Genomic DNA, 72,089 nt, shown 5'->3' with positions numbered 1-72,089 from the left:
GAAACATTAGCAGCTTTATCAGTTTCTACATGGAGTTTGCCAGGGGCGAAAGAAATACCACTTTGTGAACTTTTGGCTTCTTATCTGAGTTAGTAATAGCACTGAACCTAAAAAGAGCTCATGTGTGACCATTACAAACTCTTTCACTTTCTCAGCAGAGTTTATAGTTACTGTGAGACAGAAACATCCAGCTCAAGAACATGATAAACTTCACTGGCATTTCTTTGGAATCTGTAATAGCCGTGAACTCAGAAATAGCTGGTTCATGACCATTATAAACTCCTTTGGCTTCTCAGTGGAGATTTTCTAATAGCCATGAGCACAGAAATAGCTGGTTCACAACCATTAAGATGTTTGTCAACATGTCCATCGGGAACATAACGGTTGTAAGCTCAGAAACAGCTAGTTCACAATTTTTACACATTTTTTTGGCTTCTGCATACTGAAACACAGCCGTGTAGCCAATACTTTGCCAGTAACAAATAATGCCATCATACGGGCTTACTTAGGCATTCAGGGATAATGCAACAGAATAAAATATCATACATTAAGGTAAATGGCAGGACTAGATTTAAGTGGCTTTCCAAAGCTTGTGGCTTATATCTGATGATTTTCCATCTGTCTGTCATGGTATTCACGGAATCCAATCCCATCGCTATTCACAAGGGGAAGGGACAGCTCACAGACAACACCAAGAACAAGGATGGGGTACTGGCCCAAACGTGTGATGGGCTGTTCAAGGGGGCAGCTCTTCTTATTTTTCCATAGAAAGGATCTCAGGATGAATATGGCACTTCTATGGCCTGTCTACAAAATTACCTATGGCCAGGTCTGTAGAGGTACTTGCTGGATTATTTTAACTAAAGACCTGTTGAGTCAAGCTGGTTGGTTGTTGGCCGTACAGGCAGATTCAGATAGCCGACATGGTAGCTGATAGTCTGCGTGCAAACCCCCACCTCGGCCCTTAACAACCTACACACAGCCTGTGCTCAGCCATGGTGTAACTGGAAGGGAATCTGCTCACGGCCCTCTTGAGTCTCCGCAAAACACCTGGTCTTTCAAAAGAGTCTCCTCCCCTTCAGAAGTCTTCTAGAGCAAGTGTGGGAGGCCTTCGGGGTCCTCACAGGCGCTTCACCTGAAACTCTGCATATTTACAGGCGCCTACATGACAACTGAGTATCATTTGCAGGTTTCTACCACAGGAACAAAAATACCACAAGACCTAACTTCTAAATCTCGAAATAGAAAGGAAGCGTTGAAGCACTTTTCCTTTGTGACCCTCACCACAGCCTCTGGCTCCACACCGTTTCCTTCAAATTCCCCTATGTGACCGCCTTGTCACTGATCTCCCAGGGTTCCCATTCAAAACCATCTCTCTTATCAGAGAGAGGAGATTTTCTGGGGGCTGAAAGTCTCTCCAGTTAAAAGGACTGAGTGGGGACAACAAGGCATAAAGGCACTGGTGGCACAAGGGGAAGCATTTAAGTATTTATACGCTCTTCTTCTTACTACTTTGGGGAATGTATTATTTGTTTTAATAAGAAGCGTTTGTAAATCAGCCCCTCTGAGGCCATGCGGTTGCAGTCTTGGGACCTAATTCTGTTCCCACTGAAGTCAGTGGCCAAATCTCTGTTGATTTCAAATGAAGCAGCCCTGGGCTCTTCGGTGTTTTCTCTGTATTTCCCCACTAAGATACTGTTTTCTTTAAAGCTCTGACATCACATGATGCAACCCACTGTAAAAATGGTGTTCATGGTGTGTATAGATGTACAGAAATGGAGGAGTGATTTTTCAGTGATAATGATAATTCTCTGTGGCACAGCAAGCATGGGAGCTGAATCATTGCAGGATAGAAAGCCTCTGGAGGAAGCATGTACTAACACATCAGGCTTCAGAGAAGAATCATGTTCTAGCAATTAAACAAAAGAGGAATCAACCATTTTAATTAATTTTACCTGAGTTTTCACTGTTTAAAAATTCCCAGCTTTTGGGAAGGAAAAGGACAGATGCGGCTTTCAAGGAAGTTACGGGATGAAATAAAAGATTGAATGGGCAAACTGGCAGGAAAACAATAAGAGAAAGAGATGCCAAAGAGTGTTGTTATGGTGGTGCTGGGAAAGGACATTAGTTCCTAGAGAAGAGAGGAGGCGATCAAGGGCCTGATCCTACAAATCTGTATCTGCTTATGTGAATGATCTCATTGATCTTAGCTGGACTCTGTGCCTGGGAAACTATTTGTGGAAGCAGATCACAGAGTGTTAGAGAGCAAATGCTACCTCATTCATTGCCTAACCTGCAAACATTTAGCCAGAGGGACAGATCAGGGGCTGGAGGGAGAAGGAGGAGGAGGAGGAGAGGGTGTTGGAATAAGAAGAGAAAGCACAGCAGGAGACATTTTGCTCTCCATGTTAGCAGAGCGATGTCACTGATGCCACCTTGCCACCCCTTGATCTGAAAGAAAGGGGAGATGCAGGTACTTAAGAATGTATTTTGAAAGTTAAATGCAGTTCCTGGGTTGATATTTACTTCACCCAAAGCTTAGCCCAAGGAAAGGTCTGACATTAACGTTATGAAAATCCTCAAAAAATAAAAAATGTTGATACAAATATATCTAGTCTGGTGTAAAAGCAATATCCTACTGATTTATCATGCTAGGTTATGATGTATGATGAAACTGCTAAAAAATAAATATCTTCTAAAGAAATAAACCTGTCAAAGTAAAATTTTTGTGTTAAATATTCATTTATTGCATTTCCCTTGTACTCATTACAGTACCTGCAGAGTCCCAAATTCTAAAAATGTATCTGAATGCCTGATTCCTACTGAAACCAGTAGGAGTTAAGCACTTAAACGTCTTTGAGGACTTGAATTCTAGTTCACTAGTATTATAAATTTAACAGTGCTCTACCTATTTTCCCCTAATGATGCTTCATCCAGTTTCTGATTGTTTGTTTTGTTTCACAGCACTGGTAGCACATTAATAATAGATATTTATATACAGGAGCTATCAAGAATGTTTTCCAGTGAAAAAGATTTTCACTTCCAAAAGCTTTGGACTGAGTAATAAGTTACATACACATTAGTTACTGCAAAAAATGGTATTTATGGCAATTGGTTTTTCTCTAGGACCACGGATCTATATTTGTTATTAGGTGCTAAGGTGCTCCTGTCCTTGATGACATAAAGGGTTACTTTACCAGCCTTTAGAGAAAAAGCAAAACGGTAGATGCAACGTCTTCTATTCTATTGCATAACCTGCTGCTAATCACAGAGCAGCTTAATTGCCACAGTGAGAAAGCTGATGCTTTTAGCTCTAGCATTATAGACACAGCTGTTTTTCAGAAAAGGTTAGGGGAAGGATTTCCAGAAATTCAAAGCAAGAATAAAATTATACAGAGGTTTTTCTTAACAAAAAAAATCTGAAAGTTGCTTAATTTGACTATAGGATCTACTGTGCAAAAATATATCTATACTGAAACAATTGCAATCACTTGCTGACGTGCAATCAGATGAAAGGCAGACAGAACAAAACTGTATCAACTATTTATAAGTCTGGGAAATAAAGAATATGCACTTCTAATTTTTTCCGTGTTGTAGGCAGGTAGGAAGGTGGACAGAAAACCAGGAAAACAGAGGTGACAATAGCAATTTCTTCTAATGTCCTGAGCAGTATATTTTATTTTTTTTCCACATGTAAGTTTAGTTTCAGAGAGAAATAGCTCAATAATGACATCATGCCAGAGAAGTCTGTCCTTTCACCACCTGAAGCACAATTTAATCTGTCTAATGCCATCAGGATCAGATTTATTTTTAGTAAACATAATGCTAAATAACTTTCTTTGCTTTGATCGAGCTCATTGGACTAATCACTAGAGAGAAGACAGCAAGGTACAGTTCCTTAAGAACTATGAGTGTTGTAAATATTGGCAATATTGGCTATTTTTTCTAAAATAGAAATGTATACTATTATTGATTCTGATCTCTCCCTGGTTTTGCATGAATGTAAATGTAATTCCGCGGCCTCACTAGAATGTCTCCACTTTTACCCCAGCATCAGTAAGATCAGAAACAGACTTGTTTATTTACCATTCTGAGAAAAATATCTGGTTTTTCATAATGGCAGATTTTTTTTTAACCAATATTTTTGTGACTAAACTTCTTTCATGAAATATTTAGGGCCATACCAGGAGGTGCAAAGTGAAACCCTAAGACACAGTCATCACTAAGATCCCAGAGCTAGAATCATATCTAAGAATCATATCATTTCCTGCTATTAATGTGAATAATTATTTGGATTTCTCTTCTATTATAAGGTTTTGACTATTCAGACTCAAGATTGTCTAAATGCATGAAGTCTGAAAAATGCAAGAATCAAATTCTGACACATTTCTTTCCCAAATTCTTGTCATGAGGTGTTTTTTTTCTTAAGGTAAATTTTGGAGGTTTTCCCCACCTCACTTATCCATCTTCTCTTTACTCTTGCCAAGAATTAAAATATTTTCCAAAGGCTCTGTAGGGCATTTGCCCATGAGTCCTCCAATTTAGGAAGGGGTGCCTACCACATAAACACAGGACAATGCGTACTTGCGACAGATGCTCTGGGAACAGTAAGTAGGAGCGGGTGCAGGGTGAAGGGATGGTGAGGGATAAGGTAGAGCCACGGTAACAGAGCAGCTTGCTGTTTAATTTCTGTGAAGGTGTATCCCAGCGTTCAAAGGGAGACACGGCTCCAGGAGCCCTGGCTGTGGTGAGTACCAGCACCATGTTCAGAGTTGGTGGCACAGAGCAGAGCTCCACGTGATTGCCACCAGAAGTAGGCACACCGGTAGCAGCTCTTTCCTTTCTGTTGCCTAATAGGCAGGACACAAAATGACAAAAACGGTGAATTACACATATGCAGAATAGTTGTCTGTTGCCAGTCATATTGCAGGTGAGGTGAAATATAAAATAGCAGATTAGGCTGAAAAAGCAGGTAAGAAGGTTGCGCTTTAAGGGTCAATATAGTGACCAACTGTGCGCTTAAGTGCTGAGAACATCCACATTTCCTGGTAAAAGCTTATTCGGATACCCGAAATGTTGCTGTTCCATATGTCTAGAGGGGCCGCCATTGTCGTGGTGATTGGCATCTGCTCAAAGGCTGTTTGGAGATCACTTGACTAAGCACCAAAGTCTTCTCTGGGACCCAATCCAACCTCTCCCCACATGTCCCTCCTTGACTACTCAGAGGAAGAATTGATGGTCCCCAGGCATTTTATTTTTTTTTTTTCAATAGCCAAGCAGTTAGACTGCCTTTCCAGCCTTGTGGCAGGAAATTTGGTATTCTCAGACCCTACTTAATCAATAGAGTTATTCGCACTTATTAAAAGAAGCTCATTGTGGTGAAATGACAGAGAAAGACTTGTGCTGAGCAGGAGTCTCCACCTCGAATTAAAAATGTCTCATTCTCTCTGCGTGCTGCATAAATCTGACGTGTATTTTGGAAATACCTAATATGTGTCAGTTCCAGCTGAAGCTTATAATGTAAATAGGCATAAGAATGTTTGGCAGATAACCCAAATTACAGCTTCGCCACTGCGATTTCATTAGAAAACAGATATATTAGAAAACTAATCTGCTAGGAGGTGCGGAACAAACTGACACTCGCCTTTAAGCTCTTACAATGCCTGAATTATAGAATTTAGTAGTTGTAGTAGCAGTATCTTAGCATATTGAAATTAAAGTCAATCAAGTATGTATCTGAACTCTGGAATGAATTATTATCACTGTGTCACTGCCATGAAATCTGTTAATTATCTAGGAAGGATCCTTTTGGAGACTTGCTGCACAGATAGATATGTACCATATGCCTGATCTAAAGACTTTCACCTGTCATTTAACATAAGATTAATCTCTGGAATACCAATACATGAGTGCAGGGTCATGAATCTGAATGAAATGATTCTAAGGCAAACTCATAATAAAATTAAATTCCAGTTTCTTTTTCTGGAGGCTAAAATGATAAATAGACTTTGCTGTCAGGTCTGATGTTTGATTTAATCAGTAATAAATAAACAGCCCCTATCACAAGAAGACCAACTGGCTGCCAGCTCAGACTCTGCATTGGTCTAACACCTCTGTGCAGAGTACACCTATTTTCAAAGTAGTTTGCAAAGAAAGTAGCTTATAGGACATGTGACAAAGAGGGATAGGGAATTAAAGTCTTGCAGGGATCTACAAGATCTGGGCACATTAACCACTAGAGAAAGACTGGGAAACATCTGCTCTGTAGTGCAGTTTAGGACATCCAACAAGCTAAGCATTCAAGGGGAAATCCCAACTCCAGTCAAGTCAGCAGCAAAGCTCCCTCAGACTTTTAAAGGCCAAGATTTCCCCTTATCTCGTTATAAGGATCTTTGAGCCCAACTTTGTAAGACGATGAACGCCCAGAAGTAATGACTATTCACAGTGACTGCCGGAGTTATGACTTGATTTCAGTTCAGGCATATCTGAGACATTTCTTCATACCTTATAGGAGAGGAGATGCTCTGTACATGTGAGAACAGGTCCTTTATAAACTAGCAGGAAAGCCTGTCTTCCTTGTCAGGGTGTTGTTTTGTTATCCAGAGAGAGGAACAAAGCCTCGAAGGAAGGAAAATCCCCTACACGCATTTCTTCCATCTACCCCCCTCTACACAGGAGCAATGACAGAAATTCCTTTTGTTACCTGTACAAAGCAATTTTTGTAAGAACCTGTATTTTGAATTTTCCTTTAACTAGGTGGGAAAGGAACCAACAAGACAATTTACATGGTTGGTTACTAGTCTCCTAATTAAAAAGAAAAAAAAAAAATCATAGGACAGGAGCACAGTAAGGAACAAGGAAATAAAGCAGCCCAGCAAGGAATAACAAGCAATAAAATGTTCCTATTGATTTTGTAAAACAGTTCCAATTGTTCTTGGAACCTGATTCAGGGTCGATTGTGAGTTATGGGAAAGAAAAAACAGATAAAGTCCTAGTAAAAGATAGAAAACTGTTTCAAATATGGTCTTTAGACCCTGGGAGAAAGGGGGGGGAGGGGGCGGGGGGGGAAGCAAAGGATATTATGCAAGCTAAGAAATCATGCATTTTATTTAAAGGAGAAATATGATGGTCGATTTCATTCATTGTTTATATCCCTGGATTAAGCCAGCAGGATTCTATAGATGTTAATTCAAAACCACGCAGAAACCACTTTTAAAATTCATTAATTTTTTTGAGTGGTTTAAACAATTTCCTAGTAATATTGTAATTTCCTGCTAACTCTCTCCTGAACAGCTTTGTCAAGAAGATGTCCAAATGGGGTACATTTTTTTCTGCGTTCCTACTCTCACATCTTTGTCTGCTCTTACTTCCTGAATGTTCAGTCTTATCTCTATTCGTTAAATCTTTTTATCTCTATCTCATCTGGGGATTTATAATCACAAACACCAAAACTTTCTCTTCTAACAAGGTGTCTAATGTGGAATATTTATAAACACAGGAAGATCGGAGCTAGAAAGAACCAGAAAGCAGTAGTAGAACCAGTTTTGACCAGTCATCGGCAACACAGCAAAACCTCTCTCCCAGTCACCACTGGAGCAGCTTTCTAGCACCTCCTCCCCTACAAAATTACCTTCAGTTATGGACCTTGCTAAAATCCTATGGTAAACTAGGTATCACCCAAAGTAACTAGGCAATATCCACGTCTCCCCGCATGGTTAATATCTCACTTGCCTTACAAGAAAACGTTGATTCTGTTATGTTTCTGCACGGGGTTGGCTAACGTGACCTGGTAATTCCGCAGTAAAAACACACCTCTCCGTCAGCGGCGACAGCCTTAGTGTTTTATGTTCTTTCCCATCAGAGCAGCATCTGAGCGCTCTCCTTGTCAAATCAGTCGCATTAGGAAAATAAATCTCCTGTGAACCACACAGTTGCAGCCGCTTTTTTTCCTCCTTGCTTTGAAGTTTTGATAGCACATACTTTATATCTTTACTAGCTTTTGGTGATGACTTGCATGTTTCTCGGGACTTGAAAAATAAGTCTTCATAGCCCAAGAATGCCCACAATGGTTCAAAGCAGCAGACCATACACATCTTTAGAAACAGCCAAAGAAATTCTTCCAAGAACTTCTAAGATGATAGATGAAATAACCTTGCAGACACTGTTTTTTTTCTGAATTCCACCTAGATAACAGTGATCCTAAAGCATTAGGGTGTCTATCTTTGATCTTTTTTAGTCTTTACAATGTCACTACCATGGTTCAATTATTCATAAAATTACAAACCATATTATGACTCCTTGGAAGCTCTTGGTTTCTACAAGAAAGAGCTAGACAGACCTGTTCAAACAGAGAGAAAATGAATTCTAACCTCCACAGAAGCTTTCCAAAATGATTTTGCAAAGGTTCAGGTACAGATCAAAATTTAATCTTAACTCTTTTAATAGACCTTAGTATATTGAATAGTGTAAGATAGCATTAGAAATAGTCTGAGATAACAATATCAGTACCAACTTAGCAAAGCATCCGTAGCAACTGTAAACAGTGTGTGCCTAGCTTAGCTTTAGTCATGGTAACAAGAAATAAGATGTCTGGAAAGCGTCAGTAGTAAGAACATTCAGATTTTTAAAGCTGAATGAGAGCTTTCAATGAGTGAAGATCAGAAAGCAGCTCTGATGATTGTAAACAAGGGAGAGTTCTGTCCCCTCTGGCACTGAACCTGTATTCATAGAATCACAGAATGGTTTGGGTTGGAAGGGACCTCAAAGATCATCTAGTTCCAACCTCCCTGCCGTGGGCAGGGACACCCTCCACTACAAGGATGTCTATTCCTGATTAGATTCCCATCTGCACAGGCCCTAAAACCCTCTTGAAACTCAAACGCTGAACTGAGCTTGTTAGGTAGAATGCATCCTAAATGTCATGATTATATATATGTCCGTACTTTAGATCCACTCAAAGACATTTTTCTTCTTTGCTTCAAATACTGCTAAGATGCTCCATGCACACTATTCTTAGTATGAAATTCTTATCTTTCAGAAGAAAATCTTATTGAAGGCAAAGACTCCTGCTGAGGTCATATTCAAACTCAAACCTTTACCCCACCACAGATACCTATGATCTGCAATTTAATCAGAGTGATAATTCTGACACTTGTCCTGAAGGGTTATTGGCCCTCCCTGCCTAACTCTGAGACTTATTAACGTCCCATTCAGATAGCAAGGTGGAGTTATCTCCCCATAAACAGGAACTTGCTCGGGACTATTTCTGTATTTAACACAAAAAAGTCATTAACCCCCTGAGGACACAATGTTCCCTCCTGCCTGGTGTTCAAAGAATTCAGCCTGCAGTGTGTATATTCTTTACAAACGAAAATCTGTATCTCATGCAAACATCTAAGCTGACAATTGTATTTTATACAAGCATGTACATTATAGCGTGAGGTGGCTTGTTATGTGTTGTTGATTGAGGGTGGACATAACACTAGACAAAGATACTGAGTTTGAAGGTTTCCTTAGTCTGGACTTTGGAGAATATCATACTGTACTTCACGTTCTCCTGTGCCAAGCAATCACGGCTATGATAATGAGCACTTCATAGAATCACAGAATCACAGAATGGTTTGGGTTGGAAGGGACCTTAAAGACCATCTAGTTCCAACCCCCCTGCCGTGGGCAGGGACACCGTCCACTAGACCAGGTGGCTTCCTTCATTCCAAACCTAGAAAACATTCTTTATTATATATTTTCTAAGTACAGGTCAGTCAGGTGTAACAAATAAGGCCCACAAGCTCCCACAGCAAAATTGCTTCTTTGTTAAAGTTGAATCCCAGAAAAGGCTGAACTGTTCCCAACTGGCACCAGTTCTCAATTTATATGATCAAAGCTGAAAACATAGCTGTCACCTTGATGTCCTTAGCCTTTTGTTGTCACTGAAAAAATTTGTACTTACATCAGTGGTTAGAAGTTCTGCTTCATCTGTTGCTGAACATTACGCATTTGTGTTCACTGCAGCCTTTACCGACAACAAAAACTAAATCCACACAACTTAGACATTTGTTTTCTCTAGTGGCAAAGCAGTATAAAATAGTTCGTCGCTCCCCTGTCCCTGAACACTTGGTTCCCTCCTTTGCACACTCAGCTGGCACACTCACAGCTGCAGCTCAGTGCCCTCCCAGCTCTGCTGACTGAACGCGCTGTAGGGCTGCTTCGGGCTGGGCTCTGATCATAATCACCAGAAGGATATTTTTTAATTTCTTTTTTTTTTAAACTGCTTTTGAAGAGGGATTTTGATCGTTTCAACGATCCAGTTTGCAACACATCTCTACAAATAGTTGTATCAGCACAGCTAAGAAAGTAGTAGGAGAAACATGGCAGAGAGTGGGAACAGGCAGAGGAATAGGAAAAATCAGAACCTCTTAAACTGCCTTTGCTGATGGGAGAAATGTTACTGGAAAGATGTTACTGGGATGAAGGTCTTGGGGTATGGCTTTGTTCAGTAGGATGAGCAGAATAACTGTTTTGCAGGAGGAAAAGAGAAAGCCTGTAGTCCCTCGCCACGTCTGGACACCCACGCCTGTCGCTTAGCTTGTGCCAGCTGTGCTGTTTGTCTGCTAGCACAGAGGGACAAACAAGAAGTTGAGTGAGAATTCAGTTCACTAAAATGATACTAAAACTCAGTGAAACAAAATAAGTAGGGTTGTTGGGGTGGGTTTGTTTTTTGGGTTGTTTTTTTTTTTCCCTGGCTGAGGAAAAGGGAATTATGAGCAGGGAAAAAAATAAGAAGATGGGGGAAAGAGTCAGGGCAGGAAAAAGAAAGTGGAGAAGGAAAAGGGTGAAGCGAGGTCATCCCCTTCAGGGACAGCAGTTATTCATTTGGCTCAGCTGTGTTATGAAAAAATAGGAGCACTAATAAGAAGATAACCATTGCAACCAATAACAATTATTCACATTGTAGTCGGGCTGCTTGTTATAAAGACAGAAATGGGGCATCATTATTAAGCAAAACTGTTATGTGTGATGTTATTTTCACACACGTGTGTTTTCACACTGCTGGCACTTCAGCAGGTGGAGAGGAGAGGCTGCACCCCAACCCGGCCAGGCTGGACTTTGGAGCAGGGGATGCAACAAAGCTGTAAATGTGTCCATTGCCTGACATAATTTTTAAATCCATCTGAAAGGCAACTTTATGACACTGAATCATCCTTCAGGGACTCGTCTTCCTTTCAGAACTTCCCAGCATACAACATGCATTGCCTTCAAATCCTCCTAACTTTCATTTAAGCCGGTAGTATTTGTTGCACGTGGCTCTGAAGCAAGAGCAAATGGCAGGATGCCATTGCCAGAAATCACTGCAATGCTGCTGTTCAGACAGGTTTTGTCTCCTTTGCATTACCTACACAATTCAAAATAAGGACAGAACAGGCTTTTTCCTTTGCAATAGTAACAGCCTTGCATAGGAAAAAGGAGTAAGAAGCCTGAAATCACTGACTTCTCACTGATAAGATAAAATGTTATCATTGATAAATTACTAAAATTCCTGACTGATACATACCTGCCATTATATGAAAATACAGCTCTTTCTGATTTTTGCCATTTTCATAGAAGAGACTGTTTTTTCATTGGCATGCTTCATTTTTGTACTCTGTTGCATTGGAGTTAACCCCTGACGGAGCAAACAGTAGTCAAACACACAGTAATTTAGCATGGGGTTAAGAAACCCAAAACAGATGACAGACCCCAGGCAGCCTGAGAAATGAAACTAAAGCTTTGTTTCCACAAAGAAGTAAGGCGAAGAGCAGCAGGGCCAGTAAATTACTGCGTCCTTTAGTAGGACTGTGCAAAATACCTTTACCTATTGGCAAAATTGCACCTGCAGCTCATTAATGATAAATCTGGGAGTCATTCCCTAAAGCATTGCCTCATCCTGCCATTGGGCTTGATTCTGAGAGCATCGCCTAATTTTCTGCTGACCTCTTTGAACTTGGGGTGCTCAGCACTTTTCTGACCAGCGTCATAAGCTGGGTAATGTTCAATGGTTTTACTGCAAACAAGCCTGTCTTCTGCTGGATTATTGTTGTTGTTGTTGTTGTTATTGTTATTACTGTTATTATTGTTATTATTAGCCTGCATCCTTTAAAAAGATAATTTTCTTCCTGGGTAAAGTAAACAAATCCCAGTAATTTCCTCTGTTAGGAAAAATTTCTTCATTCTCTTTCTTTTGTCGGCATGCATCGGACTGCTGCTGTGGCTGACACTGATAGCCTTTGCTCTGTTTACTTTAAAGAATAAGTCACTGCTATTTGATTTAGTTTTTCATTTTTAATCCCTAAGCCCTCTCTTGATCCTGCATTCCAGAGAAAAGGAACCAGAATTCCTTTAAATATCATTTGGGGTGCCTCTGAATTGTTGTAGATGTAGAGTTGTAGACGTAAATCTCCCTAGCAAATTTATATAACTGAGATTTATGGGGGTTGGGGGGGGGGAACAACAAACCAAACATGTGAGCACCAAGTTCCCCTGGCAGCATTAATGTGACAGGTGTACCTCAGCCCAGCAGTCACTTTTCATTTAACTGTCAGTACGCTTGTTTAATGCTTCTAGCTGCATTGCACCAGTACAGCTTTTTATTCTAAAGGTCAGCCATCCACACCAAAGTTCAAAAAGACATTTAATGCAAATAAAAAATTAAATCAACGGTGGCTTTCATCAGACCTGACTCGAACTAGCTAGGCGAGATGAGGTTCATTAATACATAGGTTCCAAATTGTAAAGAAAAAGTTCTTGTCAGGGCCATATGAATTGCAAAATGAATAAGATATAAAGAGCTATGTTCATCCTTATGCTTGTATCTGTTTAAAGAATCAGAGTATCAGTGTTACAGAAGGAGGGATTTGTATATTTGTATATGGAAAGAAAAAACACTGAAGAACAGGACTTAACATTCCATTCTTAAGGGAGAAATAAGGACCCTGATCTTCTCTCAGGAAACTCAGTGCAGTTGATTAGTGTGGCCAGAAACTGGTTTTAAATTATCATTTATGAACCCCCAATCCCACGTCCCTGATCTCGAAGGCACTCCCCAAGGCATCATACTGGAGGTGCCTAAGGAAGCTGTGACGGCCGCTCCGGCATTTAACAGCTGGATGATGAATCCAGAGCCCTGCTATCCGAGGCTGCCAGCTCCTTCCCCCGTACCACTGAGAGAGGCAGAAAACGAGCTGCAAGGGCAAAGTTAGATGTCGGTAGAAGATGTCTCTATACGGCTCACATAAAGCCAGTCTAGAAGGAAAAAAATATCCCTTCCCCTTTTTCTTTCCTTTCTCATCCCTGGAAGGAGGTGGCAGAGGAAGCACAACAGCACTTCCCAAAACCTGGGGACCCTGCTAGGTGAGAATATTCCTTCTCTGGCCAAATTGCCTGGGTTTTACGCTGCCAGATGAACAAAGCAGCCACTATGTCCGAGAGAACTGGAAACAGGGTAACAAATGTGAAATTAAATAGATTTTTGTTTTGGTTTAGTTTTGTACAGGACCAAAATACAGCAACAGCTGCTCGAGATGTAAACACAGTCCTTTTTAGCATGGAAACCACTTATACAAGTTGTTTGAATTGGCTGATCTTCAGCAAGGGAAAGAAGATGTTTGTATAAATACTACACTTCATCCCAGATAACGACATGGCAACATCTTAATCCAAATGACACAGGGCCTGATCTTTCAGACTCTTTGTGTGAAGACCTCCTGATGAATTCCCTGTGTCAGAAACAGGTTGCTCATCTATTTCTAAGTGCATTCATCTGATGCAAATATTTACAGTTCTTCATCAGGCAGCTCCAGCCCTTGGGCCTCCTAACTGATTTCATGATACCCTGCCCGCACGGTGATCCTGGAAACACTCGTAGGGATGTACAGCGATCCCTGACATGTATCTCACTATGCTAAAGTAAAAGGAACAGATTTTCAGGTGGGCTTTCCAGTACTTTAAAGCTTATGCGGTCATTTACAGCTCCAGAAAGCAGGCATTGCAAACTGCCCTTCCTAAGAAGAGTAGAAGAGTCCGAACAAATCTGAATGTTTAACTCAACCAGGCTGAACATGGGGAATTGGACTCTGTCTCGGGAATCACCATATCTAATCTTCAAACCTTTCAGGCTGTTTTATATACCACAAAGCAGGAAAACACAAACAAACAAACAAACAAACAAAAACTCAACAGGTTTTTTTCTCGTCATTTTTCAGTTTAGACCTGGGGTCAATGGTCGTCTTTTTTTTTTTCTTCCTGGGTAAAAAAAGAGTTCAGCTGCAATTTGCTTAATTTTTCATGTGTTGTGAGAATGAAAAAAAAGATTCCAGCCGGAAGCTTGGCTTTGAGGAGTTTATTGTTTTTCTTCTTGTGGAATGTTGAATGATGTGAAATTTTGCGATCAATTGTAAAGCCATTTCCGATTAAAAGCAACTTTTAGCGTAAAAATGTCACCAGTTCCCTTTTCAGTGCAAATCTTTAGAAGGTTTATACAAAAATTCTGTGCATTTCAAGGTACAGTCATATTTCTTCACCTCCTTCAATAAGGCTAGGCAGAGGCTTAACTTTAAGTGTTTGTTCAAGTGTTTTGCTGCAGAGGAGCCTCTGGGACCTCGATGGCAGAAGGCATTGTTGTGGTGATTTCAGACCTCGAGGCAGGAAGGAAATTGCACATGGGGCATCTTGCGAAGGGCAGAAAATAACACCGGCTTTTTGGGAAAATAGAAAAGCAGGCTTTTCCTTGGAATCTAAGTGTACAAATTAATGGTCATCAGCAAAGGCAAGGAAAGAACAAGAAAAATGATAGAGAAAGCAAATAACGGAAGAAGAGATGTATTTCTCCCTACGGGCTTTACTGAAATGCTTTCTAACAATTGCCTTTGGATCAGGAAGAATTCCTGAATGATTTTGCAAAACAAAGTAGAACTGCAAACGAAAGCAACACTGACAATCAAAGGAGATGTTTCCCAACTCAAACATAGTAAAACAAAAGGCGGGGGGAGCAGGGGGAATGTGGGACTCTAGTAAAGAAAAGAAATAGAAAGAGGATTTTAGAGGACTGGAAGTGGCTGTAAAGATGGGAAAGCACTTTTAATTCCTGACGTTTCAGTGGTATGCCTATATTTGCAATGTTTCACAACCCTAACATTGACTGCTGCGGTTTGTAAGAGAATTTTTGTTTTCAACGTGCTGCCGCTATTTTGCATATCAATAAAAGTGTTTTCCTCCAGCCTAAGATATCCATACGTTCATCTTACTGAACAAAGCCAGAGGACAAAACCAGTCTCCCATTGCTGTCTACAGAAACCCAAACCTGTTTGCAATGCCTTCAAACATATCACCTCTGTGCATCTGAGATGCCTGCACTTCAGCTGAGCTGCACTGGGCTACCCTCCCACCCATCGCTCAGCCCGCCTTTGCTAGGGGCTGTCTGCCACCTACGCTATGTCCTCTTGTGAACGCGGACTCACTTCTTCGTTACTTTCTTAAGCCCTTACCCAGCCCATAAAACCCATGGTCCATCCCTAAATATAGATCATCTGGATTGTTTTTTTTATTTTTTTTATTTGGGATTTCTGAATGAGTGCTTGTGCAATGTTTGGAAGACTTCCAGTCTTGTGCCCAACTACACATGTTTCCACTGAGGACGTAACTCACACGCGGTCACCTCCCCTCTCAGAGGCATTGTGCAAACAGCTCTAGTCTAACTGTGTGGGGCAAAAGCTGTGTTTACCCGCGCATAAACACCACTAGTAAAGCCAGTGAGTACCTGAATCATAACCATCCAAGCACCTGACAAAACCGTCCGCTACTGCGGACCCTTGCATTAAACTCATTTTTCCTTTTGAAGTGGAAGACCGTGGGAAGAACCGCTCAGAGAAGGGCAGTAGCCAGAGCACCTTTCAAAAGGGCAGTCACTTCTGCTGCTCTCCAGTTGTCTCCTGCCCGCTACACACATGCAAGCACACCACACCGTAGGCTTCGTGCTGGGAAATACCCAAGACCCCAGCAGTCATCACCGCAGGTCACTGCCGATTCATGGGGACAACGAAGGTCCCAAAATACTTGCCAAAACCTATGCGTTGGTCTGCAATATCTCAGTTTGGAGTGCGAGAAAACGGAGTTCAGCCTGACTCAGTCTGGAAAAGACTTGCTGCAGTTAAGCGTTACACAAACTTCCTCAAAAACAATAAAAAAGAAATATATTTATTGCCTGTATTCCAGGAACCTGACTGAATAAGCAATGGATGTTGCTTACCGTAGGCCAGAGAAAATTCTCTGCCAGAAAAAGATTTTATTCGTGGTTTAACTACATTAATTCAAGAGATCCAGACCTGGCACTCAGAGGCTTTAGTTCCACAAACACTTTGGTCCAGCACTGAGGCCAAAAGAAGCAGACCCATTCCCCCATTGCCTTCATTTTTTTCTGACTCAACATTGCCCTCTCCCTTGTTCTGGCATCAGAAGGTGGGTGTCAGCGCGGTGGACCAGAGCGGGGAACAGGCCCGCATTAGAGCTAGCCAAGCCCCTTTTCCTGGCACAGCTTTCTCCTGGATGGGTTCCCCTGCCCAGAGCACTGTGCAGCTGCATGAAACCTCGTGGTGGCACCACGGGTGGCATGGCATAGGCTCGAGGGGGAAATACGCACAGGGGCAAGGAGAAAGCAGGACTGCTTATTCCAGCGGCAGTGGCTTCTGCTAGCTTAGCTTGGCTGCGAATAACTCTGTGGTGTCAGAGTCATTCTCTCTTGCTGTAGCCTCCAAATTCACTGACCTGTTTCAGAAGTGGATCCTCCATGGTGCCTTGCTGTAAACGGGTAAGGGCATGCTACTTATACAGGATATTTATTAAACTGGCTGCATACAGCTTACACAAAGAAAATACACAGAACATGCAGAGAGTATGCAGCATACATATTACAGAGGTTTATAAATGGTTTTAACTATGTTAATGCTGAACATCCAAATCTGGAACTCAAAAGGCTGCATTTTACAAACGCTGGCATAACAATGTGTGATCCAGAACGGAAAACGGACCTAGGTTATGACTGATCATTTAGTTCTCCCATAATTTATGGCTACCAATAGATACAGCAGAACTGCTGTTGAAAAAGACCTAGTGAAAAATATATGCCAAAACAACTAATCTGATTCTAACAAACAGTTTAAATAAAGACTATTTGTTTTTCTCAGCTAAGTTCTGGACAGTCTTTAATAAGGGGAAAAAAAAGAAAAGCAATATTTTTCTGGGACCAAAAAGCAGCAGTTCAGCTGCTGGCGAGAGTCCCTGTAGAGTACACAGAAGAAGAGTGAGGCATTAGGCTGTGCTATTTTAAAAGGCTGCTTTCATTGACTCAACTTTATTCACTGGACTGCAGTGCATTAACACCAGGAGAGCATTTGACAATTTTTTGCAGTTCTTAGAACTTTCATATTTCCTAGTACTAGTCAGACTAAATATTAAGTATTTTCTCCATGACACTGATTGTTCTGCTGTGCTTCTTCCTCTGCCCAGGATGGACCGATCTGTTGACAACCGACTACCTGGGCGTACACTTTGGTTTACACATTGCCATCATCTTTCATGACACAGGTACTACCAAATGCCATGTTGCAGGTGGCTCCCAGTGAGAACAAGAGTTTGGTTTCTCCTCATTGACACCTCTGTTTTCCAGAAAATGTGACTTTCCTGGCAGACCACTCCGGAGTAGAGACTGGAGGGAAGTAACACCATGAGACCTGCACCTCCAGCGCTTTCTCTTCTTCTTCCTGTCTCCTTCTCTTTTTCTCCCCACACCTCTTTCTTTCTCTCTCTCAGCCCAAGGCTTACTGAACTCCCTTCTTCCAACCTGGCCTTCTGCTTTTCTCCTTCTTCTGGAAACATGGCCCACCTTACCCCCATCAGTCCCTCTGTCCCTACAGCCCCGGTCCCCATCAAGACTGATCCTGGCCCCCCGCAACACCCTCCTGGAGAGTGGACCGGTGACATGGTTGGGGGACAAGCAAGGGCACCCACTTCCAGTCGATCCCCATCATGCTGATGAGGCAGAGGACTGGGCAGGATACATCTTACAGACTCAAAGGTGTAAGACCAAAGGGGGTAAGGGTGGGGAGAACGGCACTAAGGGCAGGCCGTGTGGCTAGCACACCACAAAGCAGCAGACTGGTGTTGCAAAGGCTACACAAGCATCAGCACCTAATAATTTTTGTTACTACTTGATGCCATGCATGTTTAGAGCTGCAGCATGCTGCCTAATGCTTCTGGAAATAGGGGAGGGGGGAAGAGTTGTTGCTATTGTTTGGGATTTTTACTGTCTTCTAACTTTTTTATTTTCCCTTGTAGTGAGCAAGTACAGTGGTTACTGTACAACATAAGGCTGACTACTAACTGACAAGTAGGCACACCAAATCTGCTTGTTGTCCCCTCAGGCAGTGGTCCCTAACTCTTGGCTCGGAGACAACATGTTGAGCATCAGATTCCTCGGTGTTATTTGCAGCCATCAGGGAAAGCGGAGTACAGCATCAGACATCATTTGTGGTGCATTCCTTCTTCAGTAAGTTACCCCAGGCTAGTGGAAGCTGGGGTTCTCTGCCTGTGATTAGACACTGGACAAAAGACATCAGAAAGAGAAAATAAGAGAAGATGGAAGAGGAGTTGGGTAATCACAAAGATAATCTTGCCCAGTACCTGAAAGCTCATCTTTTCACTGCAGCGAGCCCCAAAAAGAAGACTGGGCAATTCTTCGCTTCCAGTGCCTTCCACAAACTCCTTCCTCAGGTTCATGAGAAGAGAGATAACATCTCTGCACTAGTTACAGGCTCCTGGTGCCCCGCTGCATTTCATGGGGTAGCTAGGAAAGCCACGTCTTTGTTTATAACAAAAAAAACCCCAATCAACCAAACAAAAAAGGTCTGGAAGCATAACAAAGTAATTCAGATTACACAGAGCTATTGTAAATTATTTAAAACATTCTGGAGTTTGGACTGGCCCCACACATCTATTTATGTTTTAAGTTTGAGCAGAAAAGAAAATTATCCATGAAATACTAATTTGGTTGCAGTGTACTGCTGATCCACAGCCACTGATATGGCAAATTCCCACTGACCAACTATATTCAAGTACAAACGATGATGGAAACAGGCTACCTGTTCCTCTGGTGTAACGGGCAACAGCAGTAATGCCTATTCAGCAGAAATGAAGGGCTGTCCAAGCAAAGACAACAGATACACAAGTTAGCCTCGCAGATAAAATAATCCCAGTCAGCCAGACTTGAAGTGAAACACACATTTATGGATGGTATTGTGAGTGTGCATGTGCCTGACACTCTCCAGATTTGGATTATAAAGGTTACACACAGATGAGTTAATCCTCTTCACTGCACAACCCGATTGTGGCTAAGAGAGAGATGATCTATCTTAAGGGATCTTCACTTTGAATCTCTACTCTGCATTCAGGAGCTCTCCCCAGGCAGGGCTAACAATCTTGTATAGAACTCCTGCATGGAAGAGGAGGAGAAATACCTTTACTGGCTTCTTGCAGCTATCTCACTTGGGTCAATGGCTCTCTTCTCAAGCGTAATGGGCTCCATCAGGTTCTCCCTAATACACCAACGATGTGCTCTCCTTCCTACTGAGTAACTCTTTAATATACCACTCGCTCCACGCGTCTCCTGGTTGTGCTGCGAGCCGAGTACCTGCAGCAGCACAGCTTGCCTTGCAAGTTGCCAAGGCTACCCTGAAAACTCTTCCCTCCTTCTCTCTTCTTCGTGTATCCTTTTCTTGGTACGCAAATGTCAGCAGTTGTAACCTACTGTAGGGAGGCATCTGGCAGCAATGGCTGCCACAAAGGAGGAGGCTCCTGCTGAAGATATACTGCCAGCAGCGTTACGCAGACTCCCCTTCTCAATTCACATTTTCTTGGCACCTACACCCCTGTCTGACTGACTTTTAAATGGGCAAAGAGTCAACCCAACAGATGGGCCGGGTGGCAGGCAACCAAGATGCTATGAATGTACATTGTCTGGGTGTGGAGAGTCAAATTGCCAGTCAGGAATATCCAAGTAGCTGCCCATCACACAGCTATGTGACGACAGCGCAGAGATATGCCGTGAATAGCCAAGTTTGAACGTCTTCCATAACAGCAGCAGTCGTAGACAGAAAACGTACAGTGAAGCGGCGTTGCAGCTGACCGCACTGGGGACGAATCCAGGAAGGAATTGCGATGGAGAGGCGAGTCCAGCGGAAGAGCGACTTTCTTCTCACGGAGAGACTGTCGCCGTCCCCTGTCACGATACCTTCCAGCATCACAGGAGAAGATTTTTATACAGGGCAAGGCGAGCAGCAGAGAAAGTTTATCTTTTGTCTCTCGGGAGCCCTTTAAAATTAGTACAAAAATCTAATGCATTAAATGTTTTTGCTAAACGGCTCAATAAGCTTTGGACGGTATGTGGTGGCCTCTGCATGCATGGTGTGAGCAGACTAGCCTAGCAAGTCTAGTTACCAAGGAAACGGGTTCTAAACTTGAAACATAGGTAGTCAGGATGACAAAGAGATCTTACACTTTTTTGGAACACGTCTCTTTTCTGAGGAGGGAATGTGGAAGCTGGCTTTCAAAATCCTCCTCGCTGTGGTCACGGGGCCGGTGGAAAATGTTGTTGCATTGCCAACCCTGACTCACTGATCTAGTAGAAAAGGAAACAGAATATATAACAAAAGATCATTATGCAGCATCGCCTAATGCTTTACCTTAAAAGAAAGCAAATGGGGCTGTTAATTAGAGAAGGACTTCCTTTCTTTGAGGGAGCCGATCAATCACATTTTTTCTGTCCTGAAATAAGGAGATTTCTTTTTTTTTTAACATAAATCTTTTAAGCCCCAGTGCTATAGCTTTATAAGAAGAGGAAATTGATCTCAGCCATTCCCTGACAGAGTGGCACTGAACATAAAGTGTCTTTCTTCCAGAATGTATTCATTAGTTCCTTCTCTCAATCTGACCTTGAACGCATTTGATTAAATGATTAAAATAATTTCATCCCGAAACGACAGTTTGTAGGACAAACTTAATTAAGCTCCGGGACTGAGGAATGGAAAAGCGTGTGTTACGCTTCTCGCTTTGTATGAACTCCTACGCTTAAATGACTACGTGAGGGCCATTGTAAGCCCCTGCAACACGCCGGGCGTCTGGCCCCCCTGATTCCCCTCCACCTGAGGGGCTCTCCAAGCCCAGGCACTGCCCCAGCCACCGCTCCCTTCCCTAAAAGCAGCAACTCTACCTGCCCTGCGAGCAGAGCCACTCCTCAGCATCTTCTCATTCCGCAGCCCCTCCAGAATACACACACGCTGGCCATGGAGAGCTTGAAAAATCATTTGGTGCTTGTAACAGAAAGGGAAGGGATTCTGATAACTTCATTGCCATCTCATCATTTAAAAATACAAAAAAGTTACACCCTCTGTAGGATAGTGCAGTGCAAGTTGCAAAATTATTACTTTCTCGGCACTTTGGTCAGCCTGTCTGCACCATCAAAAACCGGAATCTGATTTCTCTGCTAAGATAGCACCACCGCTTTTGGCAGCACTGTAATATTAATGCAGATTGAGATCTTCAGCATTGTTTCTTTTAAATTTCTCAGGTCGTTTTATTCTGGCAGTGCTGGCAGTGGTGGATATATCACATCAATACACCCTTTTGAACAAGGCTTGAGAGAAAATTACAGTGGGCCTTAATACGATGCTCAGTCATAACTAAGCAATTCTATTGACTTCAGTGGGGCTGCATAAAAATAACTGTTAGCAAAACTTGGCTCAGAAACTTGAAAAAAAAAAAAAAAGGAGAAAAGAAATCCTTAAACCACAAACAGTATGTGGTTCATTTTGCAAACAACTACTTAACTCACCAATATATCAATGGTAAAAACAAACCTCCCCCATTCCCCAGCCAACAACAAAAAAATAAAGGACTAGGAAAGCAAAATTGCTTATGCAGGGTAAACGACACACAAATAAACTAGAACAGGAAAAACATATTAATGAATCTTCCTTTAAGAAGTAAACAAAATCCTGGCTTCTCGCCAAGGAGGCACGCATGGAAATGAAGCAGGGGATCCCAGAAAGCGCAGCAGAGCAGCCGATACAGCCCCTTTAGTGCTGGAAAGGAGGCAGACACAATGTGAGCGATGGCTGCGCCACTCACACACACACACACACTCCCACCCCCACCCCCTACCCCCTCCCCACCCATCCATCCCGGAGGAGCGAGCGGAGGGGCGAGCAGCCCGTTTCGGCGAGAGCACAATGGTGGAAAGAGTCGGCCGAGGCTAAGTTTGATGTGCTGCGACATTCATTCCCCACTGGCGCGGCTGGCTGGAGCTGGAGCAGCTTGAGCGGAGCCCGGCAGATGATGCATCCGTCCCATCAGCCCTCCCCGTCCCGGCGGCCAGAGCCAGGGGGCATCCATGTCTGTACCCACCACCACCAAGGGTTTGGGGTTCCCTGTATGATGATGATGCACACCGCTCTGCGCTTAGCTGGAGGTTTTTAGTTCTTCCCTTGAAAGGCCTGAAAAAAAACCTGAACAGTGTTTTTCCCTTGAAAAACCTGAAATGCAAAAGGAAATACAAAAAGTCACACTTTTCCTCTAGTCAGTCACCTTCCAGAGCCACCTTGCAGATTCATGCGGTGAGACAGGGGTGCAAAAAGAGCTTTGCAGAGCCCTTGCCCTCACTACGTCTCATCACATGGATTAATGTGACAAATTAAATGGACGCGCTAAGAGGCGCACAGCCGGCGATTCAAGCTCTGAGGCAGAAAGATGAAGTCTTTGGTGGCTGACAGGCTGACAAAAGTTGGAGGTCTGTCTGAAATTTCTGTTTTCATTCAGGGGACAATAGATTTTCACATTCTGGATCTTCTGTGCTAGAGGACACACACAATAGTCACCCACTCATTAGCAAAACCAACCAACCAACCAACCAACCAGAGTCCTCCAAATACATGTCAATTGGTACACTGACATCTGTCAAGCTATATTTGAATGCACACAAAACATGAGATTTCTGGTGTAGTAACAAGTATAATTACACCTTTATCTCAGTATCCATTGATAAAAATGGAGTGCTGCTTCTGCAGAAGAGGAGAACCAGAGCATTTCGCTGAACAGCATGGGAGAACTTCACCCACAGAGTATTGATACACCTCACACATCGAGAATGTACATCACTGCTTTACACATCGAGTTGAGGACAATCACAGTGTAAAATGCTAGATCTTATAATTTGTAGTAGGACAGGCAGTTCAATGGCTGGAGAGTCTAAATGCAAGTCCAAACGTAAATGAGGTGCTTCTGACTATGATCTCCGGAGTCCTGTGTCCCGTTCTGGGCTCCCCAGTTCAAGAGAGACAGGGAACTACTGGAGAGAGTCCAGCGGAGGGTTATGAAGATGATGAGGGGACTGGACCATCTCTCGTATGAGGAAAGGCTGAGAGAGCTGGGTCTGTTTAGCCCGGAGAAGAGAAGACTGAGAGGGGATCTCATCAACGCTTACAAATACCTAAAGGGTGGATGTCAAGAGGATGGGGCCAGACTCTTTTCAGTGGTGCCCAGTGACAGGACAAGGGGCAATGGGCACAATCTGGAACACAGGAAGTTCCATCTGAACATGAGGAAAAACTTCACTGTGAGGGTGACTGAGCACTGGAACAGGCTGCCCAGAGAGGTTGTGGAGTCTCCTTCTCTGGAGATATTCAAAACGTGCCAGGACGTGATCCTGTGCAACCTGCTCTGGGTAATCCTGCTTTAGCAGTGGGGTTGGACTAGATGATCTCCAGAGGTCCCTTCCAACCTTCTGTGATTCTGTGATTCTGTGGATGTTTCTCCTAATCTGCATGTCTGTAAATGAAGAGCAAAGATGACAGATATAACCTGCCAATGGAGTTCTCCAGGTATATCACATAACAAATGTGCTTGTTAAACAGTAAACAAGCAGGTTTCCAAAATGAAAATTATGCTGTCTTCAATTCTTTTGCAGTACAGCATTTCTGGTTTTGAAGGCATTGGCCTACAGCTGCTCAATTAGAAATCTCATTTTCTTTCCTTTAGAACAGAAAAATCCTGGGGTCTGTTACCTTCTGAGAAATACAGACAAAGTCAATAAAGTAATGAAATGTTTATATTGTCCAAGTATTTCCTGTGAAATAGTAGAACCATTATTTGATTAAAATAATAAAGAATCCAGCACTGGGATATTAATCATGCTGCATCAAAGGCAGAGAAGGAAATTATTATTCCTCTTTTGTCAAGTCTGTTACTAAGAAAAGACTCTACTCAAAGTAGAAACACTTCAATATTTGTTCTTTAGATAAATAAGATTAAATTTTAACCTTTACTCTTCTGAAACCCTTAGAGAAACATTCATTTACCTGCAGCTGAAATTAATATTGGATTGCTTTATTGATTCATTGGCTAAAGGCACAGAACTAGCCATGAAAATTCCTTTCTGCTTGCATTGACACATTGAGTAGCAACAAAAAAAAAGTCATTTAAAAGCATTTTAGCCTTGAGAAAATGGGCAGTCACTGAGAGGTTTGGCATTCTAGAAAAAAAAAAAAAGTTCTTCATGTATCCCACTTAAGAATCAAGATATTTATATGGAACAGCTTGATAGACATGATAAATAACTGACTATAATTACATTTCTTGAGGCATTGCTCAAAGGCAATCTTTTACCACAACACAGAAAAGCCTTCAGAGGACATAAGGTATAAAAACCCCAAAATATCAAAAATACATAAACAACCTCCCAAACGACTCTGAGTCAGAGCTTCAATTGCAGTAAATCACCATGAATGCAATGGTGGCATATTCCTAATCTGCGGCCACTGAGACCGAGGCCCCGGGGTTTATCTTTGTGCAGCAGCTTGTGATATTTAGACCACAAATTGGCAGCGGTAAAAGGGCAATCGGTGGGTGTGTTGTAGGTGATCCGGGTGACCCTGCTACGGGTGAGCTTGGTGTGAACTTGCTTCCCAGTCTCTGTGTTTATACCCTGATCTCATGGCAAGTGTGAGATAATTTGAGGTAATCACTGCTGCATAGGGAAGGGGTAAACACCTCACAGTTACCTGAGTCAGATTAAGTAAAATGATATATATGGCAGTCTAGTTGCTGTATCCTTTATTTCTCCCCTATCTCCATAGCTTAAGTATATACACATTTACATGAACCATGACAGCTCCACCTAGGTTTATCACACAGCTGAAGCAATGGCATAACACACCACCCCCCCGCACTTTCTGGTCCTTTTACAGGTTGGCAATACTTGTCTGAAGGTTTGATGAGGACAGGCTGCTTTGTCACACAGGCCAGCTTCACTCCTAATGCCCAAGGAGGGGTGGGAGCCCTGCTCTGACCTGAGTGTCCTCAACAAGGAGGAGTTGCCCGTCTTCTGTAACATGTGGGATGGTTCCTCTCCTGACATGCGGAAAGAATTCGTGTCTCCTGATATGAAACTGTCCGCGACAGTCAGAAAAGTCAATAGTGGTGTTGCTTTGGGTTTTTTTGCTTCATCACATTGAATAAGGAGTTTCACCTGCAGTTGGAGAAGAGCACACTTGAGCAAATGATCTGAGTTTTAACTGAGAGTAACCAGTCTCACCAGTTCCTTTGTCTTCAACATCTGCATCTGAATCAGGTCAATTGCCAGTAAAGGGCCGATGTTGTAGAAATTATCATTATTTTTCTCCAGGAGTAACTGCTCTGTCAAATAAGGTCATAATGTATTGTAGCACCACAAATTTAGACTATGTCTTGGAGATCTTATAGGAGATACCTGGGAGACCTTTCTACAATCATTTAGTGTACAAATTTGTCCAAAAAGCCATTATGCCGGGGTGAAAGAAAACTTTTTAAAGTAATTAGAAGCACATATTAACTCTACTGTTTTAAGGTCAGACTTTTCACACAAAAATATTCCAGGGAAGATGTAGTAAATTCATCCCTTTATACACAAGCTTCATCACTTAATCTGATATTTTGAATTAAGGGTACACTTCAGTTCACTTTTTGGGGGAAAATCTAAGTCGTATTACAAGATCGAAGTCTGGACCCTTTTGCTTGGGCAAAATTTCCACGTTGGAGTTTGTCTGAGGTAGAATGGTAGGCCTGGATGTTCACCTCTGCAATACAGCTTACTCAGGCTAATGAATGAATGGGGAAGTAATAACTGCATTGTTGGGTACACCCACACTTTCAGACAGGATCCTTACTTAATGAGAAGGAAAATTATTTTTAGGAGCAGTAGCAGAAATTTCAAAGGTTGAGACAGAATAATATATGAATGTTTAATTTCTGTCAAATGTGGGAGTTCAATGTGCCTGGTCCATCTGCAGCAGGCATGTTTCCAAGCAAGGGAATCCTGTTCCTTTATCTAGACCCTCCTCATATCCGTATTAACGGATATTTCAAGGTGTGTCTAATTCCATCTTCTGCCTCCTCCATTTACAGTATGTAAACATGGCCTGATGTTTATATCCTCTTCCTTGCGTAAGAGCTAGTATTTTGGCAGTAGTGTCTCTTCTAGACATACCTTCTACATTCAGTTTATCTCTTACTGATGCATTTTTATGATTGTGTTTATTACTTGCTTTAAGCAGAGGGGAAAAGAGAAGATGTAAAGAGGCCCTGCAAAGAAATATCAAGGATCAAGTAGACTTTTCAAAAACTTTTGGCAGCCACACGTTCAACACATGGCACTATGTTGCCTAGTAAGATAAAAAAAATTATGAGTCTGTGGCTCATATGAAGCAATGTTATGTGTCATATCCATCCCATAGGCCATAGCTTCTCCATCCCCAACTTGAACATTGTAAAACATATGTTTAGTCTGATATATAGATTGGACACATTACAATAATAAATAATAAAAAAAACCCAAACCCAGGGATCTCTGTTTTCAATAGTAAATGGTGACATTTTCTGTCCCTATTATTTTTGTAGGCCACTGACATAGTTCAGATTTCAGAAGCCAGATTCCCACTAAATGTCAGAAATTGTACACTTAAATAACAAGTAAATATTTAGGGCTGCTAAAAAGCAAAAATCCCATTCATTAAATATAATGTCTGTCTGCAGACCCTTTCAGAGGGTCCCCCAGGAAAAGCCAGGCCCAAGTCAGGTGAGGCTTGCAGTGCATCTTGATGTCTCTGCAAGAGCTGGCTGAAGTTCCTCAAGGTGGAAAAGCCATCTGGGAATGACTGAAGCAGTAGTAATATACTGAAAGATCTGGTAGGTGATTTGCCTCCCACAGAGGAAGGCTTGCATCTCTGGCCAAATCAGTTCCTGTCGCACTATTCTGCAATGGCTTGCTCAAGATCAGACTTAAAGTTGCATTTCCTCAGAACACTCACAAATGAGTTCAGAATTAGCATAGCAAAGATGTGAGCCCTTTCTTCTTCCCATCCTCTTTGAAAAAAGAAAGCAAGTTGAATGGTAGGAATAGGTGCTGAAGAAGGCAACTTGCTTGTCCCATGTTCATTATTGAAAAGATGATGCCTTTTATAATGGTCTCCAGGGCCATTCTGAACTGGAGAATTTGGGAATGCTTCTAAGCTCCAGGGCACAGGTAAATGCTCAAGATAACCTCATTCCATGTTGGGGTGACACCTGGACATGTATCAACCCCTCCCTGAACCCTGTACCACAAAAAGTAAACCAAGGTTCCCAAAGAGGCTGGAAGCCATGGACTGCTTTGAGGTCCTTGAGAAGGACAGTCACTGGACAAAGACTTAAGAGCACCACTCTCAGGTCAGTGCAAATGTTGCTCTGTTTGGAAGCAGCCTACAACACACCAAACTGTGCTGTGGGTGGTTTCCTTTATGCTCTGATTATCAGAAACGGAGCCCACCAGAGAATCCGACACTGGATTTCCAGATGTCTTATCAAACACATTCTTCTTCTTCTATGGTATTGTAAGGTACCGCTCACAAACCCTGCTGACAGCACAAAAGGAGAAGATACTTTTGGAGAGTTGTATTTCTCCAGAGCAAGTTCAAAGACTAAAGCAATTGCTCTTTCTCTTCAAGGATGTAGGCACCGTAAGATCCACAATATTCCAGTTTGTCTCCCCTAGCTAAGCCTGCAGCTAAGATGGTCAAGACAGATGAGAGAAGGAACTGAATGTTCTCTCTTGAGCAGCATATACATTATCTGTGATTTATGTCCGCACTCTGCGGCTTACATGGACACTCCAGCAGCCACAAGATGACTCTACTGCAGCAACAGACAGAATTGCTCTTTTCCATTCAAGCCATTTTCAGGGAAAGAACTTGAGCTTGCCACAATGAGCCAGGTTTTGTCCTTTTAAGACAAAATTGTACGAGTATGGTCCTTCAACCATCCCCAAAACATAAGGTAACCATGAAAGTACCAGCCCACTGACCAGTAGACGTGGCCAGGAGAATATAACATATGTGTCCCAAGACAGGATTTCACTCCAAATTACTTTAAAGGTGGTACACAGAGAGATGATGTCTCCTCCTGCACCAGCAGGCCTTGCATGTCATCGACAAAGATGTGCCACTCAGACACTCCTCAGCTGAAGCAAAGGAGATTTCAGCAAGGCTCTGCTGTGAAACGGACACCAAGCTTTTTATGAACCTACTGTTGTCATCCCCTGCCCTTCATCGCCACAATCCCTGTCACAAGTCAGTGATCCTCACACAGGTCATTTACCTAGGTGCAAGGACCATTGAAAAAAGGTCATTTACACAGGTGTAAGGGACATTCCTACTGACCAGGAGCAGGTCTGGCTATGGTGACCCCATGGTGTCTACAACTGTGCCCCAGAGCCCCTGCACACAAGCCAGCAGATGAAGATAACTACATAGAGCATCAGGTTCCCGTTCACCTTGTACCAGTGTAAGTAACTATACAGCACATATAGGGCAACTCTGTTCCCACTAAGCAGGCTGCCAGAAGGACTCCCATAGTCTTCCACTCACTTTTAAAGCTAGAATTAAAAATTAAGACCAAATTCTGCTCCTAGTTATTTCCTCAAATATACAAACTTTGCCTTTATAATAGTGATCTTTTTATTCTTAAATAAGATTTAAAATGATTTAATGATTATATGCATTAAAAGGAAAACAGGTAAATATGTGCACAGCAGTAAGATTTATTGAGAGAAAGTGTTTCTGTTTAAAAAAAAAAAAAGAGAGAATAAAGTAATTTTATGTAAAGAACCAGAAAAAAATACCCCAGCCCTGGAGAAAACAGGCACACAAATACTTTACTCCTTTCATAAATAATGTATTTTATTGCATATGGCTATTAAGGAGAGCATCCATGATCAATACAGACTAAATACAATACACTACTCTAGTTCCATTTATTCTGGTCTCCAGCAGCATCACATTTATCCTTATATACAGCGTGTACATTGGAAGACACAGCAAGATAAGTTAAGTCTCTTGTCATATCACAATAGCAAGAAATATATTTAACATCTTGATATCCAGAAACAATACGTACCCAAAAAGAAAACACTGCTTAATAACTGTTAAGGTTATATAGCAAAAAATATTTTAAATTTAAGGTAAGTCAGGCAAAATGTACAAAGACCCAATATACATTGTGAAGTTTTAGCAAACATAACATTTATACATTTTGGTTCCATTCTGTAAACTAAATTAAGAATGTAAGTATTGCATATGCCTTCGTGAAATATACAGGATAGAGAAGAATTGACTATATTGTCAAGTTTTTGTTTTGAAGTTGCTGTATGCATTTTAGCCATTTGTTTTAGTGGCATGATTTCTTAATTGGTACAGAGGGCTACTTCAAAATAGAAGTTCAAAACATTTAATTCAGCAGGTACCACACTCAGTGCTATGGGGGGGGTTCAGACAGAAAATGTCAAAAGTATTTGCTTTTTTAGTTCCAGACTTGAACAAGCAGTATTTTAGAGTGTCTTAGAACCATTTATAGTATTTTTATTAAAATTAAAAAACCAACCTCAAACAGATAGATTAGATATTTAAATTTATTTTAGATCTAATATTGTATTAGCCTATGCATTGCTGTGATTTAAGACCCCAAAAATTACACTGAAAAATGAAGTGTGTCATGGGGTAGGGAAGGAATTAGTTTACATTCATCTTTGTCTTGTAATACAATCCTCAGTTCTAAAAATTCAGCATGTAAGCAGGAAGACCGCATTGCCATTCATTATATCTGTAAGACATTGACTCTCGTCTTCCTCAGAAAAAAAATCCCAAAAGATAATGCATTGTTAATAGTGAAGTACAGGTTCCACCTAGCACAATGATTTAAAAAAAGAAAGAAAAAAAAAAGTTTCACGTAAGTCAAATAACTTAGTAATACTTACATGTCTATCAGAGCAGGCACTGGGGAGGTACCCTTAAAGTGTACACAAACTCTTCAACAAATTTATCGGAGGAGAAACAAGGTGGCATGACATTCTGCTAGTCTGGTGCAACAGCTGTATGTGACGTTTGTGACGGTAGCCACCACATCACTCGGATTTTCAGGCTACTGGAAATGCGATGCACGGGTAGCCTCGAAAAGAACTCAGGATAAGGGACTGCAATGGTTCTTCTTCCCTGTGATAATGCCTGCAGCTGCAATGGTGCTTTCCTGGTAAAAGGCAAACATCAGGACTTTCTAGATGGCAAGATAATACTGTGTTAATATTAGCGCTTGAATCTGCCCGATACCCCTTATCATCCCTGCATTCCTAGCATGCCTATGTGGATTTTTGGTTACAAGAAACGCAGCTAAGAACAGGGTTAGCTGACAAAAGTGAGCTTGTAAATAGGAGAAAAGGCTTTTGCAATCTGAAGTACCTACATAAACACCTACATAGAGAGGATTAAACAAGTGTGTCAAAGGTAAAGAGAGATACCCCCAATACAGTTTGATGGTTTTAACTTACGTTGCTTCAGTTACACATTGTTATTTTTTTTATTTTTTTAACTACTCTGAATCCTCCATCCAAGTCCGATTCACAGAGTTTCATCCCATTTTAGGCTTTTCAGGGCCCTGGTTCGGCTTTGTCTGAGAAGTAAACCCTGCGGCTAGTGATTCACGACCCAGCAGCAGCAGCTGTACGCGTTGCAAGTTCAGTAAGGCTGACGACCGCTCTTGAGAGAGACTCAGCATAGAGATAAAGGAAGTTCTGTCGTACACCAACACCGCAAATCTGGCTTTACTTTGAACTGAGGTAGTACTGTGGTAGGCTTGAAATTATGCCAGTAAATACCAGATCTTACTGCTTGAGCAGGTGTTACAGAATCCCCTAATATGCCGAAGAATAAATACAGTTTGTCTTTGCAGAAAAAGGAAATGAAGGCATTGGCCGTTAGTTAAAGAGGCCGGCAGAAAAGTTTCTACGATCTAAAGAGCATCTCCAACTTCTGTCGAAACAGCAGCAAAATGATACCGCAGATGCCATGGACAGGTAATGAGTTAGGCAGGTTGCTTTCCCTTCCTCCCAGATTTGTTGCACAGTTTAGTCCATAACAGTTAAATAACTGTCCGGACCAACAATAACAACAACAACAAAAAGTAAACCTTAAGCAGCTTCAGTTACGGGGGAAAAAAAAAAAAACAACTCAACAAAAACCAAACCAACAACAACAACAAAAAAAAAAGGTATATGCCGAGCAGCTTCTTTGAATGTTGTACTCTGTTGTTTGAGGTCATGGTGAGAAAATTAACTCCTTCACTCTGAAAAGAAAAATGAAAGAAAGTCAATTAAAGCTTAAAAAAAATAATAATCATATTTACGATTTAAACACCACAAAAAATACCATAGAGAGATTATTCAAAATAGGGTTTCATGGGAAAAAAACAACTATGCAATAACTGCTTTTGTATTTGTATACATCATAAGGTATCGCAGAGACAATAAAGGGAGCAGTCCCCAGTCCAATACCACCTCCTTTTTTTAGAACTTTTCAGCTGTGCCTCTTTAGACCAGCAAACCACAGGAGACAGAACTGGTTAGAAAACCCAACACAAAATCCCCCCAGTTCAAGTTGTGACCATCACTGTTTGCGTCAGTGGAAAGGAAAAGGGGTTGCAGAAAGCAGGTACAAGATCAACTGGGTTTTTTTTTTTTTACTCAGCTAGGTGTTATCAAAAGCTGTCCATTTCCAGACATTAAAACCAAGTTTCTTGAGACTCTATTGTCTTTAGGGAAAGAGTCTTCTAAAAACATAAGCGAAGTATAGAAAGAACCTTCTTCTAATTCAGTTATTTGATTTACTAAATAACTATTATTCCAGAAGTAAAAGAGTGGGTAGGTATGCAAGTGGAAGGAATCTTCTTCCGATTACTGACTACAAAGCTGCTTTAAACAGTCAAGGTGAATGATGCAGTAAAATAGAAACTGATTACAAAGTGACCCATCCTATTTTAAAGGATGCAGCTGGCTCCTTTCATCTTTTTTCACTGCAAAGAATTAACAGATAGTATGTGCCACCACCATAAAGGGACATTATTATATTGATTAACTCACAACATTAAGATGATTTGTTAAATGTGGTCATTAAAAAAGAAAAATCAAATTTTCCTTAGCATGTTGCTTATTGCTTAGATTTTTCCCATTTGCTATAATATTTGGAAAGCAGCAATGCACAAACAGTAGTGATTAAAACACTGAGACTGTAAATTTTACATGACAAAGCCTTCACACCTCATTTCGAAAGGTGCCAACTAAGTGGTAAATCCCGATACAACATCAGGTTGAAATGTTGCATTCACGCCAAGTGCTATTAATAGTGTCTAGTTCATTTAATAGTTTAGAGCGATTTTTTTTGTTGTTGTACGTTGTTGTTCCCAAGTTTACAAGTTAGATGAAAATATTAATTTGAAGATGTATTACACAAGTTTTCCTAAAAATTTAAATTATTTGGAACACTTTGGGAACTAATATTATTACTTAGAAAAGTCTATAAAGGCCATAACCTATTAATTTTGACTGTATTGATACAAGAAGTCAGTATTCCTGTATATTTTTAATTCCTTTGGGACCATAAACCCAAAATAAATTATATATGAAACCTGGATGTCAAAGTAAGCATAGTGCTTATCTGTGCAAGTTTCCATCCACACCAGCCTCTGATTAAGCAATACAAAGGCTTTTCCTTCACGTCTCCACAAAACCAAAGGTTGACATATCTTGGCATGTATGTGAGAATTGCTAAATTGCTATTGAATCTCTCAGAGCTAAGGTTTACTTAAGAAATTAGACCTGCTGGAGTCAATTTGAGCCACTACATGATCAGATACTTTGGATATTACTTAGGATTTTATTTCATGACACAGCTCGAAATGAATTAATAGCTTGCCAAGACCAAAAGACTCATTGTCCCCACCCATTGACATTTATTTGCTGCCACTTTTCTGATCAGAAACTAAGTCAAATCTATCCATTCGATCTTCAGAAAACGAGCTTTCGTTGTTTGGGCTGGGAGAGTGTTTCAAATTAAGAACTTGAACTGGCTTACGATGCAATCAAGGGAGCCCCAAAACTGCCATCACCATCCAGTAAGGCTGTGTGGGAGAACGCGTGGCAGAATGGATGGCTCTCAGAAGGGAGCAGAGATTCCTCGTTTGAAGAAGAGCTGCCTAACAAGCCACTTTGTTCCGACTTTTGTTTGGGGAAACGGGATAAATGCATCATGAGTGTTTAAAGAAACATGCTGACTCCGTGTTACTGCTTTCCTCCTCCAAATGGAAACCAATCTAACAACTAAGTTTAGGTTCCCAAAAATGGCCACATCATAGTGAAAGCCAAATAAAGTTTAAAAAAAAAAAAAAAATCAGTCATGTGCTCAGATAGGGAAATCGGAGGAAGATATTTTTGTATGTGCAAAGAACACAAACAAGTATGTTTCCAGAAGTATGTCAGCCTAGGGCGGTCATCAGGGAGGATTACTAGCAACTGAGTAAACCTGCCGTAGTTCTTACAGCACAATAGGTACTTTCCAGCCAGCATTAAACTGGAGCAGGTGAAGTGGTCAATGCTTCAAAGCACTTACTTGGTTCATAGGGTTTTGTAGGTGGACGATGGGACTGTGGGCACAAGCCTAGGAGCCTATGATGCTATAAACACGTCATCTGATGAGTCTATAATGCTGACCTATAATTCAAAAACTAACCCAAACATAGTCTTCAATAATTAAACAATTTCCTCTGACTTCAACAAGCTTTGAATCAGGTTTCAAATAAGCTTTGAATCAAGAAAGGAAAAATAACTACTTCTAGCACTTAATCCACATAAGAGCAATGTCAGCTTCAGGGGAAGCCTACTTGCAAGAAATAAGTTGCAAGTTCCATGCTAAAGTAAAAAAAAAAATATAATTTACATCAATATCACTGTTAATTTTTACTTCAGTGATTAGTATCTTTTACTTATTTCAAGTGTCAGGTCAACATTCCACTTACACAACAAGTCACACCATACACTGTATTATCCAAGAACTAAAAAAAATTCCTACAGGACACAAATACATTCTTTGATAACTTCATTCCCCATGGGCACACACAAATCAAAATACAAAGTGCAGCACTGTGTCAATACTGAAGTTTCCTATTGGTTTTGGACTTTATTAACAAAAGGATCCATGATCACTGCTGAGTTTCCAAAACGAAAGTCATCTGATTCTACCAGGGCTTCTTGGGGAATAAATCAGATAATAAACACACACACAAATTGCTAGGAAACTACCAAATACTCAAAGACTTGTTAAATATACTGTGAAGAGAATACAATGGTTAGTCAATCTAGTCTGCTTATTAATTTTCAAAGTCAGTAAGCAATGAATAAAAATTTTCTTAATTCCTAAAAATAATTCTCATCTGCTAACAAGCACGCAGACAGAAACAGCTATTCATGTGGCTCGTGGCAAAACACGTTGCTGGTTATTCATAACCAGTAAATTTATTCCACTGGCAGCGCAACTGCCCGAGCAGATCAGGCATCGGACACAGAACACCCAGCTCCGCCACGAGCTTCTGCCCCGACTCCGGGCAAATCACTCGGTCCCTTGGTTTCCCCTCCCCACGCTGCCTGCCAAATCAATTAAGGCTCTGATCCCGCTAACTAACTCTTCCTGGAAGAGCAAGCCTATTGATACAACCGAATCTGGAGATCACACCATGTACATCTGTGGGCACCAGGCCAGGCCGCTAGACGGCACAGCCCAAGGAACCGAATCCCACCTGCAGGGAGAGGTCTTTGCCCCCCCCCGACACCGGGGAGGAGATGCGTGGCCCTGGGAGAGGCAGTTAGCCAGCCAGAAAAGGCAAACGTGTCCCCCCACCAGCAAGCCACGCTGCCCTCCCTACCCTCCCGCGCCGTGCATGGTACCAGGCCGGGCAGCCCGCAGGAGATGGCACAGGGGTGCCTCAGCAGCCCCGTCCCCACGCCCAGAGCAGTCCATGCCAGCAAGCAAACGGGGCAGGGAGGCAGGGGCTGAGGGTGGGGAGGGACAGCACAGGTCCTGATGTCGATAACACCGTGCCGACCCGGCACCGACAGGAGATGGTCTGAGCCGCGGTCTCCGAGGGCTTCTTTACGGGAAGGATTGTAGGATGCACACGTCGTAAGGTCACAAATTTGGCCAAGCATCCCAATGCGAATGCAGCCTGCCTGCTCCTCGGGGTGCTACCGGGGAGGTGCACAGTAAGGAGCCAAATCCTGACCTGGCTCTGACTCTCACTGAGCAATTTAATGATTTCTATACTTTAATATTAAGCACATAGGTAACCCTGCTAAAGATAACAGAACTCATGTGCTCAGCTATGGCTCTCCACAAGTAATTCCAGGGAATCTGAGCTCTGCTCAGCGGCACTGCTCGTACCAAATAAAGCCGAGCTTGGCCATTGTCACAGGAAAACGTTTCCATCAGAGCTTAAACATTCGCCTTAACAACACTTCGCAGGAAAACATAAAGTAGCACGCTCTAACAGTTTACAAAGCTTATGAATAATATCCATCCAAAGTAAAATGTTTCCACATTGCATGGGAAAACCAAGTTAAACCATGAAATGAAAAAAGCCATGTTATTGTTATTATTTTAAACAAGTCATGGCTGGTCATAATTGGAGACATGCTGCCCCAAGTAACTAGGCTCTTCTGGAATATTATTCCACTAAGAAACTACGTAATGTTATTTAGATACATCTCTGTTGTTTTATGAATTTAGAAAAGCGAGTATTGGGTCAACATGACTGAAAAAAAAATCACTAAATTTCTTTAAAGTAAAGTAGGGATTTTGCGGCCACAGTTATCTATACTAAAATGAACTTTATAGTACTTTTAACTCTTGTGTCAAACAGTTAAAAATCATAACATCTTGAATTGCATTAAGATAACCATGGTGAAAGATACTGTCTTCTAAAGTGGGAAACAAAACACTAGATTATCTGGAAAAAGATGTTGCGTGTCAGCACTTTTTTTTTGTCCTAGCATAACCATGAGAGGCTAAAATCTTCATCTGATAGCATGGACAAAACCCTCACAATTTATACTGAGTGTCAACTTTTATCCAAAGGTACTAAAAAAAATAAAATAAAAATCAAAGTCATCTGTATTTTACACCATATATTTACACAACTAACACTTAAAGTCTGCAATCTTACACTAGAGTTTAAGCAGCTGAGTCTACAGTAGAAGTACAGATGATGACAATGGCTATGCTTAGTTGATTTCAGAATTTGGTATAATTTGTGTTTCATATCATTTTGTCAAGGTTCTTATAGATTTTGCAGTATGAATAACTAAACATTAAAATGTAATTATCTGGAAAATAAAGGATTAAATTTACAAATGTCATTATAATGAATTTATAGCTAAAGTGCTGGTCCAGAAATACATTTCCCATATCAATTATAATAAAAATAGGCACTTCAAATTTAAAATTAAGAAACTAGACATGCTCATTTTTCCAGGATTAATTTAATACAGTTGCTATTATATCTCTTAATTTCAGAGCTACAGCCACTGTGTACTATTAAACAAGTTTGTATAGATGTGATTTAATCCCATGATTAGGGATAAAATAGACAAAAAAACCCCCTTCGACATAGTACTATCTGAAATTTGTTCGATTATACTCTCCCTTGCAAGTTGGGTATACAACTGTTCAAAAACATTACATGAAACTAAACAAAATCAAGCTGCTTTCTCTGAGCAAACAAAATGCTAGAAAAAAATGTTTAGTCCTTTTGGCCTTCCACTGGGAGTTTCTAAGAGGGACATCTGCGCAGAAGCAGATGTGGAAACTATACAGAAAATTTGCCACGAAAAGATCGGTCCGTGGCAGCCAGCCAAAGAGCCACTCAACAGTTCACACGCACAGGATTTAACCATCCTGGACCATGAAGGCACGTTCTTGGTTGATGACCACTATCACGCAACTGGAATTGCCTCCCAGCTTAAAACCATCGCACCATTCCTTTATCAGTGCAGATTCAAAACCCAGCACTGCAAACGTGGCCTCAATTAGGCGGTTGGCTTGATTTTTACAGCTCCTTCCACCACCCCAAGGAGAGAGCACAGCTCTCCCCAGGAGCAGACTGACAGCAAGAGGCAAACTCCAGCAACACCGCTTTGCATAAAAAGCAAGGCTGGAAGTTTCTTAAGAGACACAATTTTTGCAAAGCAAAGCGCTCACCTTACAAGCGATGAAGGGCGAGGGAGGAAGGGACTGGTGACTAATACGCTCAACTACCTACCAACCTCATCTTTGGAGACACAACAAAAACAACTGAATTAGCACGTCTGCTCCTTCAGCATACACTACGCAATACTCAGCTAATTCTGCCATCCCCAAGGTGTACCTCTACATCTCTGACCTACTCACCCCACGAGGAGCTAGTCATTCTAGCTCCTTACAGTCAAGAAGAAACAGGCACTTGTAAGCAACAATCCTTCTGCCCTATTTCATGTTAGGCTCAGATGAATAAGAGTTATGAAAGATCTCCAAGTCTGTGAGGCATATGACTTGGCATTCATTTTAGGAGCTGAGACCATATGCTTTCACAATTGCTAGGAAGTTTGCTCAGCTGGGATGTCAGAGCCGTATTTGTCCCTCTTCTAATACGTATCAATAGTCATTAACAAGGGCAACAAGGTCTGGCAACAAAGAAGAGCTCTTGTAAGTAGAGCTTGATATTCTCATACAACTGTCAACTGCAATGTCGTCAATGTTGGTGGACCTATTTCAGGCTGATAATGGCGAGGAGGGGGGTGGGGATAAGTATAATCAGACTTCTGGTTAGATCCACAAGCAAGAACCTGACTGCTATTCTAGATATCAATGGCCAATTGCAAAATCCAATAGCTTCATCTGAGCCGCTAGGTTACCTCCATCCACATGCCTGAACACACAACGTTAGAATGCTCTCAAAGAGCTTAAAAGCATGCTTTTTCTCTCACTTGGGAGAAAAAGCAATCTTTTCCGGTGATTAAATTGAAGAATTATTCATATTAAAAATTTAAATATTCATAGGAACAGGGATAAGGACTCATGTAAGTTGTGGGAAGTCATGTTCACTCTCCCTTTCCATTACAGTGGATATCTAATTATTCCATGAAGACAGCTTCGGTAAGAAAGAATGAGAGCACTCGACCAAAGAATATATGACTAAAATGCGCTAGGGATGGGGAAGGGGAAAAAGAGGATTGAGATTTTTTTTTTTTAATCAGCCAGAAAGCTACTGGATGCTGGTCAGTCCTGGTTGAGTGCTCTAGCCATGTAAATATTGTGCGCAGAGGAACAGAAACACTTCATCCAGGCACTCTTTGAAAGACTGCTCCTGCCTCCATCATTGCCAAAAGGGCTTAGACACCTAATATCAAAAGAGGTTTGAGATTTACAAAGATTTTTGGAGACTGGAGAGTTCCTCCATCCTAGAGGAAGACATTTATCTTCCAGAGAGCAGCATGTTTTACAATACAAGGCTCTCCTCAACTTTCTTAGTCAACTGAGAAACCCACGCAAACCGACTGTCAGACTGCTTACGAAGGAGACCTAAAAACCCCTGGCATTACATACCTTCCTTTATGCATCTAACCGACATCTAAACACACTGGATGGTCCCACGCTAAACGTTAGGCTGGCTGCTGCAGCTTTTGGACTTTCAAGTTAGGAGATACATCCAGAGACATGCTGCTTCGCACAGAAGAGACACATGGGGAGTAAAGGGAGAGAAAAAGAAAGCAGGGAAGGGCTAAGAGGAACAACCTGGCGTGCATGGGCAGGCCATATTTTCCCTACTGCTTTCTCTTCTTGTCACACCCGCGCTTAAAACTCTGAGCATCTGGTAGTAGGATAGAAAAAGATTTTAAAGGATTATTTTCAATTTCTGCCAATGCTTTTCTAGAAATCCTTTGTGTTCTCACCATTGTCAATGTGAATCGGTAATAGAGAGGTGAGGGAAAGATGAAGCTAGGCAAGAAGTTGTGATGAAAAGACACCACCACCCCCTAACCTGCCCAAAACCATTTAGTGAAATGAGCAATACAGCACAAAACAGCCACATTGAAGCAGGCTAAAGAGTCCTCTAATCCAGTTTGCTCTCTCAGACAGTGGGTCAAAAGCAGATGCTTAAGCAAAACTATAAAAACCAAGACAAGCATATGCAAATACTTCCCAAAATTCTCATGTAGCTTCTAATGATTTACCTATCAAGGACCTCCTGCACTTCACCTCCCTTCATGGAAACCTTTAGCACCCTGTAGCCTGGAGTTTCACACCTGAACGACAGGGTGCAAGAAGAATGATTTCCTTCTGCTTGTTCTGAACCTGCCACGTTAGCTTAATGCCCCCAGTAAAGCTGAAGTCTTACTTCCCACCTACAGTTTAGACTCACAGTCCATATATCATGACACGTTGTCCTTCCCTTACTCTATATATCGAGACACACAGCAACGGGAACTGCAATTCCCCCGGTACGGACATTTCCTATCTACAACCTGAGAGCACAATGGAAAGGCTCAAAAACATGGTGCCCAAGCATTTCTACACCACCCTGCAAAACTGGGATGAAAAGCCCTGTGCAGCTGGCCAATGCTTTCTGCAGGATTCTTGGGAGAAGAAAAACTGTTACCTGAACAGGTTTCTAACACTTTGATGGGAAATCAGTTGCACTGTGTATGTGGACTGCGATAGAGGAAGGGAAAAGAAATTCTCTGTGAGATGAGAAAAAGAAGTATCCACAGATGTGCAGTGTTTCTCGAAGGTCACTATTTTGGCCATTTCCTTAAAGTCTGCTCTTTAGGACAAGACAAAAAAAAAAAAAAAAAGGAAAAAGAGGTATTCTCTTTTTATATAATTTCCTAATAGGTTCTCAGTATTTGACAGAGATAGCTCCTACAATTTATTTTCATTTTAACCAAACCTTTCTCAGTAGGTTTTCACAAAGAAGATTTTTTTTTTCCTTTGGGTTTTTTGGGGGGGTTTTTTTGAGGTTTGTTCTGTCCAAGTTTAAAGAGATTTTTTTCCATGAGACCAGGTTAGGATCCTTTTTTCACACTGAAAGAAGAAAGCTGATGTGTTTTGGGTAATATTGCTTAGAAAATGTAAGAACAGTTTACTTTCTCAATTTTGTATCTTTTGAAGTATCATTACTAAGTCGTTAAACAGCTACATATTTCACTTCATCTATTAATCTTGTACATGTAATATTACCTCTGTTCATTTAAAAGGGAATCTCATAGTTCAGAGTTGCTAATACAGTAGTACAAATCAGGTTTAACCCTTCACCTTTTTGCTTTATTAATTCCACTTAAACAGCAATTCAAGCTTCTATATACAAATGCTTGGATTAAAAAAGAAAAAAAAAGTAAAATATTTCCATGAATAAAGCCAGAGTCTCCTTATTTTAAAGGTTTTTCATTCCATAAATTTTAAGGGGTTTATATTGCTGTTGTTAGAAACCTCTATTAATGCAGCCTATAGTTCTGGGCACTGTACATGCACAAAAGCACAATATATTTTTCTACTAACCACAGTAAATTAACTGAATAGCATTGTGATTATGCCTTATCAAATATATTGCTCCTGTTAGCAACACATAAAAGAACTACAAAACCACCCCAACACTCCAGAAAAGTGCTTGGAAACAACAATGCAAAAAGAATTTGGAAGACTGAATTTGTGAGAAAAAGCTATTAGAACAAAACCTCGTGGAAAGGTGAACTTCCTCCTACTACCAGACCACTTACAAACCTTTCACGATGAGGGGGAACTAAAACCAAAGCACAGCCTTACCAGTTCACCACACGTTAGGGACACAGCTTCCAGCTGCCACCCAACCCGTAACCAGCAGGTTTTCCTCCAAGCAGAGCAAGCTGCTCCTCATTGCATCACCCCTGAGCATGTTCCTTCACTTCATTTGCAACACACCTGGGTACTTACTCTGCTTGTGACACCCAGCCACCAGCGATCGCCAGGTTCAGTACGCTGGCACGGACACACTCAAAACACAAAGATGAGAAAGTACCTATTTTCTGTGAATATTTTTTTTTTTAAGCCTTAAAAATATTTCTGCAGGAATATTATTTCTAACTGTTTGAATAACAAGTTTAGCTTATCGCTGGTCAAAAAGGTTTCTAGATCTATTTCTGCTCATTAGAGTATTACAGTTGCTATTTTATAATGATCTATGTGTCACCTGAAACGAGGCAAGTGGGCTTGGCCAATAGCCCTGAAGTCCTGAGCTGTAAGCAAGGTTATTCTGGGAAGCCACCAGAGAACCCACTGTGGTGCTCAGGGACTCCCTCCCTGCCTCAGGTGGGGTTCCCCCCCTAAATGAGTATCATCAGAGGGGCTGGGAGATGATGCAAACCTGGGCCTTTTTCTGTCACCTTCCATGCAGTCAGCAGGTGACCGGAGTGTCCATGCCACAAACCCAGGGCCTGGAAAATGTCCTGGTCCCACAGTTCAGACATGGGATTTGGGAGACAGATCCTGCCCAGGAACAAAGGAGTTGAGTTTAAGCAAATACTTTATAATACCTCCATGGAGATCGATCAAAACATCTTACCCTTTTCTCAGGTGCACAACGGGGCTATGATCATCTCTCCAGATAATGTTTCTAAAAGGACTCACGACCATGAGCAGAGGTCTCCTTAACTTCCGTGGGACTACAGGCTTGCACCCACAGCTACGCTTGGCACCGCGGTTACTGTCTGAAAGCCAGATTCAAATATTTAGCCAGGTGCCCTCTCCCTGTTGATTTCAACACCTTCATCCATTTGCGCCTTAATACTTATCACTCGACAGCAACCCACTAAGTCTCCCTGAAAACTGCCACTCTTTCTCTAACGCAATCCCCAGCAGATACTTCCTGCCATTCCTTCAATAAACAGACAAACGCCGTAGTAATCAAAGCAAAATAATGTCTCAAAGAACAGTATTTGTAGATTTCTTATTTACAAACTGGATTGTATTCTCCCTTGCATCAAATGCATTTCTAAGAAATGCTAGACAAATAAAACAAACATTTTTATGTTGCATTTTTAAAAACAAACAGGGGCACCTGTAAGTTCCTGCTCCGAGTTTAATCTTGAGATGAATTGGCATTTCCTTCTGAAGCTGATATGGATTGTACTGCATAGAGAAGGTAGTACTATGTTAAGACATGAAAGGGGAGGATGTATTTTTGTCACATGGGCATCATAAATATCATCCACATATCATTCCTGGAGGCTAACATACTCTGTTGGAAAGCAGAGGCAAAAAGCTTGGTAAACTGTTTGGAAAAGCAATTTTGGTGGTTAAAATTCCGAGAACACCAGTTTCAAAACCGGAAGCTGATCATAAAAATAACTTGCAATAGTAGAAAGCATATAGAGTAATTACCTCCTCTGTCTTACTCATATTTTACTTTTTTTCTCAAGCAAGAAACACAGATTATACTGAATGAATGAGATCGTTCTCAGCTCCACTGGATGTGCCTTGAATCCTCCCCATCTAATAGTGTACTGCAGAAATGAAGTGAAGCAAACCCACATTCAGTAGCTCTGCAAGACGAAACAAATGCTAAAGCTTCACTTTTAAGAAAGGCAACTGAAGAAGGTGAATGCAAAATGCCAAGTTTTACCTACCCTAAGGAACAAGAATATCTGAGGCATGCAATGAATGTCAGCTTAGAAAACAGCACTTACTGCATTGTTTTTCAGCTGTGAGACCTGCAGTACAAAATTTTACCTTCCCCATGGAAAAAAAAATTGTTAAAATATGAAAAATACTGTGCTGTCAGAGCACTGTGCGATTTCACAGCACTTTTCTCAAAACTTCCGAGACTTTTTAAAAAAAAAGACCAAAAAAATTAGCATCATTTACGTGCAATATCGCTAATGCCAGAGCAACACGCGCTTTCTTCTGTAATTACGAGAGCTCAGTAAATATTTACACAGAGCTGTGCTCTACTGTTTCACCAGTTCTGTTTTTTCCTCCTCTCCCAAGTGCTCTCACACAGGTGTCTTTGTTTTGTTTTATGGCTCCCCCGATTTGTTGCCAGTAGATAAGTTTATAAGCAAGCAATGACGCTTAATTTTCTTAAAAAGGCTCACTAGTACCTCATAGAGCATTTTTGAGAAATACATTTTACTTACAGCAACGTATCTGACCACACGACTATATAACTGACACTGTCATCTTCTTGAAATTATATTATGTTGCCAGGACTGTTTCTATAACACAGATTAAAACCCATCTTTGTCACTTAAGACGGGATACTTAAGAGTTTGGCTCTAGTCCCGCAATGCTCAGCAGAGAATTCTCCTAGACTTCAGGGAGGCTTTCCAGTACATATAGACCTGCATGTATTTTCTCCCACTGCCAGCATCCCAGCTCTTTAAAGTTGCTTAGGCCATCTCAAATAGGTGTGATGAACGCTTCAGGATGTCACGTTAAGGAACTTAACTTCATTTAGGATACCGTGCGGTAGGTGAGACTTCATAAAGCTAAGATGCCGTTCTAGAAGGACGCTCTGCAAAGAACTGTATAGAAAAGATCACAGACAACGCACATGAAGAAATACTTTGCAAATTACCAGTATTTCCCCCAAGGCATCTGCGCCTTGAAAGCCCGAGTTTGCTTCCAAGTGCTCAGGCCCTGATACCGTTGCATATTTCACATATTGTGATTGACCAGGAAATACATTAAGAAGCGCTCAGCCAACAGTGCAGCAGCTGCATAGCTAGAGAAAACACAAATCCCTTTTAATTTCACATTTACTGAACAAGTACAATACATCATCAACTAACTAGAGCACAATCCAGGTCAGGCAGGAATACTTAGCTACGCCAGCTGATCCACACATGAGTATCAGTCTCATTTCAAGTCCTTCTCCTTAAAATAGACTCCACGCAGCAAGTTTGATCTCAGAAGCCACAGACCTCTGGAAGTTAGATGTTCCGTTTATGCGAAGCGTATAGGCTCCGTCTATAGTCAGGGAAGACAGGTTTGTGCCCATCTCATGTCTGGCTTTGACCAGCCTCTTCAATACTTACAAGGCACCTATATCTTTCAGTGACTACTCATGGAAGCCAGATCCTTATTTTAAGAGGACCGTTTCGACAGACTCCTAATGAGGAGCAAAGGAGGCGTCTATAGACTGGGCCAAACCTCTCAGTTCTACGTAACGTGCGAGAACACTGGCTAGATAACCCCACCATATTCGTGGAAATCTAAAACAGGAAGACAGACCCTTAGGACATGCTGGAGACACTTGACCTGGAATCTGCAACACAGAAGGCATTAAGCAGCTTCGCTCAGAACACCCACACTAAGGTCCCCTAAGATTTTGAAGTCCTGTGGTCATCCTGTGGCCTCAGATGAAGATATTTCTCCCTTTTAATTGTACTCGTGTCCATCTGACCAAAATAGGAACCCAGCATAGGTGAATTCCACAAAACCTGTTCAGAAAAACACAGATAAATGGCATCCTCTGAAATATCTTTCCTTGGCTTGCAAATAATCCCATCCCGTCTGTGCTAAACAATCCTACTAAAACTTTTCTGCAGCTATCACAAGATGCCTGTTTACGAGGAGGAAAACCCAACCAACCAACGTGAGGCACTAAATAAAAGGCACAACAATTTTAACAGTGTCTTCCACTTTGATGCCTCAGCCTCTCCAAATGTGATCAAAAAAGTCTAAAAAAAAAAGTGAGATTCAATCTATGTTTGAGACAAGAGACAACAGACACACTTCCCTATACAGCAGGAATAAGACTTGGGCAAAATCACTTAACCATTTCCATAAAACACATATAAAATAAACCCAGCATGAACAGGCTGTAAATGACTGGTTCCTCCACATCACAGCTTCCCAAATTACAGTCCACGGACTACTTTATACTGTATCAGAGGGCCTTACTTCCATTAGCTATTTTTAATTAAAGTACACTGGAAAAATTAATTGAAGTAATTAATTATTACTATTCCAAAAAGATATTATGTGGTCACAAATGGCCCAAAAAGGGACCTAAGACAATCCATGAGAAAGAAGAGAAATGGTTGCAAGCCTCCCCTATTAACATCTCATCGCTGCTATGAAAAATCTTGGAAACCTCCATCAAATTAAAAGTTACCCCATTACAGAAGCAGAGGAGAAGTTCAAGACAGGTGACACTGTATACACCAAAACAAAGACACATACTAGGAAAAAACCCTCCGGTAGCATCTGATCCAAAGAAGAAACAGAATTTCAGACTTAAAAAAGACAGATAGCAATGCTGTTCATTCCAACAGTTACACTCATATGCTGTATCCTGTACTAATATGGGTACCACTTATTTCCAATGTTTTTCCTAAATTCAATCACGGGAATTTGGACAAGAGTGTCCTGCTCCTGGATTAACTGACAGTTACCAAATATAATTCTTTTTAGCACAGTGCTTTTTTTAACTGATGAGAGAACAGGCTTTTTTGTATCAAATACACTTTATTCCTTTCTTCCATGTAAGAATTTGCTTTGTTTGTATCTGATGCATATAATGAGTTAATATATTTTGAGACATGCCAAAATGTGAAATGTTTGACTACCAAAGGAAAATGAAGATCTTGCTTATGTCCACGCACATACACACAAAACCACAGCTACGCTTAACGAGTAAGATAAAGTCACTTCACAGTCCAATAAAACAATGGGTTTATGTGATTAAAAGATTGCAAAGAAGAAATTTAACATACAGTTTCAAAAAAGACTTATTTGTCTACTGTTTTGCCATCTTCAGCAGAACTTTGCCTCCAGATTGGAATGAAGAGTCAGCTGCTCAGCCCTTTACAAAACGTACGGCTCAAAAAGATAAGTGAAAAATCAGTGCCTGATAAAGGGGCTGGGATCTAAAGCAAACTAACTGAAAATACCAAGAACATCTTCAGTGTTAAGATACCCGACTAAGGACAAGATGTATACACTTCATTCTGCTCATGGTGGAGAGTCTAAAGTTGTCTCCTCCACATCAGTCCTCAAAAGAGCTATTTCCCAGGTACATGTTCTAAAGTCCCAGCACCCTTTTTTATTTTTATTTAAAAAAAAAACCCAAACTTCAGCATTCTGCTCCTCCTATGCTTAATTAAGGAAACAGAGCAAGCTGCACTATAACAATATAGAAATTATTAGTAAAAATCAATACAATTATATTCTTTTGCAAAGTAAAAATAAGTAGAATACAAGCCTGAATCTAGATGATCAAAAATATCATGTAACTAACTCTCATAAAATAGTATGGTTGAAACGTTATCACCCTGCAAAAGTGACAACAGCCAATCTATGAGTACAAAGAAAATGGAAAACATCTACCGAGGAGTGAGAGGAATAGAAAATATTGCAGTATTTTCTCTTAATATGACAACATAGCAGCCACATGGCCAGTATGGCAAGTTAAAGCTTGCCATGTTCGTGACCGATGAAGCAGACTCAAGACTTAGGGAATAATTTCAGACTCGCAGAAGAGTCTCTAAATGACCTCTCGCAATGACTCCATCAGCAGCAGCGTGGTATCTAAACATCCTACGTAGCTCTTTCACAGCACAGACCAGCTCCCTCTGCATTCAGACACACCAGTTTGACCGTGCTCACTCACGCTGCAAGATCCAAGTGTATTGTTTCCACTTCCTAGCATAGTCGAGTATACATTTATTAAAATAAAAGTCAATCGATTTATTTCCTGAGGGCTGAATTCTAGTTCTACTAAAAATCAATAACAAAAAAGTCCAGCTATTTCACTACTATCAGATTCTGACTTTTTTTTTTTTAAATAACAGATGGACTATCTCATGTCTGACAAAGCTTTTTGTTTACTGTCACTTGAACATTCATACTAACAGAGAAAAATTAAGAGAGGACCTGGACTAGAAATTACTTACACTGCTGAAACACATTGGTGCATTTGTATCTGGAAATCATCCTATTGGCTAACATTCAACAAGCGAGTACTACCAATTTATTTATTTGGAACCTACGCAATCTACCATTTATTTAAAAACACACCAGTTATGGTTAAAGTTAAAAGCTTATCTTGACAGTATTTTCATTTGACATTTGAAGACTGAAACAGAACAGTGTACTAAGTTACCTTTCCGTAGATATCCAAAAGAAAGTAGTATTATCATAGCACTCATTGGTGCATGTTAGAATCTCTCGCTGGTATTTGTGAGAATAACTGCTAGCCTATTGGGATTATAAAGTAATAAGTACTAATCATTTTAGGTTTATGGCCAATTCTGTCAAGTATTCTGTGCCTCAGGATCATATAAATATGGACACAGATGTTTATTCCTAATACTCCTTCACATAGTCATTTTTCTGTAACTACTGTTAAAGTCCTGAGCGCTAATTCTCTAACTTCACCCTTGCATTAAGTTATAGAAGTTTGATTCCAAATCCAAATATAGATGTTCAAAGTTTTATGCTAGATCAAAACTAATTAGTTGTAAATAATTTTATTATAAAGTGACTTTTTATAGTTCACAACTTTGATAAAGATTTGTGATGGTGATTAATATTAATAGTTTCTGTACAAGATTGTTACAACAAAGGCGTAACTTTTTGTTATGTTAAAGAGACAGTACATTATAGTTATATTTCATTAATTTTGACAGAAATAATCGTTCAGGACTGAAACCTGTTGTAAAAGATGCAAGTCCACCCTCCTATAAAGTTCTCCAAATTTTTACATTGTAAAAACAAATGATGTTACAACATGACCGAGTGCATCTGCCTTACAGAAGAATTCTACCTCCGCTTTCCAGAGCCATATCTGATAATTCCCTTGCAAGAAGTCTTTTTTGGGGTATCAGTGAAAATTTTGGTTAGACACATCACCTGACATTTAGTCTGCCTTTTAAAGTAAACTAAAACCACTCACTGGAGTTTTTAGAAAAAATTCAGTATCAGAGAAACTGGCAAAAAGACTACAGAAGAAATTCACACCATAACTTCTCAATAATTCAAGCAGTAGAGTGACCACGATAGTTGAAGCAGTCAATTTGGTGATGTAAAGGGGTTTTGCATTAACTAGAAAACTGAGGTTTTCATGTGTTTGTCCATCCTATTTTTGTTTCTTTTACATAGTGCTAAAATGTAGCATTAGCAGTTATTATACATAACTCTCTGTAGCCTGTTATCTCCATCAGTGAAGGCAGACTAAGCCAGCATCACTACTGTTTTCTTGTTCTTGAGCAACCGTTCAACACTACTGTCTCCTATGTAAGAGTTAAGCCTAACTCTCCCCCAAAAGACTGTCAGATGTCTTGCTCAATCAATCTGGTGACTTCTGGTGAGCAAAAGCCTAGATCCAAAGGGAAAAAAAAAAATTTAAAAAAATCTTCAGAGTTCTCATTCCATACATTAGCTGATTTAATGAGGGGTTAAACTGGACATTAGGACTGTATTAAACAATGTTTCTTAAATAAGATACTGTCTGGGAGGACAGAACACAACAGACAAATCTAAAACTGCTTAGATCTTATTTCATTGACATGATTTTCCACTGTTACTGGAATGATTTATTGGATTGTCTTTGACTGAAGAGAAGCAAAGTCCTCTGCCTCAAGTTGCACTTAGAGTGTTGTTCTTACTCTAAAGTCTCTGTGAAACGGATTTGGAAATTGAGACCAAATGGAACAATGAGTTTCATTAGCTTACGCTCATCATCGCAGCACGCATCATACAAATTTTACTAAAGCATCACTTGGAAAAGCTTGGAAAGTTCTCCACTGTGTTTTACTGTTTCTAAGAAACTTCTGCTGTTTCTGGTATCAGCAAGTTTGCTATTTTGGCATCACACTAAAGCCCCCGTGCCTCCATTTCTGACCCCTTCAAACAAAAACAAGCTGCTCAACAATGTCTAATCCGTGCGTCATGTAATCCTGCTTAATACTCTACAAACTCTGGGTAATATTTGGGTAGTTTTTAAATTTAGCAAAGAACATCCTGGCCTACTTCAAAGATACCCTCGCCTTGGGTAGCGTCCCCTAGAAATGTCGCCCACTTATTTCAAAGAAGAAAAGCAAACACACATAAATGCCTAAGAGAAAGGAATAGAAGATAAAATAAGAGATCCTGGTCTAATGACATAATAAAAGCATATACTATTACAAACGAAATGATTGAAACAGGAATGCATTATGCAAGCATCAAACACACCACTCAAACAATTAAAGAGACCTTCTGACTTTCTTTTTTGGCTCCACTTAGCAGCACAAGACGGAGCCCTGCACAAGTACGTCCGACCCCCCACTTCCAGCGAGGGCAGACTCTGCTGCAGAGGACCGTGGCATGGCCAGCTAAATCATGCAAGCCTTCCTCCCATCGACACAGAGCTATTAATATAAAGTCGGCTATCGCTCTGCCAGAGAAACAGAAAATCCCTTCTTTGAGACATCATTCGCTTTCTGCAGCATCATTATCTTAAAAGTGGCTCGCAATGCAAACACTACCAAAGAGGTCTAGATTAAATTCCATTGTAATTCTTCAGTATACTGTCCTGACCGTCCTTCCTAAGATCTCTCAGACCCTCGCTGAAGGACAAATATGTTCCTATTTTGTTTAGGCTGTCAGGCAGACAGTCTCCAATCATTAGCCTCTTGTCAACAGCGATGCTGGGGTAGATTACTAGTGCGTAGTGCTTGTAATGGCAGGTGCATGGCCCTGGGGCTGCCATCTGCCAGGAAGGAAGTGTTCTCCTCTAGGATGCTGAAGAGATTGACAAATAATGTAAACAAAACACTGAATCATTCCTAATCTATGGAATCAAGCTATTGCATCACTCTTCTGCAATGTAAATGTTACCATCAGAGATGGGGGCTTAGGCCTAGGGCATGGGTTGTTTTGTTGTTTTTTTGGGTTTGGTTTTCTCCCTTAACTATTTCTGTGATTGATTTACTGAGACAAAAAACACACTCTAAAAATAACTTTCATTTAACTGAGACTGGCAAATCTGTATTTGAAAATAAACAACAAAAAAAAACCCCAAACAAACCCTACTATCAGTGATGTTTATTTTGGAAAGTATTTCCCCACTGTTAACTTGTAATGTTCCTCTTCCCAGAGTGTATTGCCCTTCAGTGTGTGCAAGAACTAGATTGTTTTAATTACTTTTTTTGATACACCTATACACACTGTTGGGCCATAATCGCTGATTAAAAAAAATTGAGACCATTTGTTTTGAAAAAAATTTTTGAAAGTAAAAAAACCTGGACAGTAACAGAGCGTTGAGTATTGTCTTTGGTCTTTTAAATCAATTTCCAAAGGGAATTCTCCCGATCAGACTGAACGTCTTTCCTAAACAGTGCTACTTTAACGCCCGTTTTTCACTTCAGCTACCAAGCAATAGCACAACTCCACGCAAATGTGCACGCACTTCCCAGACCAGCCGCTGTGATCATTCCTATTCCTCAGGAAAGTTATTCGTTACTGACTGGCAACACAGCGGAGATTGCGTACTACTGCTGTCTTTGAGTCGGCCTCAAATGTTACTTACAAATGAAGTGTATTTTGTTAGGTAAGCCTCTGTAAAGATGTAAGCAATCTTTACATTGATTTCTCTGTGTTTTGGATCAGGCTTATAATGCCTAAGTCTTAAAAGCTTGCTTTAAATACAAACCCTTACAACCCTACAACTAAGGGATTCATCCTACCTAAATTAACGTGGAAACTGCAAATACAATCTAAACCAGTAATCCTGGTTTCCTCTGTAACTGACAAGAGATGCAGGGGAAAAATTCATGCTACTTTACAGCTTGCATTTAAAAGACGTGGGAGCCGTCACCCTTGCTGGCTCTTTACTGCTGCTGGCTCTTGAGAGCGCCTGGAGGACCGACTAACCCGAGATGCTCATGTGCTGGATACACTCATATTTGTCTCAGCTGCCTTTAGGTAAAACCCCCTTCCCCTCCTGCCCAAAAAAAACCCAAAAAACCACCCCAGCACCCAAAACCAACCAACCCAAAAACCCAAGGAAAGTTTTCCTTTGGAAAGGTCGATGGAGGAAAACCAGCCTTTTCAACAACCGGCAGCAAGGGGACTGCTCAGCTGAACTTGGCTTTTCAAGGCTGCCACTCTTGACCCCCTACACATCCATACACACAAAAACTTTAAAAATAGCTACACGCCAGATAACAGACACACAAACAAAACATATCTGAACTTTGGGGTCACTACACTGGCTTCTAAAAACCTCAAGGGATGCTACTGATTACCATCCATACACAGATAGCTTCTAAGCAAACACTGTAAGAAACAACAACAAAAAACAAAGAGTTGTCACCCTCCTAATTACACATCCGAATTTATCAAATCAGTCACTATACTCGCTTTAAATTGTTATTTCGCATGTAACATTTAAACTTCCACAAACTCTGCTGAACTATATCTTGACTAATACACAACACACCTAGACACAAAGAGAAAACATATGGATGACCAGTACAAAAGCACGCTATACCTCAACAAATTGGAGAAGAAAAAAAAAAAAAAAGACCCCAGATAGAGCTATTTCTTTATGTGTTTATTACTTTCAAAAGAAACGTATTAATGACGCTTTAGAGAAAATCTGATATATAAACAGAAAATACATGGATGTACCTATGTTGTCATTTAACTGCTGAATAGAAAGAGAAGTTAGATTGCATCCACTAAATCTAGCCGAATTTTTCTGTGGATGCTTGATGTGTTTCAACTTTTATACCACTTCAGCATTCCAGTGTAATTAATCCTATTTAAAAATAATAGTAAACCAAGTGTAAAGAAACCCATGTTATTCCCTCATTAAAAAAAAAATCACCACCATGTAAAACACATCCTAATGCTCTTTGTGTTCAAACATTCCTTTATCCATTTTACTTACAAGCGAACGTTAGTCTCTGTAGCTATCTTGAAAGAAATCAAGTAATCAGAAACAATCATCAACCTAAGCATTTCCTCTGCCTTGAGCAATGACTGTACTGGTTCATTTTAGAACAAACCCACCATTCACTTGGCCTATAACAATTTATCTTAAATGACTCAAAGTAACCATGACATTCTTTCTATGAGCTGTATAGTTAAACATAATTTAAAGTATAAAGGAAAATAAAAGTCTAATACATGTTACACATTTTAATATTCTGTCTGCTTGTAAAAAGCTGACATCCATATAATCAACATAATTAAAAATATCAAAGGCATTATTTAATCTTAGATAACTTCAGTTTACATTTCCTGTTTCACATATGGCACTGCTAGGTTCAGACCTAGCCATCTTGGTTTGGTCACCTCTGAAATATAGTCTGAGCAACAAATGCATTTCTAGAGGTAGTAAAAGAAAACATTGTTTTTTAAATTCTAAGCGTAAGAGGTAAAAAAAAAATGTAAGGTATTAAAAGTAGTTCAGTTCTTTCTGCTTTAATTCTGATGTTCTCACAGAACTTATCAATAAGAGAAGCTACTACACTTACAACTAATTTATTCAAAAAAGACTGAAAGTTGTATAGATTTCTAACACAGCATATAGGGGTTTTTTAATACTTTTAAGAAACCATTTAAAAATGAATACAAGTTTTATAAAAAAGACAATTAAACATTCTCATGCTGCCCTGAGAACCAAAACTTTGTGACACTTGGCATATTAGAGGGGGGGGGAAACCCTAATAATATAATTCATTGTTCCAAGTAATCCCAAACAAAAAAAAAAAGAACAAAAAAAAAAAGGAAACAAGGGTTATGTCTTCAAGAATCTAAAATGCCATTAGAAAGACACAGGAAGAGATTTCTTAAGATAGGCTTTTTATTGTTTAGGTGCAATCATAAAACTCTCACAAAAGTAAGAGCTAATTGACAAGGCGAGGGGGTCATTATTATCAAAAATCACCTTATTACGATCTTAAATATATGCATTACAGATGACGACTTCTTTAAATAAATCAAGACAAAAGAAACTAACACAGGAGGAAAACAACCCTCAGGGTTTTGGAGGGTTTTTTGCACCATTACACATAGTATCTGTTCAATTTTAGAAAACTAGTCCAACTACTAGAAACATTTACAAGTTACAGAGCATTTTGTTAATGGAAAAGAAAACAAAATTAAAGATAACCCACCCAAGTCTGGTGTTTTCAATTAAGCAAAATTCCCTATTACACACCCAGTAAATTTAATGGGAATTTTACTTAAGAATTTCAGTATTACACACCAAGGGTATAATCTTAACCCCACCGAAATAGACACAAAACTGCCATTTGATTTCAATAGAACTAAGATCCACCATAAAACGTCACATCGTTATTGGGTGTAATCTGTCATAAATATACTAGAATAAATAATTTACACTACACTATATGAGAAAAATGAGTGTAAACGTCTCCATAAATAATGAAAACCATACACAGTTCATACGTTTTTAAGCAAAGAAGCGGTCATAATTTAAGAACAAAGGCTAATTATCAGCAAGTAACAAGTTTTAACCAACCAGTAACAGTATTATTTTATTTATACATCAGGTGAAGGCAAGTGTTTCTCCAATTCTTAAATAGTTGCACACTTTCAGAACACAGTAAAACTAAACGAACCAGTAATTTCAAGCGACCTTTTAATTTTTCTGTTTTGACAGCAGTTGTGGGTGCACTTGCTTGCTCTTGCCACGACAGGGTAATATGGACAGAGATTTCCAAAAGCACAGCACTCCCTACAGCAGAGGCAAGTTACTGATAGACAAGCTATGGGTGAAAACCAGCCACCTTTACATGATACAAATAATTTCCCTTTATCCCCACAAAAACACATCTACTGCTACAGGCCTTCAGGAAGAATTCAAACTGGGTTTCTACATGTATTTTACACAAATAGAAATATTAATTTACTGAGAAGGTAACTATGAGGAGCTTGTTTGTATACCCTGTATCTCTGAGACTCTCCTGTTCTAAATATTAAATAAATGTGACTTCTCCATTGTTTGAAAATTGCTAGAAACCGCTCTTGGTTTGTGAAGAAGTTCTGAAGAAGTAAAGCTTCTCACTTTGCTAATATAGTCAAAAAACAAAATTTGAAAAAAGTGCAAACAACTAAGTAAACAATGCTGATTATATATAAGCTATCTCTTGTGCGAACCATTAATTTTTACAAAATTAGATTCTCTCAAATCTACCTGAATTACTACTGTGTTAAAATAATCTTGCTTATGCTCAAAAAACAATTTTCTTTCAACTGCATACGTGTTTCTCTGTAAAACAAGAAATTCTTAGTAGTCTCCCAAATCACCATGTTTGAAATTTAAATACACTGCCACAATACTTGGTGATCTTTTTCAACAGTGGCAGAAGTCTTTCCGTAAACAAACTTCAGTGTGAAATCCCAATGAAAACCAGAAGAGAAACTAGGAAATTTGCAGAAGTTAACGACTTGCTTCGACTCACACCAATAAAGTCCTTTGTGATGTATTTCTTCCCCATGCTGTGACTGTTCCAGTTCGCCTGCCATATGCGCAATTAACCTGAAAACCTTGGGTTTGGTACCTAACCCTGCACGCTGCTGACTGATGATGCTCGTGTGGGTTTTTTTCCTTACCGCCATGGCCCGATACCGGCCACAGTCATCCCCGAGCCCCCCGACCCTGGGTGCGCCCAGCAGGCACGCGCGCTTCTCAGGGAAGCGGGGCGATGGAGAAGTCAGCCAGTGAATCTCAACGAGCTTCCCCAGAACACTTCTCCGATGTGGTCTGCGTTTAAAAAGCTTACGGGAAAAGAGGAAAAATAAATACGCATGCTGATTAAATATTAAAATAAGGCGAGCTTATAACCACCCTTTGGCAAATACAGAGCAGAACTGAACCCTCTCCTCAGTACGCCGTGTACCAAATTAACACGGCTATGTTTATTGCATTATCCTTTTGTTTACTGGATGGGAAGGACAGCAGCCGGTTCCCCCTGCTTATCTGCTCTTATCAGCTCTTTCACTCCGGCTCTGCTCACCGCGCTCCCATCCACTCCACGTTTTCTCGGTAACTGGTGCCCGCTCCCCTCCCCCTGCTCCCCCCCCCCCTTCCCGCCTTAGGGTCAGCAGTTTGGGGAATGTTGTGGAAATAGCTCTTTCCCAACATGGGGCTTGGTTTGCAGTTGGGCCGTAGGTGGCTCAAGAAAAACTCCTCGGTTTTGGCGGAAAAAAAAAAAAAAAAAAAAAGTACGAATTTGCAGAGCAAGGGGCGCGATAGCTCGTTGGCGCCCGGGACCGCACTGCCAAGGCCGGCGGGGGAGCGCGGTAACGGCAGCATCCGCACCGGTCCGGGGCAAGCCACGGGGATCCTGCAGACGAGCCCAGCAAAACTAACAACAGACAAATAACGCTCTGCCCTCAACCCTTCCAGCCATTCAGAATAAGCCTTCATCCTTTCAAACCTTGCCATTTCATTCAACAATCCTCTCGTCTTAATTAGGCTCAAAGCTTGCTCTGCAAACGGTGGATCTCTCATCTTTTCCATCCTCCTGTACCTCCTATCAAAAGAGAAAATATTTTCTTCTTCAAAATCAACTAGCTACTAAGAAAACAGAAGAAAAAAAACCTGCAAGTGCCTCTTACAAACTGTTGCTCTTTGCTTATTCCTGATGACCTCTATCAGCACTGTGAATACAGAAGCAATACGTAACTCACCTCCAAGCAACTACTTTTACGTGGTATGTCATTTCACCCGGCTAGACCCATAAACATCTATTACAGCTATATATGCATACGGCTTTAAAGTACCATGTCTTGCATAAATTCAAGAGCAAAGAGAATCCCTCCAGTGTTTCATCATTAACTTTTAATCCTTGACAGACTGGCTGTTCTGTGCCCTCACAGTTTGTTGTGTACAAACTCACTTGCTAAGAGGTGGGTTACTATATGGGGGAGGTGGGGGGTGTATTTCTTTGTTTCCGTCTTTTTTTTTTTTTTGACAGCATAACTAGCACCTCGACAAAGGAACAGCTACATAATTAAAACCTAAATTCTCTCTCACCCTAAGTTTCAGATTTCTTCTGTTTGCTTTTCTCTCTGAACACCCAGTATCTGCAATCCAACCAACTGGTCATTCATGCTGGGACGGAGCTGCCAGCTGGAACGCACTTACACACCACCGTAGGGTGGGCCTTTAAGGGAAATACGCAATGCAACATGCAACAGCTCATGCATATAGTCAGTTCTGGAAAGATTTTATTATTTTAAATTCACATTCCATGCTCACCATGATTTACTGTTAAACTTTTGCAAGAGATAAGATATTTCAAAATCAATATATTAAATTTATCCTTCTCATTTCGGTATGACTGACCTTCCGAACTAAAGAGCCAAGGATTTTTTTGTAATCTGATGTCCTCAGTCCAACAATCCTGTTTTTTTAACTCAATCACTTTACATTTTTAAATAGTATTTAGAAGCTGCATTAACATAAACTATTTTGGTCACATTTTCCAAACACTTTCCAAAATCTTACATAAGAAAACTCTGAAGTACAGCCCAAACATAGTAACGGTGTAAACATTAGCTTCTATTGGGGTACCCAGAAGTATACACTCATATTAATAGCATAGTAAAATTCAAACGCAAACAAATATCCCAAAATTAAACTTCTTCTCATACAACGATCCTCTTGGAGTTCCTCCAAGACTGTTTATTACAGGACATGTTGGGGGGAAAGAGATTTTTAAGAAAGCGAGGAGGGAGAGCGCTCTACCCAACAAAACACAACCCCGCGGTGAGAAACAAACACTAAGCACAAACACGCGTGGCAGGCACTGGCAGACGTAGCTACTCACCTTTCACAGCACTCGCTTCTTTCAGGTTGTGAGACAGAAAGTCTATGCTGGCATAGGCGCTCATCTCCACTCCGTTGATGCCCCCGTTCAGGACGTGCCTGGCTTTCGACCTGGCTTTGTCACAGTTTGCCAGGGTCCCGTCCACCACGTCAATGGCGATGTAGTTGAGGCCGTTCTGGAAGCCAGCCGAGGTCTCCCGGCACATGGGGCTGCTACCCTGCTCCTCCTCCAGGCCTTCGCTTTTCCTGAGGGACACGTTCTCCACCGAGGCCGAGTTGTGCCGTTTGGGGTTGTGTGCGAAGGAGGGGGACACGGGGGTCACAGTGGTGGTGGAGGAGAAAGTTTCCGAGCTGTGCCTCCTGCGCCCCTGGGGATCTGCCCGGATGACCTTGGCCCCCCGGTTCGGGTCTGGGGGAGGGCTGGAGAGAATGAAAGCCTCCACCCCAGAAAGGGTGAGCCTCTTCACCCCAGCTGTGGGGCTGGTGACCCGGGCACTTTCTGGCTTCTGAACGATGGGTTGAGGTGGGGTGGTGGCCATCCCAAAGGTCATCTCAGTGTAATCCCCACCATCGGATGGGCTGGACAAACAAGCCACCCCCACAGCCGCCTTCAGGTAGCGCCCATCGGGCTGGCTGGTGCTGGAGGAAGAGCCTGGCGAGAGCGCTTCCAGGGAGCCCACCGAGACCGTGCCCGACTGGGAGGGCGACTGTGACCCGAAGTCAATGTTCATGTAGTCGGAGAGAGGGGAGCGCCTCTGCCCCGTGCCTGAGCCCAGGGAGGAGGCCGGGCTGTCAGCAGGCAGCGAGGGGGGCGAGTAGACGGCAGCGTCCCCGAAGTCGATGTTGATGTATTCGCCGGGGCTCTTGGGCTCGGGTGGCAGAGGGTGCTCGTTCATGCTGGGCAGCATCGTCCGCAAGGTCTCCAAAGAGAGGCGGCTGGGCCGGGCCACCCGCTGACACCGCTGGCTCAGGAAGCTCTCGGTCCGGCTGTGCCGCAGGGGCGAAGGCACCGTGTGGCTGGAGGGGGCAAAGTGACCGGCGGGCGACTGGCCCGCTCCGCACACCGCCTCCTCTGGGATCATCCTCCCCGGGGAGTTCATGAAGACATACTGGTCACTGTCTTTCACCAGGCCCTGGCTCTTGTAGGAGCGGGGCAAGGAGCTGTACGAATAGCAGCTGGGCTTGGGGGGCTCGCTGGACCCGTGCCCCGAAGGGGCGAAAAAGAAGTCCGGGGGGGTGAGGGAGGGAGCCTGGGGCACATGCTGGGGGTCCCGAGGGGACATATTGATATAGTCGCCGTTACTCAGCCTCCCGTCTGAGCTCTCCACAGACAGCTTGGAGCCGCACCACATCCGCATGTACCCGCTATCGTCAGGGGAGCTCTCCCCGGGTGAGCTAGTCTTGTAGCTGCTCCCGTTGCCGGGGGACCCGCCACCCACCCCCGCCCGAGGCTGCAGGATCTGCTTGGGGGCGGACACGCTGGTGGGGCTCATGGGCATGTAGTCGTCGCTGCCCCGGCTTCCCTGCCCCAAGGCTGCGGCCACGCCGGGGGTCATGGGCATGTAGCCGTCATCATCTCCCCCTCCTCCTCGTCCTCCCCCCCCTGCCGGCGGCCCCAGGTTGGTGCTGCTGCTGCCGGAGCTGCGGTGGGAGCCGATCTCGATGTCCCCGTAGTCCTCGGGGTAGGGGGTGTAGGTCACTTTGGGGGAAGCCCCGGCTTGGCAGGAGGGGAAGAGGCGGCCGGCGCTGCCGGCGAAGGTGGCGCGCATCAGCGTGTACTCGTCGAGGGAGGCGGAGGAGACCTGCGGCGGGGCGGGCCGCTGCCGGCACGGGGTGGTCAGGGAGTAGGTCCGCTTCCGATGGCCCCTGTCGGCCGCGGCGTCGGGGCAGGGCCGGTAGCAGAAGCGGCCGCTCGGGGGCCGCTCCATCGCCATGTAGCCGTAGAGGTCGGTGCCGCCCCCGGGGTCCCGCACCGGGGGGGTCTCGGCCACCGACTCGGGGGTGTTGCTGCGGTTGCTGGCGGTGGAGGAGGAGGAGAAGGGCCGCATGTCGCCGCCCGGGCTGGAGCCGTACTCGTCGAAGGACATGAAGCCGGCGTCACTAGGGGAGCCGGAGACAGAGGCGCTGCCGCTGGACGGGCGCTGCGGGTGATGCGGGTGGGCAGGCTCGGAGCCGAGGCCGCTGCTGGAGGAGAGGCTGATGGGGCTGGTGGCGGAGGGGGGGGAGTGGGAGGCAGGCATGGACATGGAGCGGCTGCTTTGGAGACCGCCGCCGGCCAGCACCGGCAGCAGCTTCCCCGCCTGCCGGCCCCCGCCGCCGCCGCTGCTGAGCGTGTGCGAGCGGCTGAGGGGGGTCCGCACGGGGCCCGGGCTCATGGGGCTGCCGGCCACCGAGCCCACCCGGCAGCCGTCGCCCTCGCTGGCCGTCCGCACCCGGCACGGCGTGCACTTGGTGCCGGCGCCGGCGGCGAGGCTGTCGGTGCGGGAGCGGCGGAGGAGGCCGGTCTGGCTGGGAGGCAGGTTGACCAGGTGGTGGTGCCGGCGGCCGGGCACGGTGATGGGGTGGGTGGCGGAGGCGCCGCTGCCGCCGGGCCCGGCGGCACCCCCGGAAGAGGAGGAGGACGACGACTGGCTCTTGCTGCGCGGCCGGAACTCGGACAGCTCCTTCAGCGCCTTCATGGCCTCCAGGATGGTCTCGTGGATGTTCTGGGCCACCACCGAGTCGTCCGCCTGCATCCAGAGCTCGCCGGGGCCGGTGGCCGCCGAGCGCCCCACCTCGATGAAGAAGAAGCTGTCGGAGTGGCCGCAGCGGCGGATGTTCATCAGCTGCAGCGTGACAGAGGGCAGCTCGCAGTTGAGGCGCACGAACCCGATGGTGCGGGCCGAGAGGCAGAGCCGGTGGACGCCGGTGAGGTTTTTGCTCTGCCCCAAGCCCTTGGGCTTCAGCGTCACCTGCCAGACCTCCCGGTAAGCAGCGGTGGCCGGGGTGATCAGCCCGTAATTGAGGTCCTCGCCGGCGGCGGCCAGGGAGGCGGCGGCCGCGCTGCAGGAGGCGGAGAAGGGGGAGGCGAGGTGGCGGTGGGGGGACCCCTGGCAAGCCGCCTTGCCCTCGTTGAGCAGGTCGGTGAGAGCCCGATACCAGCCCTCCTGCTCCTGCTCGTTCTCAGCCGCCACGGCGAAGTACTCGTCCTTGGTGTAGAGGGCGATGAGGTACTTGTGCTTGGCGTCCGCCCGCTTGTTGATGTTGAGGCAGGAGTCCAGGGCGATCACCCGCTTGGGCGCCCCGGACTTGTTCCTCCATTTCTTCTCGCTCTCGTAGTACTCCAGCCGGGCGCCCCCTGCGCCCGACGCCTCCTCCCCTCCGCCCGGACCCCGCAGCACGAAGAAGCGCTTGTGGCCGTGCTTCTGCTTGCGCAGGTACCCGCACTTCCTCACGCCCTGGTTGTTGTTGTTGTTGTTGTTCAGGTTGGGGCCGGGCGGGGAGCTCAGGGGGGGCAACAGCCCCATCACAGCGGGGCTCGCCATTCCCGACCCCGCGGCGGGAGCGCCGCCCGGCTCCTCTCGCTGCTGCCGCTGAGCGGGGTTGGGGGCCGAGCGCCGCGGGAAAAGGACGGAGGGTGAAGCGGGTAAAATGAAGTTATTCCTTCGCAGGAAGAGCGCGGCTACCCGGAGCCGCAGCGGGGTCCTCCGCCGTCGCCTCTAGGCAGCGAGTGCTGCCGGCGGTCGCCCGGCGTCCTCCCCGGCTCGGGTACCGGCGGCGCCGCTGCCGCTCCCCGGCCGCTGCTGCTGGTGCCGCTGCGGCTGCTGCCGGCGGGAGTTTCGCCGTAAGTAACACATCGCGCACCGAGTGCCCCAACTAAAGAGCAAAACAACACGTGACCGCCGCCTTACCGAGACGCTCACACACCGAGCCGGGGCGGGGCGCGGACACCGCCGGCACCGCCCCGCATTGGCCGCCGCGCCGCACGAAGGACGGCTCCGTCCGCCAATGGGACGGCGAGGCGGGCCCTCGGGTGCGAGGCGGCGCGACACCGTTGGACGGCGGCAGCCTCGCCCCCCCACCCCCCTCCCGCCCCTCCGCGGCGGGCGCGTTCCCGCCCACAGCCTCCGGCCCCCCTCAGGAGCAGCGGCAGCCGCCTTCCCCCGCCGCTGCTCTCTGCGCACGGAGCCGGGAGCGTGCCGGGGGGGCGCGGGCACGGCGCCGAGAGCCAGCGCACCCGGCGAGCCCCGGTGCTGTCCGTCGCCATCCATCGTAGCCTCGGCGGGCGGGACGCGGGGGGGGCACCGGCGTAGCTCGCCAGGGCCACCAGGTGCTGCCGACCCGCCTGCTGCGGGCCCCCGCCCCCGGAGCGGAGCTTCCGGGCGTGCGTGTGCGCCAGCCTCCCCCCAGCACACCCACACACACGCGTGTGTGCGTCAGCTCTTCTCGCACACGCACGCACGGCGGCTCCCCCCGCCGCCGTACGCGCACTCCTCCACCTGGTGTGTCAGCCCGCGCCCACGCGGCACGGCGTGCGTGGCCGCCCCCACGCTCCCCCCACCTCACGAGCCACCATTTCCCTCGCCCGCCCCGAAACGCTCGGGGAGTCACTGTCCCCCACTCCGGGCCCGGCTGCTCCCGCCCCCCGCAGCGGCTATTTACGTGCGGCGAGGAAATGCCACCTAGGGAAGGGAGGGAGGGGGGCACTGTTACTCGGTTTTAATTACATAAAATTAATTTATCCGGGCGTTTCGCGTTAGCGGTGAATAAGGGCAGCGTCCGCGTTTCCTCTGGAAACGAACCCGCTCCCCCCGGGGATCACAGCACGGCGAGGCAATTAGGGAACGAGGGGGGGAGCGCGGCCCCTGCCTCCCCCCGCCGCCACCCACCCGCGCTCCTTTACGCGGCGTGCGGGGTCTGCGCGGCTCCCTCCCGCGGAGCGGGGGCTCGCCGTGGGGAGCACGAGATGTCTCGCTTGTTTACCGGGGACCCGCGCGTTAGTCACCGGGCCGGCCGTGCCCGCCGCGCCCGGGGAATCAACGGGCGCCTTTCTCTCCCTGCCGCCGGAGGGAGGTGAATGGCGGAGGGGAGGGGGCGCGACTCACCGCCGCGGGGCGGGGGGGCGGCGGCGGGCGGGGATGGGGCCCCGGCCCGGGGTGGGCGGCGGGAGGGGCGGGGGGCTCGCCAGTCCTTTTCCCCTGTGCGGCGGGAGCGAGGGAAGGCAGGGGGAGGGCAGGGGGCCCGGGATGGGGCTGCGGGGCGGGGATGCCTGGCTGTCGCCCCTCCGGAGAGGGCAGTGGCGGCTCCTGGGGAAGAGTGCAGCGCTGAGCGCGGCGCGGTGCGGGGAGGGCGGTCATAATAAAAGTCGGGGGATGAAGGGAAAAGGCTGCGCTGAAAACGTCCAGCCCAGCCTGTTTCTAATCACAGCCACATCTCCCGCCTCCCGCCCCGAGAGCGGCCGGGGAAGCCTCCCTTTGCACATGCCCGGGAGGAAAAGTGAGGCTGGGGTCACGCAAACATCCATCCGCCCTTGCCATTCTCTCCCCTAAATGCCGTCGGGACACGCTTTCGTTTCCCGGTCTGCGAAGAAGCTGAAGCAGCCGAGGTTACGTGTAAAGCCGAGGGGGGAGTTAAAAAAAAAAAAAAATCACCAAAGTGATGCGGCGCTTCCAGCAGCCGCCGTGCGGGGCCGGGCGCTCCCCGTGTTCCCGCTGCCGGCGGCGGGGCCTCCCGCAACCCGCACGTACCGCTGCCGCCGCCGCCCGGCTCCGCTCCGCTCTCTCCTGCCCGAAATTCTCCGCGGTTTGGGTCATAATAACCCATTTAGAAATCAACAGCTGTAACTGGGGGGGGTGTGTGTGGGTGATTGGAAAAGACCACTGTAATTACCGGTACGCTGCAATAAAGCAGCTTCTGAAGAAAGATCTCTCCCTTCGTCTTACGGGGAAATATTAACATTTACATATAAGGTAGCAGTTACCTGGTTTAAATTTATTATTTTTTTAAAGGGGGAGGGCGGGGGGAGAAAAGTAATCGGAGATCTGAGGCACGGACCTCTCCGCGGGAGCAAGAAGAGTGCCCGCAACGTGCAACCGATCCAGCGCCTGACCTTGGGCAAGGTACCCGTGACCTTTCCCTACCTGAGCGACTCCTCACAGAGATCGGTGCTTATAGTCTTTACTGTCCTGGTAATGTCCTTTGATTTCTGTATCTGGAAAAATGTATAGAATTGGAAGGGCATTGTAAATTTAGATTGTATGTAATGTGATTGCGTAACAGATCTCAGTGAGGCAAGTTTCACGTGGAAACTCGGGAATAGTTGATTTTCTGGCTATGACTGTAGTGGGCCAGACTATCTGCTGTACTCACACTACGGAAGACATAAGGGGAGTTAGTTAGCTGAACAATTTCTTGTCACTCCGAGCATTCTGGGCCCATAAACACAAAGAGGAGCCATTTGTCTGGAAACCCCTTGGAAATTTGGAAAGGTTTTTCCAGACGTTTATGAAATATACTTGGTGATCTTGAGCAAGCATTCTGAGGTCTAACATGTAAAAAAAGATTAATTCATCTGCTTGATATTTCCATATACGTTATTCATAGCTGTGTCGGCAATACACATTTTGATATACTGGCTGTAGCAGCAGAACTAACTTTGCAAACAATTTCTATGACAAAGGCATTAGGATAGACTAGAACTCAAGGTTGATGTTTATACTGTTTATTACTGTATTGGCATTGATATCAGGAACATCTTTAGCAGTTCATTCTTAGCAGTGGCCAATTCATAACAAGTATTATTTTTTTCCATACTTATGTTTGGGGTTTGGTTTTTTATGCATAACTTGGGTACAGAGTACAAGAAGTGGGACTCAGGTGTGCGTAAAATTCAGGACAAAAAGTACTATTGTTTCATGACTGACACGCTAGAATGAATGACCCCGGTTTACGTAGGTGATCTGTCTCATTCAGAGTTTTCTCTGAACTCTTCAGAATTGCTTTTCAAAACTATATCCCTTCTGGAAAGTTTTCCCAGTCATTTCAATGTAATTACAGGGGTGTTTAATTAAAATGAATGCACTAACACCACTCATCCATCCCACTTCTCAGCTACAGGTCACTGTTTCTACAGGCTGGAATGCCTTATGCTTCAGCTATTCCTATGTGTTGTGTAGCATATTAGCTTTAATTTCTGAAATAAGTGGTTTTTCAGTGATACAGTTGGCTGTGAATTTGAACGGTTGAAGCATAGCACATGCTCTCTTGTTCCACCAAGTAATCTCAGGCAGAACATAGGGGTGGACAAATAGGGACAGCAGCATCTTCAGTAACTGCAGTAGATTTACCAAAGGATGTTTGTTTAAATCATCTCTCTAGAATAATTCTATCACGATGAAAGAAAAAATGATCTTGTTTTACCTCTCCCACTCCTTTTCTTCTGTCATATCACCCTGCCCCATCGCTATTTCACCACATCTGTCTTCTAGTTTGAGGTCTCTGCTGGGAGTGCTTTGCTAATATACGAAGTAGACCAACAAAATAGTGCTAATATTAGCATCTTTCCTGCCTGCTAAACTATGCTTTTGCCAGCATACTTTGCTTCAGCCATCTCCTTTTTCCTCGAAGAAAAATAAACTGTGCTGTGTAATGGTCAGATTTATCAAAATATACTATGTGAGGGGCATTTGCCATCAGTTATGTCAGTCATAAAATGTTACCTCCACCTACCCTAAACAGGCAGAGACATGCCTAGAAAACTTGCTTATGAAAACGATGAAGTTTAGTTTAGATATTGCAAAAACAGTTTTGCCAGCCCAGAGCCCTACTGATTTCACATTTCCGTGCTTCAAGTACTTGGGGTTCCTTAGCTATATGTTAAAAAAAAAAAAAGTGTGATTATGTCATTTATGTATTAATGTATTTAAACTCAGTGTTTTGGTTACTGAACTATATGGATAGATGGTAAACAGTGGCCAGCAACTGTACATTTTACAGGCAATGAACTTCTCAAACCATCCTGAATTTTGCTTGGGAAGACTGTTTGTCTGAATAGTAGTTAAACGGTCAGATAAAAGTATTACCTCTAGGGGCATGCAACTGGTTTTAGTTACATGTGGAAGCTTGATTCCACAAGCCCAACACACGCAGGATCCAGTTATTTTGTGGTTTCCTTCCCCCCACACACACACACATTAGGGGGATTGGAGCACCAGGCCCTATGAATATGTAGCTATATTTAAATACTGCCCAAAGTCACAGCCAGGCTGCTCACGAAACACTTTCTGAGAGGCTGGATGCACGAGTAGGTTGAATTTCAAAGCTTGTCACTTCCTTTAAAAATCCATTTTTGTTTGTTCTTAGTCTAAATCTGATTTTTAAGAATCTTTCAATTCGAGGATAAGGAGTAACAGTTGAAAGGGACGTGCTTGATGTTTGGCTTGGCCGTTGCCTTCTACCTGTTGCCAGGATCACAGAGCTGATGGTAGCGAAGCCATGGGAAAAAAGTGCAGAGAAAGATTATGTGCGTCAGCAACACTTTCTTATGCTATCAAGAGTATAGTTATCTGTTCCAACAAAATAGAGTGATTTATATTTTGATGTCCTTGAACTTCTACATAAACAGGTGAAGTCAGTTTATTCCCTTGTACATTTATTTGCATACTTCTGATACAGTGTCATTCTGGTTATACATTTCATAACCTTACTGTAAGAGGACATGAACTCCCATCAACAACTTTCTAACCTTTCTCAGCTCCTTTGAGTGCTAATGTACCATGACTGTGCTACTGCCCAGTTGTGAAGTCTGTGTTATTTGGAAGGGAGGACAGCCCACCCTTCCAGATAGTTTTATAAAATAGTTTGTTGATACTACTCATTTAGTAACTCCTAACAACATGCTTTGTCCCTCTATAGCAAGAGTAACTCTAAGGGATACGGTTGCCTTACCCCCTTAAATCGGGGCCGCCAAATTTCTGCCAAGTTGGTTGGGTTTTTTTAATCCCTGGTCCTGTGAAAACAATTATGGGTGGCTTTGTACGTGAGGGAAAGATACTCGGAAATCACAGACTCCGAAAATGCTTCTTTCTTCAATAAAGATTACTTGCCTGAGTGAATATTGCACCCACAGATTTCCAGAGAATTCCGGGTTAAATAAATTGGGGTTACAGTTATGCAACTCTGTGCATATTCAGTAATTCTTGAAGCTAATAATACTTTTATCAATTACTGTAAATATATACTGAAGCAATGTATATGTTATTAGCTTGTACATTCTTATATGGGACGGGAATAAAGCTGAGGAACATCTGGAGCATGCCTTACTTCCAGTTTATTAATTTTTAATAAAGAGTTGGATATTTTTCAGCATTAAGATAATTTCTTCCTCAAAATTTGTATTTCAAGTGGCAAGTTCAGAATCCCGCAGTGCACAAGCAGGCTGATACCTTGGGAGTATTTTGGAGAAAACACTGAGCAAAGTTCCTGTGGTCTGAACGGGGAGACAATTCTTCTTCGTGTGACAGGTGTACCCAAAAAAGGCGGGTTTGGGAACACGCCTTGATTCGCCGGTGTGTCCCGAGGCGGGCCGGGGCTCGGGCCAGGCGGGGGGTCCTCGGGCCAGACCCCCCGCACCCGGCAGCGCGCAGGCGGAGGGGGAGCGCGCCCCTGCGGAACCACCTCCCGGTGGGCTCCGCGCCTTTGCCGTCTCCCGTGGAAATCGCTGCCTTTGTTAAACCTCCCCGGGGGCAATCCCGGGGAGGAAGGGGGGAGGGCACCAGCTCCTGCCCATCTCCCGCCCCTCCGCTGCCGGTGCGAAAATTACGCACGGGGGCGGGGGGGCTGAGATGCGTCAGCGAGTCGCAATCACCAGGATTTTCTTCCTGGAACATCTTTTTGTTGTTGTTGTTGGTTGCGGGTTTTATTTTGGTTTTTGGTTTGGGTTGTTGTTGGTTGGGAGTTTTTTAATTTTTTATTCCCCCCCCCATTCCCGCCTCCCAAGCGCGTCGGCGGCGATGGCGGAGGCGCAGCGTTCCCCGCCGCCGCGGGGGGAGCCCCGGGGCGCACACACCCCCACACACACCCCCCCACACCCCGCGCTGAGCCGCGAGTGGCGGGCGCCGCCTTTGTGCGTGCTGCCACCCGCCGGCAGCGTCGCGCCCGCCGCCCCGCTGGCTCCGCGGCCCGGCCCGGGCGGTGCGAGCCTGGCCGGCTGGGCGGGCACCTCGGAGCCGGGGCCGCCTCCGCCCGGGCGGGAGGGAAAGTAAAACGGAGGTGTGGGGGAGCGGGGAAAGCCATCGTTCCCGCCGTCTCTTCGGAGAGGGGCGTGTCGACAAATGGTTTCTAAATTGGGGGGGGGGGGGGGGTTAAGGGGGGGCAATGCTATCTTTCCTTCCGTCTGGAGTGATCGCGAATCTGAAAAATACTGTGGTTTATTTAAAGAAAACAGCCTGATAGAATGGAACCAATCCTGTTTTAGAAAAAAAAAAGGGGGGGGGGTCATGAAGCAATACGGCCAAATATTTTCAAGCAATAGATGACGTCTATACCCCTCTTGCATGTGAGAAGAACATGTAAATATCTGAGAATCATTGAAAACAATGCCCTGTTTTTCCTCCTTTAAAAAAAAAAAAAGATTTTGTAATGTACCTTTCTGACCTGCGTGGATAGCCAAGATCTAGGCTCCTTCAGGGTGTTTCTGTTGAAGAGACCGATGATAGAATTCAGTATTTCTTTGATGCAGTATTTACAGAAAATTTGCAAAGACCTATTTGCCCAAACACAATAGGACTCCAACATGGTCTGCTTTTTCTAACGCTGTTTCTTTCCAGGTAGCAATCTGTTTGACAAAAAAATCTGTTGGTTTACTTCTTTCCCTAGGCACGTTACTCCAACCTCTCTTTCTGTTTGTTTCCTACTGCTCTTGGAGGCTGTTCCCCAGCAAAACAATCCCAGGCATTCAGCTCTCCCCTCTGCCCTACAATTCATTTGGCGATTTGTCTTTGTTTCAGATGGCCTTTGCATCTGCTTTAGGTAGTAACTCTTTTTCCTCTAGCTTTTTTTCCTTTTTTTAAACTTCAGAAGGGAGTCTAACTTCCTCCGCTGTTTATCTTGACATCAGGATAATTTTCCTAACAGCAGGGGTAATGCAGTCCTGGAGTAGATTGTCAAGGGATTTTTATAGAGTCCCCATCACTGGAGCATTTTAAGCTGCGCAAATATTTATCGGGAATGACACAAGTACAGTTGTCCTGACTCAGGGCAGTGTGATACTCTAGATGATCTCATGTTTAATTCCGGTCCTGTTTTATTGCATTTCTATGATATATACACATTATAAATAGCCCCAGGATTATTACTACTGAAAGGGAAAAAACAATCTTCTCTCTCTTTTTTTGCTTTGGTGGCTTTTCTTTTTCTGTCTACTTATTTGATTGTGCAAAATAAAGAGTGTAAAACTATGATCGTGAATTGTTGCTCTTACTGTTTGGGGTAAGCTGGTGGTGCAACTCCTACTCATGCGAAACATTTGCTGGTCTAATCTGTGCACACACAAGACCACCAGGAAGATAAAGAGACATTTGGGGAAATAGACTCACTGCAGAGGAAAATCTCGCCTGCTTTTTTCAACGTACCCCTTCAGTGGAAGTTTTATGTGAATAAAATGAGGAAGGCTTGCCCTCGAAATAGGCTGACTGCTTTCAAGGAGAATTATCATCTATCTGCATTATTTAGACAGTGTCTGGGAAACTCACTGGAGCCTCAGGCTCCCATTGTGCTAGATATTGTGTAGATGAGTAATTAATGGTGGGCCTCCTGTTTTGTTTAATGTATATATTGTACATATACAATGAATTGAGGAAGATTGCTGATGTGGGGAGTCAAATGGGAGAAAGGCGATTCTGCAAGCAGTGGCTTCAGCTTCCCAGTTGCCTCACTGATGGACACTGGAGGCATGCTCAGCATTTAAAGAACAACAGAAAAGTGTTAACCTTCCATATTTTGGTGGGCTCGTATGCATGGGGAAAGCACAAAAGACAAAACGTGCTGAAGGGAGCGGTGAAGTATCTTTTTCAATATATTTTGGAAGCATATTTTTTCAGACATACAGCACAGGTGCAACTATTGATTTCAGAAAGATTGAGCATTGCAACAAGATGAGTACAAAACTGTTGACACTAGGAATTTATGCAGTTTCATGTGCAACCTACAAGAGAGGTGGAATAAAACGTTCTCCCAGTTGGTGGGCATCATGGCTCAAACAGACTCTGTCACGGATAGCTGGATTGTGAGGCAGAAGAAGAAGGAGTGGGTATCTCCAAGATCATTGTTGTAGCAAGCACTACTGTGGTTGGAGGCAATTTATATCTCTAAATAATACTAATAACTTGCTAAAAATTACTGTCAATTATTTCCACAAAAAGAAAAAAAAAAGGAAAGATTCATGCATGTTCTGCTGAGCGCTCATGGACACAAAACAAAATGGTCACTTAATAAAATATTCATGTGAACATTACATTTTCATTAGTGAAGTGGGAGACCACAAAATCAAATACAAGTGAAGGGACTGCTTTCAGTTAAACTGCTGATTAAGCAAAGGAACAGCATTCGTAACAGGAGAGAATGAGGTAATCATCACAGCAAATGAACATGGTTTTAATTTCGTCTGTTGCATTTAATCATACAATAAGGGAATGTTTCTGGGTGCCTCACTTCATTCCTACACACTTCTGTTTTTTCTGATCTCATCTTTCAGTTCTATTCCTCACTTTGTCGTTATTTTCTTCCCAGTGTCTTTATTGATATGCAGCAAAGGAGGTTTAGAATATTTTCCCCAAACCCCACAGGGAATGGGAAATGTCCCTTGGATCACTCCTTAGTCTGTTCAGATATCTAATAAGGAGGGGTAGGCTGCATATTGGAAGTTCAGCATACATTTGAGTTTAGAAATTCAATTCTTTCCATGACACGATGGGAAGTCTAATTGGTTTTGGCCAGGGAATTGCTGAGTTGTAAAATCTTTCGAGGCTACAGAAGTAGATTTTTTGAAGGTGAATAGCTCCAAACGCAGATGTTGCAAGAGTTGCCGTCGTCTCTCGAAAGCAGCTGTCATGGAAGCGGGTCAGTGAGCTGAGATTCAGTCCACTCCCTTACGGTGACCAAGCCAGAGCAAACCCTTTCTTCAGCTGGAGTTGTATAAGAACCTGGAAGAAGCCTCAGAAATGAACCCTCCAAGGGGTATCTTTTTCTTACACCTTCCAATGAGCTGAAAAGGGCCTTTCATTTCTGGTACACAGCATTCAGAGTTTGTTTGCTAACAAATCCTTCTTCTGTCCTAACTAACTTGGTCCTGGTGAGAGATCCGTGGACTGCACCTTAGTGTGGCCTTTGGTTTACCTTTCCCGGCCAATGTATCTACCCAACAGTTTCCTCTAACGGTTCCCTGGGAAGGTGTCCCTCTTTGTGACAAAAGAACCTTCTTTGCTTTGTTTAGAAAGGCATAAGCACAACAAATGTGCTAAACATGTAACCGTATCGCAGCGGTATAAATTACACAGATGCGATTTATTGATTGTGGAAAGATCAAATAGTTTTAAAGTCAATGGTTGGCTGTCAAGTTGTTAATTGAACATTTGCTGAAAAATGCCGATGGGTAAGCAATCTAGATATTCTTGCAGGATAATCGAGTTTAAAAACAACAGTTGCCTGCCACCCTCCCGTGTTGGCTATTTTTAAAGAAATACCAACAAGTTAAAAATCACACTCCCCAAAACATTTACACTCAGACATCCTTATATTATCAATCCTTTAGACTGATAATGCTGAAATAATTTTACAACCCCATTTAAGGACTTGTTGCTTTTTGTTGCTTTTTTACTTTCAGTTGGGGGAAAAAAATGTAGGCTGTTCAGTGTCTCACTTTTGAAGGCTGTCTATAATTAGTTTTGATTTGCTTTTTCCACATGCAGGTTCAAATTTGTAACCATGCTGCACACACACATCAAATTAACATATTACATTAAACAAATATCTTACCTCCAGTTGGATTTCAAGAATTTAAAAAAATCTTAAAATATTACAAACCATTCCCTCTGAATTATTTCAGTAAGATTCAGGAACACACAGCAATTGATGAGGCTCCCTTCTCTTTGAAAACAACTCCATAGAACTGACAATATTTTGTCTAAAGTTCATTTGTTTCATTAAATTAATTTCTGTCCCACTTATAAATAAGCTCAGGAGAATACACTTTTTAGTGCTGTTATAGACCAGGGGTATTTTACATAAATGCAGCAGCTGTACTCTGCATTTCCAGAAGTGATGTTATAGCTGTAGAATGCCATCACAATCCACAAGACCTACTTTCTCTCAGCAAGAACATTCTATTTTATTGTTTTTTCTTGCATAAATTTTATACTTTTTCTCAGGCTTAACAAGTCACTTAAGAATAGATATTCACTATTCAAGTTGTATTTGTTATAGCAGCATGGATTTTAAAGCAGACTGTAGAGAGTTCGGTGATCTGATGTCCTCTACAGCACAAATAACTTGTAATTGAACTAAATTATAATATTTAAGTCTTCCTTTACAGGCCTCAAGTGGCCATTAAGTTATATCTGTAAGTGATGGGATAAATGAAGAGATGCTGTAAACTCAGCTGGATTGAATCTCCCTGTATATTTGGTGAGGTGGTGTTCATCTTGGCTAACCATAGCTATCTAGAAGTTGGATGACTAATGCATTTTAGCCTCTAGAGTTCCTTCAAAAGTGATGGAGAGTTATTCATCCTTTCT

General features: G+C 43.2%; 1 protein-coding gene across 5 annotated transcripts; it reads right to left on the bottom strand.

Moving 5' to 3' along the window:
• Positions 1-29,298: 29,298 nt before the first annotated feature.
• Positions 29,299-61,220, bottom strand: IRS2 (insulin receptor substrate 2). 5 transcript variants are annotated; one of them, XM_054829172.1, is made up of 3 exons: positions 57,323-61,216; positions 42,586-42,656; positions 29,299-31,758 (listed from the first exon to the last, which is right to left on the bottom strand). In XM_054829172.1, exons 1-2 carry the CDS (start codon positions 60,843-60,845, stop codon positions 42,607-42,609), a joined length of 3,573 nt encoding a protein of 1,190 aa, XP_054685147.1. In that variant the 5' UTR covers positions 60,846-61,216; the 3' UTR covers positions 29,299-31,758; positions 42,586-42,606. The 5 variants fall into 5 exon arrangements, 4 of the variants coding, with proteins under 4 accessions (XP_054685147.1, XP_054685177.1, XP_054685167.1 ...); XR_008577543.1 differs by lacking the exons at positions 29,299-31,758; positions 42,586-42,656 and adding exons at positions 46,637-55,265; positions 55,928-56,023; XM_054829202.1 differs by lacking the exon at positions 42,586-42,656 and having other exon boundaries at positions 57,323-61,220.
• Positions 61,221-72,089: the final 10,869 nt, after the last annotated feature.

Source organism: Grus americana, chromosome 1 (assembly GCF_028858705.1).
Source record: "Grus americana isolate bGruAme1 chromosome 1, bGruAme1.mat, whole genome shotgun sequence".
Taxonomy (NCBI): Eukaryota; Metazoa; Chordata; class Aves; order Gruiformes; family Gruidae; genus Grus; species Grus americana.
The sequence above is the reverse complement of the archived record's forward strand: the minus strand, read 5'-3'. Positions and strand labels throughout refer to the sequence as shown.

Bases quoted from the DNA above. Each gene is read 5' to 3' on its own strand.
- IRS2 (XM_054829172.1), bottom strand. From the start codon at position 60,845: ATGGCGAGCCCCGCTGTGATGGGGCTGTTGCCCCCCCTGAGCTCCCCG. The intron at 42,657-57,322 runs GTGAGTAGCTAC...TTCTCTATGCAG, and splicing joins AGAAGCGAGTGCTGTGAAAG to TACAATCCATATCAGCTTCA.